Source organism: Barbus barbus (genome assembly GCF_936440315.1).
Source record: "Barbus barbus genome assembly, chromosome: 20".
In the NCBI taxonomy this organism is placed as follows: Eukaryota; Metazoa; Chordata; class Actinopteri; order Cypriniformes; family Cyprinidae; genus Barbus; species Barbus barbus.
Genome location: NC_136748.1, coordinates 20798869 through 20870585, shown reverse-complemented (window position 1 = coordinate 20870585; position 71717 = coordinate 20798869). Strand labels below are relative to the sequence as shown.

Genomic DNA, 71717 nt, shown 5'->3' with positions numbered 1-71717 from the left:
TATTTATATATATTTTTTATTTAGATTTAGAAAAAGAGCATTCTTGTGGAGTTGAATGATTTTTCTTTTCTTTTCTCGAAATCCAAAGATTTTTCCCTGCAAAATACCTATCAGATCTGGATTTGATGTGAATGCAGACATGCTGATTTCATAAGCAGTTCATTAGATTATCATTCTCTCTCCTAGAAAATATTAATTTATTACTTTTTTCCCAGGATTGTATGGGAGCATTTCATACACTGTACATAATCTTCATATGCATAAGCTTTACAAGGAAACAATGCAACATTAATGTTTATAATAGCTCAATTTTCTCCGATTAGACCTTGAATCAGAAGGAGCGTGATGATTACAGTGCAATTGAAGGCTAGGCTGGTATTCATGGGCATGGGAGGGTTTTCATAAACACACAACATCCTTATAACTGAAATCTATAAAAGTATTATAAGGCTCCAGGATGTGTCACCTTCATTTTTATATTAACGACAGTTCCAAGCATAATGTTGTATGTAATGTTGTCATATAGCCACTGGTAACTTATTTTTATTTTTTATTTTGGGAAGTTGTGCTTATCTCATTTCAACATATTAACAATATAGAAATAGAGGTTGATTGCAAACAGAGGGAGGAGATTTTTTGATTCCACCCTCAACACTGTAAACACAAAACACTATCAAATATTTTATCAGGGTGAGAAGGGCTGGAGATAAACAAGTCTCTCAGGTTTTCTATATTATATTGCACCTTGACTAGTGAGATCTTCATTTCATCTTTTGGTTTTGAGACTTCACTGTAGGCCTGCTGAGGAGAAAACAACAATGCTGAAGGTACCTTAACTCACAGATATTTGACTCTGATGAATTAACCTACTTGTTTTGTAGCATTGCTATTTTAACTTAAAACCACAAATAGCAGCTTTGTGAACAAGCCTAAGGAGCTTGATCAAGGATCCGTTATGACAGGGATTCCCAATCAGGAGAGCAAGTTCTATACTTGGAAAGATTTAGTTTTTTGTTTGTTACAGAAATACTAAATCTCTCTCTTTGTTGTACTTAATGTGTTAAGCTATTCAGTAGTATAATGTGACTTGAAATTGCTTATTACTGCATTCATAGTGCAGTAATTAGCTGATTGTTAACAGTTTAACAGAAGTTATGCACATAATTCATGCAAAGTGCCATAGGGCATAGGAAAAAGGTGGAGAAGGTCAAAATTCTGTTTAGAAAACCAAAAAAAGAAAGAGCTTTTGAGGTAAAATAAACTCACCACTTTGTTCTCGTCTCCTCAGAACATTCTGGAATTCCACATATTTGATGCTGACAAGTTAACGAAAGATGACTACTTCTCCACCATCCTATTCGACATCAATAACCTCACACCTGGACAAAAGCAAACAAAATGCTTCATTACAGGTGATAAGGTAGAAGGTTAAGCATTACAAATGTTGACTGATATGGTCCTATCCAGCAGTCTGATTATGATGCACTTATTTTCCAGAAAAAGAGTGAGCTGTGGGTGGAGTTTGAAATGACCGTGAGGTGAGTGAAAATATTATCAACTGAAAACAATAAAGTTGTTATTAACCATGTAGTGCACATTAATAATTGTCCTCTTCCTCCTTATATGAAAAAATCATCACCAACATCAGTCTAAACCAATCTGTCCATTCCTTTTCTTTTTCAAGCTCTGAGAAGCCTGAATCGTACTTCTCTAATGGAGTGCTGATGGTAAGAGTTTTGATACATTAAAAAGAACAGGTTACAAACGATTGTGGTATTTTATTGATATTCACCTAACATTAGGCCTATATTTCAGTATAAGCTCAGATGCAGCTAAACCTACTCACATATTAAAATAATTAATAGATGTACATATTTTCTTAATAACTTGCTTCTTCAAAAAAATCTCACAACATTTTTATAGCCTACTGTATATTTTACACATACAGTGTGTTACAATCTTTACCAGTATCATAAAGGGCAAGTTCAGGTTTCCATAAAACAAAACTGACTTGGAAATATTTGTTAAACAAACACAAAAAACACTAAATTTTCCCCTCATTTTTCCCTCACAAACCTCAATGAGGTATTTAAATACACATGGCTTTATAATATCATTGAAAGCATGAGAAATTGTAATGTGATATTTCCGTTCTATGTATAATTAATGCTAGTTATAGGCAGTTTCTGCGCTTCTAGTGTCATCTAACGAAACCAACGTACAAATATAAAGCATGTTTTCAAACAATCTTTGCAAACGGGTATTTTGCGCGTCGGGCTTTCCCCAACTCAAACATCACAAAACAGCTCTTTAGGGGTCTATAAATGTGAAGGCATGTCTCAACAAGTAAAAGCAGACTAATTTCAATAAAGATCCATAACGTTACTTTTTATTTGAAGTTTAGCTTACCTGTCGAGAAGAATCTCTACAAGTTTGTCGTAGGCTATTAAAACCCAAACATCCCACCAAATTCCTCAAACTTGTAAAACACTGTGTTTTGTTTACCCTTGTTTTATCCAGTTCTCTATTTTGTGTCTTGTCAAGTCTTCGAATGTTGGCTTAAACTTCTGTAGGCTAATCTTAATTTCTTTAAACATCCTATTGCTCAGCCTGTTACAGTTGGCAGTAGCCACACCCCAAACTCTCACTATTGGCTGAGAGGAGGCATGCAAATACATAGGTTAACAGGCAGGTGGGACATCCTATCATTGCATTCGGTCCGAATGCAATGATTGGATGAACATTTTATGGTCCTGAGCCTCCCACAGAAGATTGCTATAAGGATGTGAAGAGACTTGTAATGTTTCTGGAACAAACTGCCAACTCTAGCTTTATACTCTACAATAAAATAAATACAATAAAAATAAATTAAAATAAGTTTTACTTTTTGTATAAAAAGGGCTTTATCCATTTTTAAAGGTGCTGCATTAAGAACAGTGGGAAAAAATTATGTGACATTTTCTTCTTTGCTTACCCCAGCAGAGAAGGACAAGATGTTAAAACTGCGAGGCGCTTATATAATTAACAGTAAATATTCTAAAATAAAACTAAATATGACCTTGTGCATTTTTAAGGTGTTGCATTAAGAACAGTATATCACTAACTGCTGAGAGTGTATAATGCCTCTTTTTGTGTTTGCATGTTTGGTGTTTGTTCAGGCAGGGGAAGAAGTGGACGGGATAAATCCAAAGATTGCAGACATTCTGTCATCAGTTCCTATTAAACCATTACCATCCAAACAGCAGATTAAACTCTCCATGCCTATTGGACAGGTGGGTACTGGCAAAATCAATTAGAAGACATGTATTTTTCAATATATAAAGAAAAGCTACTGTAACTAACTGCAGTAATACACTCTTTTAGGATGAAGTGGATCTGAAAGTAAGCACAGAGGGCTGGTAAATAATTTGAATAGCTTATCTCTGATTAGTTCAGGCACAATTTAAAGAAACTACTATGGCGTGTAATCCATCAATTAAACCTAAATGATTTTAATTGTTCATTTGATCGTAGTTAAATGAGACAAAGCACTGTAAACCACCAACATTTCCTCAACTGGTTTCAATCTGATTCCCCTCATCTCTCAGAATAATTGTGTGTGTGTGTTTGTTTGTGTGTGTTCTGAAGCTCGGATGAAAAGTTGGACGTGCGTCTGGATTTTGATATTCCGATGGAAGAAAATAATTTTCTGTTGAAGAGACGAAAAGTTGTGTCACAAGCTCTTCAGAAAGCTTTGAATCTCAGCTCTGCACCTGAACCCAGCGAGGCAAGAAAACAAACACAAACCTGAGTAAAACACATTCAACAGACACACTTCCTGGCAGAGTCGCTTGCAGTTTTACTATTGTTCCCATCAATTTTTATTTAATTTATATTCTATTCTTTAATTTTTATTTGAATTAATACATGTAATAATTTATTAATTTATGAAAAATAAACATATTTATAAGATTGATATGACTCAGGTCCCATTGGTGGCTGTTGTGTGTTCTGGGGGCGGGGCCAGAGCGATGACTAAGAGCTCTGCAAAAACTCCAGCTTCTTGATAAAATCAGCTACATCACAGGGGTTTCTAGCTCCACCTGGTGAGTATAAGGAGCACTACATGCCTGTCTATTTCTAGTGAAGTGAAGTGAAGTGAAGTGACATACTGCCAAGTATAGTGACCCATACTTGGAATTCGTGCTCTGTATTTAACCCATCCAACGTGCACACACACAGCAGTGAACACACACACACACCGTGAACACACACCCGGAGCAGTGGGCAGCCATTTATGTTGTGGCGCCCGGGGAGCAGAGGGGGTTCGGTGCCTTGCTCAAGGGCACCTCAAGTCGTGGTATTTAGGGTGGAGAGCGCTGGACATTCACTCCCCCCACCTACAATCCCTGCCGGCCCGAGACTCGAACCCGCAACCTTTGGATTACGAGTCCGACTCTCTAACCATTAGGCCACGACTTCCCCTAAATCCTCAACTTCAACGAATCTCCTACAAAAATAAGTTAAGAGAAATAAAAAATCTGCTGAAGCTGGTTGCCTTCATTTTAAGTTGGCTCAACTTTTTTTGTTTTTTTTTTACAGTGTGGTCAAACAATGACCTAAATGGAGTTATGGAGTCTGTAAAGGAGGAGATCTCTAAAAGTGTGTTCAGTATATTTTCCCCCGAGCAGCTACAGCACTACAAAGAGAAGATGGAAGAGATAGAGAAAGAAGGACTCGTATCTCTCGACATGTGGGGTCTGGCTATAGAATACCTCATTCAAGGAAAGGTACCTGAATACCACTGATTTCACAGAAACAAAATACATTTTTTAGCATAAAAATGTAATTAAATGGCTGCCATTAAAAGTTTAGAAAAAATGCATAAATTCTTTTCTTACTCAGAAAGCAATGGGTACACTATCTGACCAGCAGATGGCATTATCAAAGGGCCAGAAACCTCTTCCCATCTACACAGCTCTTAACATGAAAAATAGTAAGACAGGATGTACCACAGAGACTGGTAAGAATGGATTTTAATCCACTTTGGCTGGTTTAATTTGCTTGATGCTTCCTATCAAGTTAATTATGTTTGTTCCTCACCAGATCAATTCTATGTATTGAGAGCAACAAATAGTGCCTATGTATATGTTTCTCTTTGTTCTTTTCTTATTCAGAATGGTTCACCCCATATGAGGTTGATTTACTAAATATGGTGCCTTCATACCTGCACAGAATTTTGGGAGCGAATATTACCTCGGCCACATGATCAAGAAACTCCCTGAATCTGGAATATACTCACTATTGGGTAAATACACGTTCTGTAAATACTCCAAAGGTTAATTGATGGTAAACAATTCAAAGTTAGAGATAGTGATTGGTGGTATTCAAAATGTTAGTCAAAATGTGTTGTGTTTGTAGGAATATGGAGCAGTGTTTTTTCTCTGAGCCTGACTCAGCTTTGGAGTCACATCACAGGAGTGATCCCATCTTGGGCTAGCAAAACTGGGGAAGAAGTGAACCACACAGTTAAGAGGAAAGCAATAACGGTGAGTAAAAGTCCCTGTGTAGCTTCTTAAAAAGTTTGTTTGCCTTTCAGCTTTATTAATGAGCAAAAAGAAACTAGTTCCTTATTCAGACTCGCACTCCAAGAAAAAAATTACCTTTTAGGGGTACAATGGCTTGTCACTGGGTCAGTATATCATTCGTCCTTATCTGTAGACACAGATGACAAACCATCAACGTCGGACCCACTTGGGGACAGCCTGAAGACTGACTTGGCAAAAAAGCTAAGTGTCTTTCTGACCAGCTGCCCCATTATCAGCCAAGTGTTCAACTTCCTTAGAGGCTTCCACCTGCACAGGAACTACAGTGAGAACTGTGACTTCACTACATGCAAAGGTCAGAACATAATTTATGCTGTCGAGTACAACCTAATTAGTGCCTATTCCCCTTTTGATTCAGTTTAATCAAACTTGGAAATGATCAATTATAAAGTGGACTTTCTGCAGACACACATCCAGACGCCTTCCCAAATTCCCTGACACCAGCAGACGCCACACTTGGCCTAGTGGACACCGCTTTTGTCATCAAATCAGCGCTCTAACAGACGTGCAGACGTCATTCTGTCTCTGAACTATGCTTGGGACCCAGACCACTTCAAGGTGAGGGAGACCACAAAGATTTGGCAGATTACAAGGAGAAAGATCTTGAAGAAAATAAGATTCTGTTGTTTCCATGTGTGTCTATAGGTCATAAAGCAAGCTCAGGAGTATTGTGCTGATCACAAGATTTCATTTCCAAAGATTGATTACAAAAAAGTTGGAGTCTGAGCCGGTTAGGGAAATTTATGTGTTTGAAGATAAAGAGAATCCAGATGTTCTCATAGTGCTTCACTTTCCCTTGGTCAGTGTTTCATTTAGGCAGTTCGAGTCTCCTGATGAGTACCGCCAACTGTAACCTTTACTATTACCATCATTTTTTGTATTAGTTCACGCAAAAATGGAAAATCTTCCATCATTTAGATAATTTGAAGAATGGTTCAGCTGTTTTTGTCCATGCAATGATTGTCAGTGGATACCAAACATAACTGGACCGCACTGATTTTCATTATATGAATAAAAAGGCATTCCGTTCATTTATAATTGCTCTTGATTCTGGTATAGAATACCACAACTCTATGAATTAAATTTTGTATATCAACTTAAAAGCGATTGTGTTTGTGTGGCAGGAGTGAAGAGAGAGGGTAAGGCAGAGATAAAGGAAGGAGATTTTGATGTTGACTTCACCAGTTTGTCAAGTCCATTCTCCACTCTCAACCTTACATACAAACCTGAGGATTTCCAGAAGAGCAACCTCACCACCTACAACATTCTGAACAACAAAGACATCATTTTAAACACGCTGAACAAAGCGCTGAAGAAAAGCATGGAGAGAATTCCTGCTACAAAGGCGTCAAAATTCTGATTTGATGTTGACATCTGAAGTTAAGGCTGACAGCAGGAGCGACTGGAGAGTGATTTAAAGGGATAAAGGGATAGTTCACCCAAAAATGTCATCATTCATCACCCTTATATTGTTCCAAAACTATGTGATTTTCCTTGTTTTTGTAGATCAGAGGGCGTTATAATAATCTATTTTTAACAATGAAAGCATCATAAAAAGTCCATTACAGTAGTCCAAATAATGCCACAAATGCCATTTTCCAAGTGTTCTGAAGTCATATGATAGCTTTGTTTAAAGGACAGCCCAAAATTTAAATTCACAAAAGTATTCACTAACATCCTTCTCCCTTTGGTAATCTTGATATTTGAATAAACACAAAGGTAAATAATATTTGAGAGCTGTGGCAGGTTTTTTTTTTAAAATAAATAAATACTGGCACATCTTGTTCTTTTCTCACATATATATAGCAACTTTTTTTAATGTTTTTTCCCATCAATTTTGGAGCTTGAAACTCATCGGTCACCTAGTTACCGACATTGTATGGTAATGAACATTTTCCATAAAGAAAATAAGGTTTGCAAAAACATTAAAGTTAGTGAGTGATGCTTTTGTTGGTGATTTATTATTATATACATTTCATAACATTTTTGTGTAGGTATTATTCAACTCAAGAGTTTATATTTTGAAGTTAAACATGTTACACTTGTATACACTTAAAAAAATGGTACTATATAGCACTAAAAGTGGTTCTTGGCTCGTAATCATAGGGGAACCACTTTTGGTGCTATATAGCATCATATCTTTATAGGTGCTATACAGCACCTTTGTCAAATGGTGCTATGTAGAACCATAAGAGGTGCCATATTGCATTGTATTTTTTCAACATAAATGATGCTAAACAGCACCAACAGTGGTTCTTTGGCTCGTAAAGAACCTTTAAAGGGGTTTAACAGGTTCTTTGTATGGCAGTGGTGCTATATAGCACCTTAATCACCCCAAAGAACCACTGAAGAACCATACAGGAGATTAACAGGTTCTGTATATGCTAGCGGTGCAATATAGCACCTCAGTCATGCCAAAGAACGGCTGAAGAACCACTGAAATACCAAGATTTGGTGCTATACAGCACCAAAAGTGGTTCCCCTATGATTACGAGCCAAATAACCACTTTTAGTGCTATATAGCACAATTTTTGGGGTTGGTAAGATTATAAAAAAATTCAAATATATTTCAGTAGAGCCTTCAGTGTCACATGATCCTTCAGAAATCACTCTAATAATCTATGGGAAAAAATTCTTACTGTCCCCAAACTTTTAAACAGAAGTGTAATCTGTTAACTGAACACAGAACAGCAGAACATTGGTCTAAGGTTCATTCTATGCTGGTTTACTATATGGACCTACTAATTTATGTCTCAGGCCTGGCTGTCACCATCGGTTCACTTCAGATCAGCACCCCCCCAATGGTATGACATTCTCATTCCTCTGCTTTGTTTCTGACTGGAATTATAGGTCTCTCAGGACACTGCTGTTATCTGTCAGGAGTTGCTCAACAGGAGTGACATTGATTCACAATACCTCGGGGCTAGTATGTGTTTAAGTGTGACTGTGTTACCAGATATAACTAAAAAAAGACATGTTTTATTAATCACCATGGGGAAAAGCAGGTGTAAAGCAGCACCTGTCTGTGCAGTTTTGATTGATTTGCCCTGGGTGACAAGTTTTTGAAATTCCATAAACACAGACGTGAGAATGTTTTTTTGTTTCCAAATATTAGTGAATTCTTGAACTGCCATTTTATAAAGTGTTTTTCCTCAGTTTGAACCATAGACATTATATTGACCTGTATTTAGATTGATGTATTTAATATTAAAGTCAATTTCTAAGATTTTATTATTTGTAAAAAATGTTTAGGCTTAATTTTACTCTTTGGATTTGAAAGATGAGACCAAACTGAAATTGTGCTCACAACATGCAATGCACTTTCTCACACACAAGCAGTATAACTTAATTTTTCACATTGCCAAATGAAATATGGACACTGGCTAAAAGCTGTTGAGCCATTTGGTTTCCATTACACATATTCTGACTTATGCTGAAAGATTCATTCTCTGACTCTGAGCATGGCCGTTGCAGCAATGCTTTTTGGGAAAAGAGGTCAAAGAGAAAATTATTTTGACATTGTGTAAAGTCAGACTGACAATGCAGGGTGCAAATATGACTTTTCATCATGGTCATGATATAACTCTCATGATTCCACAACTAGAGCTGAGCTATTTTTTAGATGAGAGAGTTTTTTTTTTTAGCAACAAGACTTTCATATAAAAATCCACCACAGATGTCTGGGAAATATTGCAACACATATTACAGGAGTGCTGTGATGTGTTTAATATTACGTTTTCTAAATAAACATTAAAGCTGTAATCTAAATGAGCTATGAGACTGTAAGGTTAGTAAAATGTATTTTTAATGCTAAAAATATTAAATTAAAGAAAACAATACGGAAGACAAAGTGTGTTTCAACAAACAGCAGAGGACAAAAAAAAAAAAAAAAGTTCTAAACAGAAGCCATGAGATTTTTTTTTTCCTGTGGGAAAACTATGATCAAAGAAGCTTTGATTGAACAGATCTTGAATATCTCACACAGTACATATCCAAGTTTGTTTCATGTTTAGATTAAAAGGAAATAGCAAACTATTTTCCCAACAGCAATTTGTGATGATAGAAAAACAAACAACTCTTCACTAGTTGATTGAAATATGCATTTATCCAAATCAGAACCATGTGAGCACTGAATGGGTTTGAATTTGAGTAGGAGCATCATTGAGCAGGAGTTGTTGTGTTTGAACAAGCAGTGGTGTAATCCAGTTGTAATCCAGCTTCACTACAAAAAAATATTTACTTATTATTTTTGCCTTGCTTTTGAATAATATTCTCCCATTTTTTTAAATTGCAATTAAACAGTTTTTCTTACACCACAAGCGAAACGTTTTTGTTTTTTCCCCTTGTTTTAAACATAAATCTATTGAAATGTAGAGAGGGTAAGGGTTAGGATTAGAGTCGGTTAGATTTATTTCTTTTTTTGAAGAAAAAATAAATACTTTTATTCAGTAAGGATGCATCACATTAATCAAAACATCAACATTGCCACAAATGATTTCTATTGCAAATAAATGCTGTTCTTTTGAAGTTTTGATTCAACGAGGAGCCTGAAAAGAAAAAGGCTTCTGTTTCCACAAACAATTTAAGTAAACATTCATCATGGGAATAAATAAAACATTAAAATATTTTAAAATAGCTATTTTAATTTGTAATAATATTTCACAATATTACCGTTTTTACGGTATCTTTAATCAAATAAAGGCAGTTTTGGTAAGTATAAAAGTAAAAATTTCAATTAAGTTCACATTCAGTTCAATTTCAATTTGTGTTCTCTGAACATATTTTTATTAAAATATATCTGTATAATACTGTATAAAATGTTACTGAAAGTAAATTAAATTACTGGAAATTAATCTACTGGAAAACAAGGTGAACATACTGATTAAGATAATGACTTTGTTCATTGCTGTTGGCATGCATGACAATAATGAACATCCGCTCATGACTTCATTCAGGTTGCTGCATCTTTTATGGAAATGCATGCATGCATAATATTATAAACAGCAGGGTTACTGTGCTAATAGAGATAATCATGCATTTAATGTAATTATTAACCAAGACCCAGTTTTGTGGTTCCTTCTCAAGACAGAATTACACTGAGGTCAATAGAGCTGATCTGAACACAAAAGATGACACAAAGAGAGAGTCTGAACAGAGGAAAGCGCTGTGAAGTAATGAAGTGCTACGTGGATTTCTGACCCATGAACAGGAGGGCCATTTTCTGTTCCACAACCCATCTCTCTTCCACAGCGGTGGTGTTTTGTGTGGACAGGAAAACGTGATTTTGGTTTGAGATGAGCATTTGGCCTCCTGGCCTTCTGGTTTGATGGAAAACTGCAGCCGAGGGGAAACAGTCATGATGACTGGATTCTGTGGGCAAACGAACGCGACGTATCATCTAAGGATGGAACCACAAGAATGAAGAGAGAATGGAAACAAAGACAAGACTAATGAGGTGGTGGATGTGGGGTTGGGTGAAAGAAATGAGGGTAGTGGGATGGTAAACAAGTGTTTTTAAAAAGGAATATGGGGAAGGGAATGGAGATCTCAAGAGAGGGAGGGTCAAAAGAGTATGTGTAGTGTCCTTATTCTCAACTTGGACCTCAGCATGAATTGACAGTTAAAGTCAGTGGGGTTATTGTTCTCTAGAACACAGACATTTCAGTGATCTTTCAACTTCTCGGGCGCTCAATGCATCTGCAACTGTTCTTTTATATATTCCCCAAATATGGACATTTCATGCTTGTGGGATCTGACATCTCACAGATGGGATGTATCCTGGAATAGAGTGTGTGGAACAAAATGTGAAACTATAAATCCATAAACAGCAGCAATGTGTGTTAAAGATGACAGATTGTTTTATGTTTCTACTAACTGATAATTTTATGTCCCCTCTTTGCTTTCTGAAAAAAAGAGATTTGTGTTTCCCATGATCTCTGAAGCAAATTTTGTTTGTGTCAGCTCTTTGCTCTTCTCATACACACATGCAATAGGCTGATATGCACATATATTAGGCCTACATTTCTATGTATAAAACATATTGACATGAAGTAAAAAAAAAAAAAAAAAAAGAATAATTATGCACATTTTTGGACATATATGTCATGTACATGTATTTGCATCCTAAAAATCAAAAACATGTTGACAAAATATATAAGTAAATTCTTTTTTTCCCCTTTCTAAATATAAAACATAGGCATGTTTTTAATAACGTATTACAAAAAGCTATATAAACATACAGATTTTTTTGTATATACTGTATAGCGTTACTTACATCTTACAACTTCTATGTTTATACATCACTTTATAGTATATTGCAATATCTTGGTATGTCATTTATCACATTTCCATATAACTTTTTCCACTGCTAACAAACATAAACATTTCTCCGAATGTTATAACTGAATGTGGAATGTGCAAATGTTTGACATTATCTTAATTTTAGCAGACATTATATTATTATATATATTATTAACCTCCAATATTTCTTTTACACAGCAAAGTTTCTATTCTTGCTATTGCTGAGTGCTTCTATTTTAGAAATCTTATTACGCTCATCCTTCATCCACTGCATACTTAAGATCTCCTTATAGATTCGCAATAATAAGGCCACTGTTACAATCTTTCATTATGTGTAGTACTTCATGGAGGCATGTTTTGGATTTTTGTCTTGTTATTTCTTGCTTATCAGTACTTCCTGAATATGTTGAAGGAGAATCCATTCATTCTTTCCTCCTCTCATATCTACAGGCTACCGTACGACTCCAAAGCATAACCAACCTTCCCCCATTCCTAGTTAGTGGCTAGTTTTCTTCACATTCTTTTCTTTTTCATAAACCCCTAAATCTTCCTGCATGTCCTTTGTATTGATGTGAGGATTATTCATTACTGTTTTTGATGTAAGTGTACAAGAAGTTCTATTTCTTCTGCCATATTTTATATGACAAAATTCCCTTTTAAAGTCCATTACTTTAATTACATTACAAACCATGAAAACTGCAGGCAGGAAGCATATAGATGGGCTTCCTCTGCTTTTTACGAGTCTGTTTTTCTCATCCTCTGCCAGGCCCTTAGAGGAACCCACAGTTGTTGAGCGTATCCAAAACATCCAGAGGGACTCAGAATTACAGTATTCATTAAGCTCTGGAATTGTCATCACCTGACTTAGATTAAGGCCTACCATGTCAATTAAGTTCTGAGACCTTTCAAAAAAGCTCAAGTGGATCAAGAACGGCCAACTTTCCACAAAATGTAATATTTATAAAATAATATGAAATGTCCAAAGTTTGCATTTTATGTTTGTCATTTGCAGAAGTTAACCATTTCACCTAAAAACACGAACATAAAATATAAAAAAATATAAATCAAAAGAAACTAAATCCCTGCAGTTTCTAGTTCTGGCATGAATAAACTGAATATATGCATTTTTGATTATTTGTTATAAAATGACACTTCATTGATCTCACAAAGGAATATTTTATATGACAAGTTTTCAGTAGACTCATTAACCACGATTGTCAAGTCATATTATTGCTTTATTTAGTGCTTAAATAGTGTGTTTGCCTGTATATTGTCTTTGAAACATGTATAATCCTTACCTTTTTTTACTTTTTCATAGTGACAGCACACAGGAATGTTTTCTGGAATATCGATGAACTGTTCCATTCCAGTGCATACATTCTCAGCCCATTGGCTTCACTATGCCCTGAATATAAAGAGAGGATGGCACAGGGTTATCTTTATGACCACATTATTGTTCATTTTCTTCTATATTTGTCAATGCTCTGTCCAAAACTCTTTTTCAAAAGGAAAGAGAGTATAATTATTGCAAGTAAGAAAGTATAATTTTTGCTTTTTATTATATGTCTCTCTAAAATAGTTGACTCTGATTGGTCAGATGTGGCATTCAGTGGTTAAATATTTCCTAATCTTGACCGTCATCCAAAGCTAAGTATACATACAATCAGTTACCAGAGAGAAATGAAACTGTATTTTCAACACTAGACTGAGATGTCTATTTTGCACTATTACGAGGTGCAACAAACAAAGTAAATTTAGCTTGGATTCAAGAAGAGCTTTCTGCCTTTTCAGCCCCCAGACAAATCTCCCAGCTGAGATCTGTAACAGCTTGACAAGAGACTCACCAGAAACAATGGATGAAGGATAAATAAAACATTTTCTATTGAAATCAACCTCTTTTCTCTAAACAGATGTTGAGTAAGGAAATGGCACTGTATGACTAACTCACCTGAATTTATATGTTGCAGGCTTTGAATGATGCATGAAACATGCAGAATGCTAAAAAAAATTATTATGGTCATACATTTGCAGGGGTAAGAATATAGGGTGGTGTAATGAGATTTATGCAATCACATCTGCTGGTGTCTTGTTTTGACATTTCATCAAGCGCCCAGGTAACATTTGCGACGAGTGGGCTGCCTGCCTGATGACAAATTAGAGAGAAGTCCTGAATGAAATATCAAAAAGTAATTTGATATTCCTCATCGACTTGATTAACATCACCAGCTTCATCAAGACATGCAGGATTTCTCAGAGTAGAGTGGCGAGTTGATCAGCATTCAGATGAGATGTTTATAAAACACAATTCACCCATCCATGAAATTACACATGCCTCTGTCATGAATATGGATGAAGAGCATTTGGCTTATTCAAGGAACATTTTCAATCAAAAAAAAAGAAGAATTTGTTTTATTTTTTTCTTAGAGACAAGCACTTTGGGATTGATCCCATGCATTTCAGGCAAAAATGATTGCTTGCTTAGATTTGTCGTGCTGCACTCCCAATGGTAAATCTCTCCCAGTCCCTTTAGGGGTTTAAACATAGCACAAGTGATTTAGACTGAAAATGGAAAGAATTTCATAGATATTAAGCCTTGGACAACAGCCCTCTTTTATCTTATCACACAACATTTAAAAGCTGTTAAAAACATCTTAATTTAACCGGTATCGTAATTTTGCTACGCTCCTGTGTAGTTGACACAATCTTGTCAAACTGGTAGAATAATCCAGCTGGTTTTGGATGGTTACAGTTATTTTAGGATTTTATTAACCATTTGAGGATGCTTGAATCTGTTATTTTGTTCTTTGCTGAAACCCCGCAGTTTGTTTCAATTTGTCTTAATTCTCAGGGATTTACTCAGCATGTTTTCAGAAGGAAGGGAGAGAAGGGGGGAATCCATGTGAAAACATCTCCACAGGCTCTCAAACAGATGTCCATCGAGTGCACACTACACACTCTTAAAAATAATGGTCCTTTATTGGCATCTATGCTTCTGTGAAGAACTTTTAGGATCCATGAAACTGTTCCACTGCACAAAAGGTTCTTTATAGAGGAAAAACGTTCTTTAGATTAATAAAATGCTCTATCTATCTATCTATCTATCTATCTATCTATCTATCTATCTATCTATCTATCTATATGGTGAATTATTTTACTTGCTCAGACCACCATTATCCAACACATAATCAATTTAATCTGTTTCTGCATCGAGACAAGACCCAGTTGTTCAATCTCTGATTCTGAGTTGAGAGCAGACCATTGAACAAACACGCGGATGTGACAGTGTTAGTCAAATCCCATTCGTTACGGCGAATTAAATTTTGATTTCCCAGAGGGCAGCTCTCTTTGAAGAGGTGGGCTGCTGGCACTGATGGTGACACAGAGAGATAGACATAGAGCGAGAGAGAGCGATTAGCTCTGAGACATGGCATCGGAATCTAGAGCATGCTGCTGTAACAAACACACCAAGTGTAGCAAGTTTCTGAAATATGAGAAAGTAAGCTAAGCCTATAGAGTAGCGTTTAAAATATATACAAATGAATTCTCTATATTTACACTTCTGAGGTTCACAAAAAGTAGAACTTTTACAGAAATTATAGATCGTTGTATCACAGGAAATGGTCTGGCTTAAGATTTAAGTTTGAACTCTGACTCATTTTCCAGTCTTTGTCACAGCAACAGATCGCTGTGCTATTGCTACCCATTTGCTCTATTGCAAAATATCAGGGATCTGGTATCCTGTCATCCTGTCAGTTTCTATGCACATATTTGAAAACGATTGTTTCATACATAATGTATCATGCTAAAAAAGTTCATGAAGTAATATAGAAACAAGCTAGTCACCGATGGGCTATCTTTAGACAGAAATGACTTCATTTCAATTCTGAATAATTTCTGGCACTAAGGAATATTACCAAATATGTGTTTTCCCACAGCATAGTGCCATTCCAGTGAAATAGAAATTTCCTGCAAGACAAGCAACGTGAGGCCTTACGTGTTAGTGAATTTGTCAGTGAGTCAATATAACTAATAATCTTGGTAGATTTCCCAATAATTCAAAGGTCCATCAATTCAAAAAACTCAATAGATTATTTAATGTACAATGAATTTTAATTAACCCTTTTATGAGTACTGTGAATTCGGACATACTTCTTTTGTCACATACTCTTTTTCATCTACTATAAAGTACAAAAAGTATTTGATTACAGATACTTATTATAATATTGCTGCAGTGCTTGTCTTTCTGCTACGGCAGTTATTTTATAAATTTAATACTGTATAGTCATTATCAAACATCTGGTCTTTATCTTGGTCATCTGAATATATAAGTAAATAAATAAGTAAATAAAACCTGATAAAATTGTAATTGCCTTACTGTGGTTTATTTTGTGAACTGAAACAGACTTAAATGGCAAAATGTTTTATAACAGCTTAAAAAAAACATTCATATAAATACCACTCAAACCATAAACCGTTTTATTATCCTTCAAATGCATCCAATTGTTAACCCCATATTTCGTTTGACAAATGAAGAGGACAAACCTCAATAACTTCTGGATATGATGAATACTTACAGTACAGCTAAATAGATTTTGGAGAGACTGACTCTTGGTTATTGTCTTACATTTGTGGCCTGAAAAACTGCCATGTCTGAATGCTAGAAAACAGATTAATCCATTTCAAACCAATCAATAACAATTATGTAATGACTTCTGTTCAAACTGCTCATGCTTCTTTTCACCACTGATTTATTCTGGCATCTCTATTGCAGGGAATTCATCTTGTATAATCATTCAGTTTTTTCTCCCATTGGAAAAAGTAAGTCTGCCAAAGGTTTTAAGTTTTTGGTTTTACCATGTGCACAACCACACACAACATCAATCACAAAGCTCACGGTCCTTTGTGAATCCATCAAAGGGAAGATGAGCAAGGCGGAGGATCTTTATTTTATGTGAAAGCTACACACCATCTTGTAGATATATAAAAATAACTAGTGCAGTGCAAAACTGGTTTCCTTTGCCAAAAATAGTTTTCTGAATAAACTATTACTAAACATGACAGTCAATTAGAACAAACATGGGGAGATTAAAAATGATGAAATGCCCACACTGCTGAAAGGGTTTGTGTTTCAACTATTTTCAATAAATTAAACAATTTAGAAATTTGCTTGTACTTCTGTCACACTTTTATATGAGGTAGCTTAGGCTACATTCTTATTTCTTACAGCATACTTATTGAAGCCTACATATTGTTTAGCGAAATTGTCCCAAAATTCACATTTCAACAGATTCAATGTTTCAAAAAACGTCGTAGCCCTATGACTTTTCACAGAGCAACAAGCCACCCCTTCATGTTTAGCCACCCCAACGTTTTGCTCATTCTATTCTGTTTTATTATTAATCTTTAGTGGATTGAGTTCATAAATAGCTGGGATCGGCGGGAGCACAGTACATCAGCAGCAGAATATCCCACCCCCTCCACCGACTGAACCCCTGAGAGAGAGAGAGCGAGAGAGAGAGGTTGAATACAGACAGAAAGGCTTTCATCAACTCAGTCGCTCAGAAAGTTCTCTGTATCGCGGTCCGCTTTATCGCCATCAAACGCAAACACACGCGTTCTCTGGAATATTAAAACTGGACAAGTTGTCAAGGTAAGTTTTCTACGCGAGTAATGTGACGGTATTTTTTGACAGGAATGTCCGAAGGTTTACGTGTTACACTGGATCAAGCTAATAGATTCACCCAGATATTAGATGACAGTGAGGGGTTTTTATATAGCGACGCTCCATCTGACACCGACTGGATGATAAAGCGTCAAGCAGATGATCTCTAAAACTAGTCCATTGAGAAACGCTTCATGAATAGCGGCTCTCATCAGGATTTTCACACGGACAGTGTTTCATTCAGATCGATGGGATGCTGCTGTGACGGGAAGATTCGCTGAGTGCGACCTCAGACAAGTTCAACTGCATTATTACCCTTACAAACATTAACATGGTAACCACAGTTTACGCCAAAATACCATAATTGCAGTTATTCTCACTTTATAGCTAAATCAGACGAGACCTGGGTCGGTTGGTACGATATCCACTCATTGTTGAATATCTCTTGTGAAACAAACATCACTTTAAGTCCTTGCAAACAACATAAATTCATGTCACAAAATTTTTAGACTTTTAATTATTGACGAAAATTATGTTGTGCATTTATACCAACCCATTTCAGATTGAGGGGCTGGTTGGTTCAGTGTTAAAATACCATAGTTTTGTGAACACATTTTCACAATATGATTATTTTGATTAAAAATCCTATGAAAATTCAAGAGATTTGATTAATCTTAACCATTTTCACAGTCTGTGGAGAAAAAAAAGGTTAATTATTAAAAAAAAAAAATATTTTTTTTTTTTTGGTGATGATGACTAACACTAAGTTAGCAGTTATTGTAGATACAAGTGTTTTGTGAATGCTAGGGTTACCATGGAAATTTTTTGGAAGTATTGACTATTGCTCTTGATCTATTTTTAGGCACCTACAGTACAGCACACTAAACACACTTGTGTTTCTATAATTAATCGCACATCATTTAATGTGATTTACCCATGCACTGCATAAAGAGAATATCTTATGGAATATAAAATGTTATTTTATTATGGAAACATTGCTTGTCCCAAGTAATTAAATATGTCATGACAAATTTCAAGCCATTTTCCAATTGATTGAGGCTTTGTCCAATTTCCAGAGCTTGCACCTAACTCAGACACTCCATTTACCACCATCCAGTGAGCTCCACCACAGACTATAATTTTAGGAATGGGTTTTAAGGTGAGGGAAAGGGACTGGTTGGAATGGTGTCCTATAGGAACAGCAGTGGATGTTGGTAGAAGAACATGTCTCACTTGGTTATCGTATTTGTGCGTATTTCCCCCATGGAATGACAGCTATCTAAGAGAAAATCCAGTCTTACATTATTCAGCGGCATCATTTTGCATATGAAATACATGTTGAAACCTGTTGAAACCCATGCTGTACCGCGAAGCACCTGTTTATCTTGGTTAATTATAACCAGCTATGAATTCAGAGCAATTTAAAGTGAAGGTTAGGATAATTTTGAGAATTCAATAGGCTGGATGGATTGTTTTTTAGTAGTAGATATGTTAGAAATGAACGTGTTGCTCTATTACCTCAGGAAATTGCCATGGAGTGCTTTCATGTTTGTCATGGCTACTGCACTCTGGAGTGTCTACAAGGCTGTGATGTATTAGTAATTGTTGGCACAAGGAGTGTGCATTGGATGGCTGGAGAGTCTCTTCCTTAGAAAGACATTCACCAGGCTCAGATCTTAACAGCTGCAGAATATATAACTCAGCACTGAGTCAACATGCTATCCATACCAACAACCAAACCCTTCATCGCTCTGACCCACTGTCTGCCTACTCTCTCTCTCTCACACACTCACACACACACACACACTCACACACACACACACACACACACACGCACACACACACACACACACACACACAGACAGTCTGACCCTATACTGCAAGCGCACTCATACACCCATTGACCCATAGTCAAACAAACACGCATATACACACACTTATACACACACAGACACATTTCTGTTTCACATGGCATAAAATATAGTATGAGGGGTCTGGTTTGTGTTTCTTATGAAATGAATCATATTTTACCACAAAATACAGCACTTACGCTAAGAAGTAAACATTTTAGCACTCACCTTTTCTTACCTTCAGACCTTCAGACTTCAGACCAATTCTGTTTATACCGTAAATCAAATAATGTTTCCTACTATGTGTATTGTATCTACTGTATATTGCATCCAGTCACTTTGCATTATTTTCTATTCATATCAAAAGACTCCCAATGTAATTTTCTTATTACATGTCAGATTTATGTCAGATTTTATGTCACGGTCATTGAACACAATTTTTTTTATGGTTCGCTTTGCCTATGGGAAGAAAAACAGAAGCATCATTTTCATCATCATAACTTTACATAAAAATATGCAATTTCTTCTGGAATGCCATAAGAGCACATTTTATATTATGGAGGCTTTTCATATAGTGTTCATGTTGCTTTAAGCAGTGAGATGAAACTCAGTAGTGGGAGTCAGCAGGGTCTCTCAGACCTCACACTATAGGGCTCAAGGCCTTTATTAACATTTCTCTTCCTTTTCCTTCTGAGAGTCGCAAAACTTGGCCTGACAGGTAGACAGAGGCCCTTTGGCTTCTGACATGGAGCTGTGTTTGTGCTTGTGTTTGTTTGTATTCATGCGAATGTCTCCTTCATCCTACCTGTGTGTGTTTGTGATTGTATGTGACCAGCCCCTGGCAAAACCCCTCTTTTTTTTTTAGAAAATTAAAGCTGCCTCCCATAACCTTTGAGGAAAATAAAAAGGGATGAAAGTAGGAAAAAAGCAAATGAGAAATAATTCAGTTATTTATGGCTCATGTCATCTGTTCGCTGGCACGATTTATGCTCTATAAAGGCTCTCCATTCTCTCTTTTTGCAATTTCATACCCCAGCAAATCAGATATTACACACCTTTGAATTTTTTATATTGTGTGGTCTGTGCAAGATAGAAAGAGAGATCTTTTAAAAACTTTGACAGCAGTTTAAATCAAGTAACCTTACTTTCAGTCTACAAGAGAGAGAACAGGGCTAGTAGTCACAAGGGCTGGAAATCACAGGAACTATAAAACTATCAAAAGTCCAAATGGTTGGTTCCAAACAGTTAAAAACCCTTGTAAATAGAATACATATATATATATATATATATATGTATTTTTATTCTCACACTACCATTCAAAAGTTTGGGGTCAGTAAGTTTTATTTATTTATTTTTTAGAGAAATTTAATAGTTTCATCAAAGGACATAAATTGATCGAAAGTGACAGTAAATTAATAATATTAAAAACAAAAAAACTACACCTGTTTTCAATGTTCATTGAGCACCAAATCAGTATATTAGAATGATTTCTGAAGACTGGAGTAACAGTTCCTGAAAATCCAACTTTGCCATCACAGGAATAAATTACATTTTTAAAATATATTCAAATAGAAAACAGTTATTTTAAATTGTAATAATATTTGACTGTTTTACTGTATTTTTGATCAAATAAATGAAGCCATGTTGAGCATAAGAGACAAAAACATTAAAAACATTAAAACATCCTACTGATTCCAAACTTTTTGAATGGTGGTGTATACAGTATATGAAAGTATATACATTTAAAAAAACAAAACATTTATATATAAATGTATATAAATATATAAAACATAAAGAGTATATAAAAAATACAATTATAAAATTATATAAATTTTAAAATGATGGAAATCTCCAGCCTGTGGAGTTCATGCATGCCACATCCATACTTCATCTATATGACCAATTGTGACCTTAAACTCTCAAACTCGAATCAATCATTGTTGTGCAGGCCTTCTTTGCCTTGCAGAACTCACAGCCACTGCAGAGTTAAGCGAACTCTATAGCAACGACGAAGATGCTTCCCTAAAATATTTCACTCCACATTTCACTAATTGTTAACATCAGCCAAGTCAGCGGTTTATTTGGCCATCCGTGGGAATATAAACCGACATTGCCTCCAGCCATGTTGTGTATTTCAGACATGCTAACAGCATGTCCTACAAGTACAGAAGACCATGAGTGCCGTTGTAGAGTCATTTGTATGCAGCATTAACTTGCATGAGTGCTTTTTGCTAGTCTTAATGGTGTCGGTCTGAGTGGTATTAATCTCTTGTGTTGTGTTAGCCAGTCTTAATGGTGTGAGCCTGTCTGTGAGAGGAAAAGAAACCGAGTACGAGGGGGAGACAGAGTGAATTTCAGGATGATGTCCCATTCCATCAAGATGATTCATCATGCAGGGCGCCTCTAGGTTTACGTTGCTTTACTTTTTGAAAATACAAACACACATTTACTCTTACGCTCAGTCTGTTCCTGAAATAATGTTTTTATGTTATAAGCTTACATAAGGCTAGCCTGATTTATGCTTATTTATGTAAAAAAAATGAGCGTACTGACTGTAAAAAATGAACTTTAGCGAGCTGCTGTAATGTACTTCCTGGCTGCATCACTCTATAGCTACTGTATAAGATTAAATCTGAGGGAAGTATATAATTTATGCATATTCCTGCCCAGTGTCTTGGCTCAGTATTTTAAACGCCAATCTTCATTTCATTCCAAGCAAAGAGAGAGCTCGATTTTGCAGTTTGTCTCTGCATTTCTATGATCTTCTCATCCTAAACATAGTCTCAGCCACAGACGGCACACCCACGGACCGCCCACAGTCCACTCACTGACCATCTGATGCATATTGGACACAAAACTGGAATTTACTTTCACAATCTGGCAAGCTGCTATCTGATTGGCTGGCTTTGTGCAGCTCAGGGCACACGGTTTTTTTACACAGTCCACCTGCAAGCTTACAATGTTTTCCAATTCAGCAAACGTTTTATACAGTGCAGATTGTGTCAAAGCAGCTTCATAGTAATAAACAGGAAAATAACAATCTGTATGTTGCAAAATTCATCAAACAACTTCAAGTTCAGCTGTAAAACAGCTCTACAGAATACCAGGCTCATTTTAGTAGCACTGAAATACTATTGTAGTTTTATTAATATTTTGAATTAGTTTTAATTTTTTTAATATATTTTTTGTTTTCACTTTAATTTTAAAGTATTAGTATTTTTGTTGTTGTTGTTGTTTTCATTAATTTTTATTTCAGTTTTAGTCATTTTGGTACATGAAGATAAACAAAATATTTATTTCAAATATTATTTCAGTTAAAGTTTATTTTATTTTAAGTAACACAATTGTTTTATGGTTTTTCAGTTCAATAACAGTGTCAGTGTTGGAAAATTAATCAATTACGCTATAAGCATATTCAATTCAGCTATAACAAGCTCTGTAGAAGACAATAGTGTCATTAATCAGCTCAGTTCAGTTCAGTGTTGCTTTAGTTCACTCACTGGATTTGCCAAAGTTTGACAGGTTATCAAATCTTCAGTATTATATTATTTTTTAATATTAATAAAATTTAAATATTTAATACAATTTAAACAGTTAATTAAATAGTTATTAAATATTTATTTCTAATAATAATTGTATGAATAAAATTCCATTTTAGTCCTATTTTAATATTCAAAATACAAATGAAACACTAAAAACTCAAATTAATTTTAAATTCTACAAGTTAATGCATGTGCATTTTTAAATATAGTATGTTTATATATTATATATTATTTTTTTATAACTTTATAATGTACAGCATGAAACACTGATATTCATTTTGAGATTTGCTACATTTGTGTTATTTAATTATTAGTGTTATTAAAGATTAACTGTAAGTGAGCATTAGATGATGGCAATGTTAAATTAAATGTAAAAATAGAGAAAATTATCATGAATTTACACATATTTACACACACACACACACACACACACACACACACACACACATATTTATATACATTTGCTTTCAATGTTTATTTTTTTTATGTTACGGTAAAGCAAGCAAGTCGGTCAGACAGTCTCTTCCTGTCTTAGTAGACTGTTTTTCGCTAGAATAGGCTGCAATGAGGACCAGACCTCTTTTTAATCAGAGATTTGGCTACGCAAGACTGCAAACCACAAACAGGGAGTCATTGGCCTTCCCAATGCCCCCTTCCCCCAATAAAGGGTATTTATAGCACCTGCTCTGTTATCAACAGGCACCGAATTAGATCAGATTAAATTCTAATATGATTTTACTTGAGGCGTCAGGCCCCCTGAGGCTCAGTTCTGCACTCAGTCTTTCATGTCTATTTGGAGCAGAAACATAAATATTGTTCAGCAGTATCAGTGGAGGGAGAGAGTTCACTTCTCCCCCTCTCTCTTCTGGTCATCTGTGCCAGGAGCTTTGGTCTGCTGCCCTCTTTAATGATGCATGGAACATTAGCCAGCCACTATCCCAAGATAGGACGAGGCCGATGGCATTCTTTGGTCAAAGAGGCTGCATTGTTTGGGTTCAGAATAGCATGGTCTACTGAGAAAGGGGAGAACAAAGTGTGCTGTCTGTCGAGTTTGTTTTCTAAAATTGTTACAACAATCCTAATTTGTGATTGCTGCAAATTATATTTTAATGTCTTTCATATTCAAGCACATTTCTGGCATGCACGAAGCTATCGGTTGGCAGATGATGTTCGAAGTAATTTACATACAGGTTTATCTAACTTATTTTGACATTTTAATTAGGTTACACTTCACTGTGAAAGATCTGATTTACTATTGTGTTCATTTAATGCAAGGATTTTCCAGCTGGGGTCAAACTTTTTAATTGTGGAAGCTTGTTAGAATTGCAAGATAAAAACTTATGAGATGTTTATAAGTCACATTTCTGAAAAGAAAAGCCAGAATTGTGAGATATAAACATGCAATTACCTTTTTTAGCATTTTAGTCTGTGGCAGAATCCTAAGAAATGGAAATGTGACATGTACACTCAGAATTCAGAGAAAAAAGTCAGAATTGTGAGAAAAAGAGTTTATAGAGTTATAGAGTTTATATCTTAGAATTGTGAGAAAAAATTCTGAATTATATACAATTGCAATGACATTTTTTTTGTTTTCTTTTCATGTGGCAGAAATGGGCTTCCATGAATAGATAGATAGATAGATAGATAGATAGATAGATAGATAGATAGATAGATAGATAGATAGATAGATAGATAGATAGATAGATAGATAGATAGATAGATAGATAGATAGATAGAGATCATCAGGATAAATCAGCATTAGTTATGATTATTCCATTGACAGCCCTGATTAGAAATACACATAAAAACAACAATAATAAAACAAAATAAAAACAAAATTGCCTATAGTTTTGTGAAAAAAAATCCGATAATATATATATATATATATATTATCCATTATTGGAATTTATCCATTATTGGAATTTTTTTTTTCCACCTACATATTTTAGTAAAGAAATCGCTTGCAAGGAAAACATTATATTTAGAGTTCTTTGGCAAAAAAACATAAACAAAAGGTTTGAAAAATCCTGGTTTAAAGAGTGAAGTTCTGACTAAACATATATATATATATATATATATATATATATATACATATATGGTTAGAGAGTCGGACTCGTAATCCAAAGGTTGCGGGCCGGCAGGGATTGTAGGTGGGGGGAGTGAATGTCCAGCGCTCTCTCCACCCTCAATACCACGACTGAGGTGCCCTTGAGCAAGGCACCGAACCCCCAACTGCTCCCCGGGCGCTGCAGCATAAATGGCTGCCCACTGCTCCGGGTGTGTGTTCACGGTGTGTGTGTGTTCACTGCTGTGTGTGTGCACGTTGGATGGGTTAAATGCAGAGCATGAATTCTGAGTATGGGTCACCATACTTGGCTGAATGTCACTTCACACATATATATATATATAAAAGATCAATAAAAACATAACAAAGAGAAGGAAAAAAACAAGGATATATTGTGATAGGTAAAACCTTGTTTTTAAGGAAAATGAAAGCTGCTTTCCATAACCTGCATTCGGGGGTGGAGAAACATAAAAAAAGAGGATGAGAGGGAGAAAAAATAAAGCATATAAGAGAGGATTCTCAGATTTATTTGTAGCTCACGTCTGTTCATTCGCACAACGGATGCTTTATAACGAATCTCCCCTCCCTCTGTTTTCAATTTGTATCTCAACTCTTTATATCGTAAGTCCCAGGCAGCAGATTTAATTAAGAATCCAGTCCGACACATAGTTTATTTATGAGATAAATTCAAGTGCTGTTATCTGACGGTATAGAATCGGCGCGACTTCGCATTTTTATGCACAACTGCACTGTTGACATTTGCTACATATTATCCTTGTGAATTGTGCATTGGGATGGTAACAAAGAACAGGCTATTGATTAACTGGCAAGAGGAACATGGATCTATTGTTGTACTGTGTGCGTATCTGGGACATAAAGGGTATAGGAAGAAGTGTCCTGACTTTCCCATCAAGCACACAATGGTGTTTCAACAGTATATTGTCAGGAAACAGAACACATGGGCAGAGAGCTGTTAATTATGTAAAAAAATTGTAAAAATAAATAAAATAAAAAAAATTTAATTAAATGAAATAATTTAAAATATATTATTTTATTATTTAATAAAAATAAATTTAATAATTATATTTAAATAAGAGTGTGAAAGAATCCGTTGTAATCATCTTAATAAAGATTCAATTGATCTTTCTTCCCTCATAACTGAGAAGTGTTTATTCACACAGCTGCCGAATGAAGCACCTGAGGGAACTTCTCTTCTCTCATCTCTGTTGTTTAATTACACTTCTTGTCTTTTGCGCTACTGCTCTTTTCAGCGAGGATTACATAAGCATCTTTCCCCAGCCTCCTTTCTCTTGTGCTACACACGCTGCACAGCATCACACAATAAAGCCTTCCGTCAACAGTCTGAATCAACAGCAAACCACATGCCTCATGTTTCAAGAGCTGAGACACAAACATCTTCTTCAAGCTGCAAAACAAATCTGCCAAACCGAACGTGAGCCTGTCATCATATATAGATGCTGGAGTATCAGAGGGAGGAATAAAGGAGCATTGAGAAAGGCCTACTTCAGTTGAGTTCACATAACATCACCCATAAGCGCATCTGTCTGCCAGATGGGTGCCAAATTACACAAGATGTCACTAACAATAACTGCTCTGTTATTTATGCACATGTATTTATCAGCTTAGAAAACACAAGTAGCATTTTATTGAGAAAAGTTCAGGCTTTACTCACCTGCTGCAATAAGAAATAGCAAGTGCACAGTGTTGTAATTTAGTGTCATGTGGCTTTTTAGTGAATTTAGCCATTGATTTAGTAAAGTTTTGCATGCAAAATAGGATCTTGTCAGTTATTGTGGACTTTCCTTGATTGAAGATGTAATTTGGGTGTGTCTCCATAAAAGTGCACAATCAAGGGGAGTGTCAATGCAAATAGATTACATTGTACCCACAAAGTGATCTCTCAAGCCTGAAAGTAAATTCGCAAACTGAGTGTGATAATTAATACGACTGAACGGCAGGTATTAATCTGATTTGGGTCTGCTGTCACAAAGATAAAAGGGAGATGTTGAGAACAGAGAACACATAGATGTGTATTGCTTTAATGCAAAAATTAATTTCTTGTGAGATTCTGATATGCAATTGTGTTATTAATAATTACATTCAGCACAAAAAATCATTGCTGAATGCATTATATTCAGCACACTATAACTGTAAGAAAAAAGATACTACAACTACAATATATGTCCTAATTTGTCTTTCCAGATTTATTGAGCCTTGTTTAATCAAACCTATCAAAGTGTTTTCTAGCTCTACAGTGATAGATGATGTGGTGCGCACAGAATCAGTTTTTGATATTAAAGGGATAGTTCACCCAAAAACAAAATACACATTAGGATATTTTGAACAATGTTTCAACTCTTTATGCCCATACAGTGGCTTTCACTAGGCAAACAAATGAGGCTCAGTTCTTTTGTGTTATGTTTGGAACAATATCACTTTAGGATACACTGTCTCTGTCATTAAGGGTGAATTTAATTTATATATCTTTGTCTATTTTACCATTCTCTTCAGGGAGAGACATTTTCATATGCTGTCTAGTGTTGAGGAGGAAACTAGAGCATCTGAGGTTTTTCACAGTGACTGTATTAATTGAACTGTCACTCCCAAGGCTTTTTCTGGATTGTGTTTGTCAGATGTCACGTCACATCCTTGTACCCAGAGCCTTCAATCATCTTCAAGTCTTTTGATATTCACCAAGTTTTTGTTTTCTTTTCCATTTCATTTGGAGGACATTTAATCAGCACAATCAGGAAACAAGAAAACAGAAAAAAATAAATAAACAAATCATGCAGTAATATTGAAGACATGCAACATATGTTACATGTCCCAGACTTTCAGTTATTATTTAGAAGTTTTTGCTGTTCTATAATTACTTTTAAACAGATAATGCTAGATAATATAGTGGGGTTAAAGGAATAGTTCATCCAAAAATGAACATTTCGTCATTATTTACTCTTCTTCGTCTACTTCATTTTGTTCCAAATTTATATGAAATTTTGTGAATATTTTGAAGAATGTTGGTAGACCAATTGAGTTCCACAGTACGGGGGAGAAAAAAAAAACTATAGCTAGTCAATGACTGCAGCAACTGTTCTGACAAAATATTTCTTCAAGCAAAATAAATTAATTAATTAAAATAGGCAAACCAAATATTAAGACGTTCAAGCTGATTTTTCCCCAAAAATTTATCAGATGGTTACGTTAATTAATTTAAAAAAGCAAAATAAAAGCAATTTGATCTCTTAAAGTTGCTATGTATTGTTTCAAATGTTTTGTTGAGTATTTTTGGATCAACATTGGTATTTCAGCACAGCTTTAACGCATTAATAATCATTGCGTATTAACACATACAGCTAACCAAACAGCCAACTAAGCCTGTTTTTCCTTTCATAATGAAAGTTTAGCAAAAAAAAAAAAAACGATTAGGGAAAAGATTAAAAGGAAATGAGTGATAGTAAAACAGAGATGTGACACGGCCACAAAGCTTTGAATAGGTGACTTCAATGAACATATAACCAAGTGCATTTAGCACAGATGATTCAGTTTGATGTAATAAGTATATACTAATATACTGATTCCATTTCAGACTCGGCTCCAATGAGCTTCATTATTCATCTCTGTTGGCTGCCGCTAGGGGTGTGCGATATATATCGTCTGCGATAATATCGTAATTGTTGTTTTAACGATGTGCAATTTGACAATATGGAGTATTTTGCAAAAACCAAACAAAACACCTACGGAGTGCAGGCATACATTAGCCTGCCCTGGTGATGAAGCGGGTTAAACAGTGCGCGTGCGCATTTAGAGTGTGTTCTTTCACTGCATGATTCAGTCTATTAAAATGCATTAAGAATGATCGCAAAATTCAAGATATGGGGGCAGAAAATGTATATATTTAAGTTTAATACAGTTAAAATCACACGAAGAGGTGCCGTTAGTCATGGCACTGGCTGGCACAGACAGAGCAGGCACTGTGCCCGGAGTGACTTGTAGTTTAAACTCTAAACTACAAGTCATTATTTTCAAAATCATGTTTGGTGACACTAATTGCACAGAAATGACACACATTGATTAGTGTGTAAATGATGACTAAACTGTCATTTTAGGGTAAACTATTCCCATCAGTAGGCATGCACATTGTAGAGCTCCTCACTTGTGGTTTTGATTGACAGATATAATGATGGAGCTTCTCAGTAATGAATCATTGAGCTGTGGACTGCTGTGGTGTTCCCGCAGTGAGTGCTCTTTTCAACACTAACGGATCCTATCGCTGTCCCGGACTCCTCCTCTACTTCAGTCAGATCTGTAATGAAAACACGCTCACAGATTCCTCACCTCCCCACACTTAGAGCTGGGTTTGTTATTCCGAAATATATTTAAAGTGACAGCATACATCAGCCCAGCTCCATGCTAAAGTCATCAGAAATTTAACGCTCGTTCTTAAAATAGACACCCATGCTGACAGCGATGCTACGGTTTACCTCAAACTCTTATTTTCGACACAGATAGCGAGACCTCACTTATTGCCAATCAACATGTTTTAGATGTCACTGGAATGTCATTTGAGGTCATCGTACAAATACAAACACTCCCAAGGTCTATTTTCCATAGCAACACGGATCAATGACACCTGCCTTCATCTCCATGGGAACGCACATGTCCTTCTTTGACTACCTTCCCTCTCTTTTCTTTCATTAATCTCTCCCCATTTCTCTGTCGCTCTCTCTGAGCATTATACAAACCATTTATTTCCCTGCACAAATAGGAAATTATCTATAATTTATGAGCCCCACATCTATTTATTAGTTCAGCATGGATTACTGTGGTCTGTGTGGGCTTCGGGAGAGTCACATTTCTGTTAATGATCTCCCCAAGGTAAATTTAACCACAATTAGGCGGTAAATAACAGCCCTGAACTGTCTGATGAAATGATGAAGGCAAACCCTCCACCAGAGGATCCTAGTAAAGGCCCTTTAATTTGCCCAAATAAAAGGAAGAAAGCAAAACAAAACAAACAAATTGATTTTTTTAGGTTTTCAAAAGCCCTGCTCTAGAATTTCCAACCCTGCACATTCAGCAATAACAAGTCGTTAGGTCTACAACATGGAGGAGAAATGCTTTGTTGTTCATTTTTGTCTTTCGTTTCCCAGCCTGACTCATGACATTCTTAGGAAGAGATGGGTAGGAAGCGTCCTTGAGTTTAATATAAACATGTAATTAAAAGGATGTTAAATAATTAGAACTTGCAGGCGCTAAACATTCACTTTCAGATATTTATCAGGAATAAAGCCATTAGTTTTACCAAACACAGAATACAGAAAACTATTATGATAATAATAAGATGAATTAACGTTATTATGGCATGATATAGATTTTTACTTGTATTTTTTTATTATTTTTAGACCAATTCATGAGATACTTTTGTGACATGAAAACCTATAATGAAATGATAAATATGACTATATATAATGAAATTATTTCCAATAATTAGAGTAAGGTCGTAATCGCAGTAAGATGTTTACATGACACAAGAAAACCTATTTACTCCAATTTTACATGACATTTTTATTATTCTGATTATTTACAAAAATATTTGTTATATTTTGTCAATACTGAATATATGAATTAAGTGGCTTGCTGTTACTATATTTGCTTCCTCAGATAAATGCAATTTCTGTCTACCACAACTTTTATAACACTTTTGTGACACTTTTCATTAAACCTAGACACATACTACCGTTTAAAAGTTTGGGGTGAGAAAGATTTTTTTTTTCAAAGAATGAATGTAGTACTTTATTCAGCAAGGCTGCATTAAATTCACAACAACAAATTATTTTCAAATGAATCCTGTTCTTTTGAAAAGTATCACTGTATCCACAAAAATCAGTTTTTTTTTAGCATAAAACATTTTTAAAATAAATGTCACTTGAGTATTACTGCTTTGCCGTCACAGGAATAAATCACATTTTAAATTAGAGTAAAATAGAAAAGTAATTTTAAATTGTAATAATATTTTGCAATACTACAGTTTTTAATAAATGCAGCTCTAGTCAGCAGAAGAGATATCTTTCAAAAACATAAAAAAAATCTTACCGACCCCAAAATTTAGAATGGTGTAAATAGTGTATACTTGTATGGCTAATAAAAAAAGATACTAAGACACCCATCCTTTTGTTTTTGTTGTTCAGGCCTTAATTAGGGTCCCCCTCAAACCTGCGCACACTTCCATCTCCACGTCAGTTGTTTATAGCACTGATCTTTGCTCTGATTTCTGCTTTCTTGAATCATTTATAGAATTTCCAAGAACGATAAAAAACAGTAATGAAGACCAGGAAAGAATAGGACAGAGAGAGAGAAAGAAGGAGTGGAGGTTGTCAAATAAAATATGTATCTGTTAGCTTGCAGCTGGTCTCCTGTGTTTCTAATTAGGCATGTCCTGAAGCTATCATGTCTGAATGGATTATGCCCTAAATTCTCCAAAACACACACAACACATACATATCCACATACACCATATGCCACACAGTCTGTGGCCTGTGTGATCTTCCTGCCATCCTCTCTCTGATGCTTATCCAAACCCCATCACAGAGTTATTGGCATGTGTGAGAGACAGAAACAGAGTATTACCACCATCCACTTCCTCCTAGACTCAAATCAATGAACTGTCTTTGCGTATTCACAATTTATTGCTTTTTTTTTGTCTTGCAGGAACAGACCTTTCTGTTATCTGAGCTGCTGTTGGGGCGCTTGTGACCTTGACAACCATATCTGCCGTGTTTGTGCTGGTGCGCTGTCAAGCCCGCTGCCGCGGTGTCATTTGTGGCAGCTAAATTGAAGGAGTGCTCTAATCGTCTCCCACACGTCTTGCCCCTCGCCACGCGTGCGGGAAGCTGTCTGTCTTCCTGCCCACAAACATCCCATCATCAACAATGACCTGAAGCCACACGGCATCTGCTGCATGAAAGATGTTGATTTTATTGGCAAAACACAGCTCCTTTGGGTTATGGTCCACTTTGTGTGAGCATTATGATGAAGACCACGAACTATAACTCACATCGATGGGATTCACTTCATATGTGAAGAAAGCACAGCTAACATAACACACAAAAATGGACCACAGGCATGGGTTTCTCAATGGCCTCGATGAAAAAAAGCCTGCGTTTTTGCACCGCAGTGACAGGTGGATGGGTATATTGACTGTCATAGAGAACAACAGAGCACAACATCAAGCATGGGGCCCATGGACAATCGGGTCTGTACGGAAAATCAAAATCTTAAGCTTCCTTTTCGGACTTATGGTCACCGTTCTCATCATGGCGTCCTACATCTTGACGAGGGACCAGAAAGGGCTCTTTTTAACACCATCACCGTATCACCTTACTGTGGAGTCTCATCCGGCTCAGTTGCCCCTTAATCTGTCCTTCGCTACAGACTACACAGTTGTGAGAGAGGTGGTGAGGAGCATTGTGGCCAAAGTGGATTTCAGTCAGAGAAGAGTGCCTGACCTGAGACAAGTGAGAGAGAAAGAGCCAAACGTATGTGCATTTGAATTAAATTGCTAAACATGCTAAATATCTTGATTTTCTTTACAAATTTAAAAAATTATATATTTGATTGTTTCTATGAATTTTAAGATTAACATCATTATCTAGAAATCGTATTTTAGAGAACTGTTTTCTATTTTAATACAGTTTAAAAAATATTTTATTCCTGCAATGGCAAAGCTGTTTTTTTTAGCAGCCATTACTTTAGACTTCAGTGTCAATGATCCATCAGAAATCATTCTAATCTGCTATTTTATTATTACCAATATTGAAAACAACTGTGCTACTTAATATTTTGTGGAAACCAGGATACATTTTTTTCAGGATTCTTTAATGAATAGAAAGTTCAGCATTTCTTTAAAATGTATATATTTTGTAATATTATACATCTTTGTCATTTTTATGCAACCTTGCTAAAAACATATACATTTCTAATTAATAAAATCTTACTGACCAAAAACTTTATACATAAATTAAGCTCATTCTATAAGCTACGCTCTGTCAAGTCTTAGTTTGCTAGTATAAGCCTTCTGGTCTTTCTCGTCCACAGTTATTCTCCACAATTCCTCGCAAATTTCTTCCCCATCTCAAGAACCCCTGTTGGTATGAAGAATTCTTTGGAAATGTCACAGCTGATCCTTATGGGAAAAACCTGTATGCTCTTTATTCAAAGCGCTTCCAAGCAATATACGACCACCTGCGCAGAGCATTTTCGGCTCACCTGCATCCGCACGCAGGTAGACAGTATCGCCTGCGCTGCCTGCCCTTCTTTTACATCATCGGCCAGCCCAAGTGTGGCACCACGGATCTCTACGACCGGTTACGGCTACATCCAGAGGTCCATTTCACCACTATGAAGGAGCCACACTGGTGGACACGAAAGAGATTTGGTGAGTTTCACGTAAGAGATAAATGACAGGGTTTAAAATTTGAATTCATGATGCTAGATGGTCTTCTTTTAAAACTCCGCAAAATGTTCACCACCCTCATTTTCTTGCAATGCAGAGCATCTGCTTAATGTTTATCACATTCAGTTTATTACACAAATTTCACAGCTACAGAACAGCTGTCATGCAATTCTGGTTGAAAGCTATTTTACAACTGAAATAATTGTACTTTGTATTCCCCTGGTTTAAGGTATCATCAGGTTGAGTAATGGTTTTCATAACCCCTATCCACTGAATGACTACCTGGATCTTTTTGACCAAGCAGCCAATCAGATTCAAGATCACTTGACAAGCAACTCCTCCAAAACCCACAAAAAAGTTGACATCATAATTGGTAATTTTTTTTCAATCATGTTTTAGGTTTAGTTACTCAATTGTAGACCCTTTGTTTTGTTAGCCACACCTCTTTTACCTAAAATATTTATTTGAAGTACCCTGTAAGATTTTATATATTCATGTTAAGTTAACATTTCAATAATTTTCTCATGTTCATGGTTCTCCGACATCAGTTTACAGTCAGGTAAACAAAACAAAACTAAAAATAACCTAAATTAATGTTGTATTTTGATATGTTTTTATTTTAAAATTATTTTTACATTTATTTTATTTTTACATTTTTATTATATAATTCTTTGTTAGCTTTTTATACACTCAAACCCCCCCCCCCCCCCCCCCCCCCCCCCTGCAGTTCCCTCTCGAACCTCAGTTTGGGAAGGTATTGTGTTTTTTTTCTATAATGATGATGATGAAGTGATCAAATTAAATACACATCATCTAGACTTTCTAATTAGAGGTGCCAGATGCTATGGTCAAGGTCTATCCTCTTGTTATGACTCATAACAATAAATAATATTAGAAATGTCAGTCTTTGTCTACTGAGGCCTGAGAAATTAAATCAACTAAATCAAAAACAAAACAACCCAGTCATAAATAATCACTAATAACATTCATCAAATTAAGCCAGTCTTCAAATGAAATATCAAGTTGGTTAGGATAAAGCAATTAACACATTTTATGATTGACAGGTGAGGCGAGTGCATCCACAATGTGGGACAATAACGCTTGGGTTTATTTCTACGACAACGGAACAGAAGTGGAGCCTCCTTTTCTGGTGCAAGACTTCGTTCATGCTGTCCAACCAGATGCCAGATTCATTGTGATGCTCAGAGATCCAGTAGAAAGGTACTACTCCACTGTTTAAATAAGATATAATAATGATTTATGGTTTGGATATCATAACCAGTATAATATTACTATGTGAGAGATGCTTTTTAGATCGTCATCTTACCTCTTATCGTGTTTGTGCACTGTGTGTGTGTGTGTGTGTATTTGTGTGTGAGAGAGCAGGCTTTACTCAGACTATCTGTACTTTGGCATGGCTAATAAATCTGTGGAGGATTTTCATGAACGAGTATCAGAGTCGTTGCACCTGTTTGAGGGCTGCTTGGCTGAGAGGTCCATCCGTTCCTGCATTTACAATACCACTCTCAACAACCTGATGCCTGTGGGTGCAGTATGAATCATGATCATATCAAATGTGAATATTTAATTTGCTATTGCTCTCTTAAAGAGAAAGTACACCCCAAAAAAGAAAATTCTGTTTACTCAACCTCATGTTGTCTGAACCTGTGTGATTTAAAAAAGATGTTATGTGTAATGATGCATAGAAAGTGATTGGGGACCAAGGGTTGTCAAGTTGCAAAAAACGATTCCTACAATTCATAAAAATATTATCAGATCTTCTGAACGATAGATGGATATGTCTCACCAAAGCATTTCAGTTGGTAATTCTCATTAGGGAAGGGCACCAAAGACGGCTGGTATGAGTCAGAGTCAGATTTTGCTCAGTCTGATATGATGTAATTGGTTCAGCCACCAGGTGCAGCCACATAGATAAGATATACCCACCAGGGTATGAGCTGTTCTGGCTGTTCCCCAAAGCTGTGCAGCCAGTAGATGATCTTCACCTCTGGAGAAAGCTGTTTGAAGCTGAAATGAAAGCAATTTTAGTGAAATCGAAATGTGTTGTGAAGTATACATTGCTTTGTTGCACTGATCTGGGGATTAAAGTCATGAATGTTTGATTTATGGCTTTGAAGCTGTTTAAACTGGTTGATGAACCAGCAAAAGTCTGGATTGCTGAATCATTGCAGTTTAGTCTGGTAAATTGGATGTAATATAATGGAAATAGAAGCTTGTGCACCATCCAGAATTTAACTGAGGTTATGAACTGAGGAATTTAATTGATTTAATGAACTGAATTTGAACTGAGGTAACAAACAGAATGCAGAATTATTATTTTAATATAAATAAACCAAATGTCAGTTTGTTTGACACTAGTAAACTATTTAACATACCGTAATTCTCTGATTTTATCTATATTAAAAATTGAGCCAAACATCAATACTCATAATAAATGTACATAATTATTGACTTCCGGGGCGAACGCTGGCGCTGTTAGCAGCCGCTGCTCTGAGGAAGATTTTCTGCGGTTTCATTTAACTGCTTGGACTATTTTATAAACTTTGTATGTTTGGACGAGATTTTTGTCTACCGCTACTTGCTATTTGGAGATTATTTCCGGCATTGTTGGACTACTGCCCATCTGGAAATCTGTTTCGTTGTCGGACTTCTTCTTCTCTAACTAACTTACCTTTATGGCTTGCAGTTGTGTGGATTATTCTCTGCTCAGTTTTTCATCCTGTATTTTCCCTCTACCAATACTTGGCAGTGGAATTGTTGCAGCTATGCGTTCATCACGGCTAGCCTCCACCTGCTTTATACTTGCATCAGGATATTGCTTTTATACCGCGTCGTAAATATGTCCACCGTGGATCTCGCCGGAGTTTTAAAACTGTCTCTGCGAGTGCAATTCCATCCTTTTGGTCTTCGAACCCTCATTCTCTATGGGGGAAGTCCTGGCCTAATGGTTAGAGAGTCGGACTCGTAACCCAAAGGTCGCGGCAGGGATTGTAGGTGGGGGGAGTGTATGTACAGCGCGCTCTCCACCCTCAATACCACGACTGAGGTGCCCTTGAGCAAGGCACTGAACCCCCAACTGCTCCCCGGGCGCCGCAGCATAAATGGCTGCCCACTGCTCCGGGTGTGTGTTCACGGTGTGTGTGTTCACTGCTGTTTATGTGCACTTTGGATGGGTTAAATGCAGAGCACGAATTCTGAGTATGGGTTACCATACTTGGCCGTATGTCACGTCACTTTCACGTTCACTTTCTCCAAGGAAACATACTCGGAATTTGAATCAATCTATTACTCCTGGATATGTTTTTTACCAGCATACCACGTACTGTTGGCCAGAGTGGGGGCCTTCAATATTGCATAAGGAGAAATAGAAAGTTACAACTGTTCCTGTAACAGAATGTACATCATTTGAATCTGTTGCTTTGCAAATCAAAGGATCTGTTCCAACCATTCTTGCTGTGGTGTACAGGCCCCCAAAGGCCAATCCTGTATTCTTACTGGAATTTTATGCATTTTTAACTTCTCTCTGTTCCTTGTCCCCCAATGTGGTTTTTGTTGGTGATTTTAATATCCACGTGGACAACGTGGAAAATTCATGTTCAAAGGAGTTTTTATCATGTTTGGATAGTTTTGGGTTACAGCAAAGGTGCCAACCCATTCAAAAGGTCATACTCTGGATTTGGTCTGCTGTTCAGTTGTGATTCCAGATAATTGCACTACCTCTGATTTATCACTGTCTGATCACTTGTTGGTGTCTTTTAATGCCACCTTATCTGTATTTAAGCCTAATCTGAGTCGTATTATTACTTTTCGTAATATTAAGAATGATGCCATGTTTTTCCACACTTCCCTGTAAAGACTATCCATGGACTCTAGATGATTTAGTCCAGCACTACAATGATAATCTCCAAATGATCCTTGATGCTTGTGCTCCATTGAAATTTTTTTTAAAGCCACCTGATTTTTCAAACTCTCAAATATATTCTACTGAGCTGTGTGAAGCATTCATGCACTTTTTTTATTAACAAAATGGAAATCATTTATCAGCAATTGGTTCTACCAAACCCTGACTGTGACATAATATTTTTGTCCAGTGCTATATTCTGTTTCTATTTTTTCTACTTTTAAACTTCCAACAGTCGAGGAAATATGTTCCATTGTACAAAAATCTAAATCTGCCACGTGTCAACTGGATCCATTACCGACTCGCTTGGTTAAAACTGGGTTACCTTTTCTTTCTTCTTTAATCACAGATATCATGCATGCCTCACTTTTTTTCTGGCACTGTCCCTACTGCTTTTAAAACTGCAGTGATTACACCTACTCTCAAGAAACTGGGGACTGACTCAAAGAATTTTGATAATTATCGTCCTATTTCAAATCTGCCGTTTTTGTCAAAAAGTCTTGAAAAGATTGTTGCTCCCCAGCTCCATGATCATCTTTCTAGTGATAGTTTATATGAGCGGTTCCAATCAGGGTTTCGTTCTTATCACAGTGTCGAGACTGCACTTGTAAAGATATCCAATGATTTATTACTAGCTGCTGATTCTGGATTTTTATCAATCCTTATACTTCTCGATCTTAGTGCAGCATTTGATACTGTTTCACACTCCATATTCATAAGCAGATTGGAATCTATTGGAATTACTGGTACAGCTTTATGTTGGTTTCATTCCTATCTTACAGACCGCATGCAATTTGTACAGCTCAAACAGTTTAAATCAAAATCTACTTATGTTGTCACCGGTGTTCCACAGGGCTCTCTCTTGGGACCTCTTTTGTTTCTTTATCTACCTTTTACCAATTGGCACCATTTTTAGGAAGTATGGTACTCAGTTCCATTGTTATGCTGATGACACCCAACTTTATCTGTCTTCTAAACCTTCTTCAAAGTTTACACCTTCTGCTCTTGTTGAGTGCCTTGATGAATTAAAAATCTGGTTTTCAAGTAATTTTCTCAAATTAAATAATAGTAAACAATTCTTCTCATTGGTACAAAAACTACAATAGATAAGTCAAACATTTCCTCTGTTAGTTCAAGTTCAAGTTGAGCTTTATTGTCAATCCGCTACATGTGGGGACATACAGTGGAATGAAATGTCGTGCCTCGCAGGACCACGGTGCTACATAAATACAGACATATAACAATGAAGTAAAAAGTGAAGTGAAGTGACATTCAGCCAAGTATGGTGACCCATACTCGGAATTCGTGCTCTGCATTTAACCCATCCAACGTGCACACACACAGCAGTGAACACACACACACCGTGAACATACACCCGGAGCAGTGGGCAGCCATTTTATGCTGCAGCGCCCGGGGAGCAGTTGGGGGTTCGGTGCCTTGCTCAAGGGCACCTCAGTCGTGGTATTGAGGGTGGAGAGAGCGCTGGACATTCACTCCCCCCACCTACAATTCCTGCCGGCCGGAGACTCGAACCCACAACCTTCGGATTACAAGTCCGACTCGCTAACCATTAGGCCACGACTTCCCCTAAAAAAACACTATAAACCTATACACAACTAACCTACTGACAGATTTTAACTATAAGTATACTATATATAAATATTTACCCTATACAAACTAAAAAAATAAAAGATAAAAAATACAAACTATACGAATGCTTCACATAAATACTGCATATGTGCAAAGAGAAACATTTTGAGTCAAGCAGCTGGTTGGGGAACAGTGGAGGATGATTTGTAGTGCATGAGCATGTAAACATACATATATTGCTGAGTCTTTGTGGGATTGTGTACACGCAGCAGTGTGTGTAAAGTGTCTAGTGCACATAGAGGAGAGTGTGTTACTACAGGTGGTTTGTACAGGCCCACTCACCTGTGTGTAGCACACTTCGAATTGCACAAAAAAAGTTCCATAAAGTTTTTTTCTTTGGGGTGGGGGGTGGTCCATGTTTCAGCAGGTAGGGGTTTGCATGGGGTTTCAGAGGGGGGCGAGCGGGCTCTGATGCTCCGGTACCGTCTTCCTGATGGTAGGAGCTGGAAGAGACTGTGGGAGGGATGGGTGGAGTCCTTCACAATGTTTTGCTGGAGCATCGTGTAAGGAAAATGTCCAGGATGGAAGGATTATAATTGACAATCGCCCTGTTCCTCTGGCTAATCAGATTGCAAGTCTGGGTGTCATCCTTGATAAAACCTTGTCGTTTGAAGCTCATATTAACAATGTTACCCGTTCTGCATTTTTTCATATTAGGAATATCAATCGTCTGCATCCTGTCCTTTCATTGAAGAGTACTGCTACTCTTGTGCATGCTCTTGTAACATCACAAATTGACTATTGCAATGCTTTGTTTTATGGACTTCCTTCCAAATCACTTCACAAACTACAGTTGGTACAAAATGCAGCTGCTCGAGTTATTACCAAAACTTCCATCTCTGAACATATCTCTCCTGTTTTACAAAATTTGCACTGGCTCCCAGTTAAATTTCGTGTAAATTTTTTCATTATTTTTTTTAACCTATAAAGCACTCAACAACTTGGCTCCTTCATATCTTTTGGATCTTCTTCATATACACACTCCTTCTCGCAACTTCTGTACTTACTCTTGATCTCCCACGCACTCGGACAACTTCCATGGGATAACGAGCTTTTGGTTATGCGGCTCTCTTTTTATGGAACTCACTTCCTGCAGAAGTTTGCAATAGTTCAAGTCTTCCGGTCTATAAATCTCATCTTAAAACTTATTTGTTTAGGCAGGCTTTTATGTGAGTTTATGTCTGTTTGTTGTATTGGCTTTTATTGTTCAATGTTATTGTTTTATCCTGTTTATGGACTTTGTAAGGTGTCCTTGAGTGCCATGAAAGGCGCCTATAAATAAAATGTATAATAATAATAAAAAAAAATAATAATAAAGGTATCTGAGAACAATGTGGTGGACATTTGAACATTTTTGATGGTTGTAAAAATGTTATCTACATATCAAGAAATAAATAATAAAATGTCAAAATTAATTATGTAATTAATTATAATTTGTACTAAACTTCTGCTCATCATTTGGAGATATTTTTTATTGGTATTATAATACAGCATGTTAAATACATACTACACAAGATGTTTACATCAGAAGCTGATGTAACGATATAGTACACCATATAGTAAGTATAATCGCCATATGATACAGCAGTGCATAAAATACTGATACAACTGAAAAAAATCAGGGATTGTTACACTGCTGAATGTTATACTAAGCCTTTGGGTCCCTCTGTTGGTGAACACATGAAATTAATGCATTCACTTTAAAGATATTGCAGACTTCTTAACTTCTTAAAAGATGATTTTCAAATAATTTATTTCTATAAAATACAACTTAAAATGATAAAATCACAAAAATTCAAGATGAAGATATAAAATCATTTTCTTAATTTTTCTCTTTTCTTTTTTCCCTTCAATAACTATTGTTTTTATACTAGGTGAGGCTTCAGGTGGGACTATATGTCATATACCTGCTGGACTGGCTAAGTGTTTTCAGTAGAGAGCAGATACTCATCCTACGACTTGAGGATCATGCTGCCAACCGAAAAATCACTATGCGGAGAGTCTTTGAATTTCTACAGTTGGGTGAGTTAATTTTCAAGCTTCCACATACTTGTTACAGTAATGTGTGTCTGTTTGTTTAACCTCTGAAGTCTTCAGAAATTTGTCATTATGTGCAAATAAGTGCAAGAATCTGTTATATCACTGACCGGGTTTCATTAACTCTACAGGACCTCTTACCCTGCAGAAGGAAGCAGACATCACAAAGAGCCCCGCCTCCAACACCAGACGACCAGCCAATCGAAATCTTGGCCCAATGCTGCCCATAACCAAGGAGATCCTGCAGAGCTTCTATGAGCCTTTTAACCAGCACCTGGCCCAAGTGCTAAGGGATCCTGCCTTTTTGTGGATGTAGCCCTGAAGGAGAGGGGATGCACAGACATGTATTATTGTAATAGAAAAAAGTGCCACAGAACTCAAATTTAAAAATGATTAGATTTGTTAGGCCAATGCTGGGTGGCTGGTATCACCTTTGGCCAGAATTCAAATTTAAGAAAATATTTTCAATTCTAGTCAATTATATAGTGATATCACTTACTCTATTTTTTATTATTTTTTCCTTGGTTATTTGGTGCTGGACACGTTCATTATTGCACTTTGATACTGTGAGAGTAATTGGTCAGGATGACCACTGAGAAATTAATAGACAATTTATTTAATGTATTTGTTATAAGGCCTTGGAAGCCAAGGTGTTTCTACAAAATGAAAGGATACGGAAAGAGAAAAGATAGGGGTCAAAAATTAATACACACTCAACAAACAACAATTAATAAAAAAGTGTCAGTGTTTTAGCTCTGAGGAGAAAGAGAGAGGGCCTAGTGTTGCTGGAAGATATGGACCTGTAATATAAAGGACAACATAAAGGGTTGTGGAAACTGAGCACAAAAGCCATCCTGGACATTGAACTGGGTGAATGAAACCTGATGTCAATGTAATGTAATTTTAATGTTTTAATCTGTTATTGTGACTGTACAGAGATAAGGGCAATAATAGATTCATTACAACTTAATTCCACTTTGATATCATCTGAATTGCAATAAATATTGCTTTTTTATATTTGCTTCTCTAAAACCCAATAATTTGTCTGGAGAACTGGTGATGGTAAATAAATAAAGTTAGATAAAAATACATAAAAATATTTTTATGTAACAAGCTAAATCAATGACATGGATATTAATAATAATAATAATATAATATTAATAAAATATTTTTTTCTAAGACTAAGTCAATAGCTTATCATATTTTATCACTCATATGTTACATTTTAGAAATGTTCTTGTAAAAATATTTAATTACCCTAACAAAGACTGAATGTTCAGAGTGTTTAAAAATATGAAAGTCTTCAGTATAATGAAATATTGGTGTTGCTCGAATGCCAACCAATAGTTTCTCACCTCCTCACAGTGCACTTAAAGATATCCTTCATTACCTTGGAGCGAGGGAATATCGAAACATCAGTAAGGCAATGTCCCAAATGGCCAAATTTGCGCTCCTTCTCCAAATGAAGAGTTAATTTGCAAAAACCGTTTTAAACTTTTATTTAACTTTTTCAGAAATAACTTTTTTTTATTGCGCATTCCAAGTAATATTAATCAAACTACAGTTGGGTTGTTTTGATTAAGTAATAATAACTTAAACAAATACAGGTAATTTACAGAATTAAAGTTGAAAACATTGAAAGTATGTTTTTTGTTTTTTTACATGTTCAAAGTTTGTTTTATAGCAAAAGCAGATAACTCCCAACAATCTTTTTTTGGGGGGCAAAAGCAAACAAGTCCACATTTCATGTTTTAGAGTTAAAAAACCCCCAAAACACTCGGTTAATCTTTGTAATCTCCTCAGATGACAATGTAGGTGCCTGACAAACGTAGTTGTTGTTGTGATCATAGACTGTATGGATGTGAATACACGGAGCTTTTCCCTCACTATTGTAACGCGCTGCTTTTGCAAGGTTCCGTGAAAACGTTTCAGCTTTTATTTTCCTTTGTCGCCCTGAAGAAGATATCACAGGTTCATCAAGTTCGTCGAAATTATCCATCCTCAATCACTTTTAGTCAGCTTTGACGAATCCTCTCAGCTAGCACTGTCTGGAAACGACCCAGAGACCAACCTGATCTCACAGAATTCCGTGTAATGTCCACGGACCCTTAACGCCAAATCCGTGGTGGCATCACGGAATCGCCGAATATTCCGTGATGGGCTCACGGAACTGATATCAATGTAAGTCAGTGACAGGCATCATCCGTTGTCCACGCACGGATAAGCGGATTCAAATATAACTGCATCGGAGTCACTCTTTTTACGTGGTCCACACACGGATCCGCTGATTCAGTTATTTGGAAACGTAAGCCTATATCAGTTTAAATATTGGGGGCACTTTAAGACCTATTTCAAATATACTTCACGTGAAATATTTTTCACCATGCCTGAAGCATTCCTTTGTAGTCGTTTGAGTGCTATAGCTTCCTCTTATCGGCTCACGTTCCGTGACGGTATCACGGAATCTTCCGTGGTCACCTCAGTTTCATCCTCACTGAACGTTATTTAGGCCAAAGAAGTCTTCAAGACGTCGTCTGCGATGGCAGTTAATCTGTCAATCTCTCATCTACCCCTGTTTTCGCTGTTTTCATATAATTCAGTCTGATCAGTTTGTAGCCTTTTGCTTATTGTGAATTTCTGTGGCGGCACCACGGAATCTTCCGTGATAGACTCACGGACAACCTCGGGTCTCACGCAGTTTACCCTAATGTTGTTTCATTTAAAATAATTTGGCCTAAACTTCATCTGTCATTCATCAACCGAAATTGATGGGCCTACAAGACCGAAAGTTCGATGAGTGCTGTAGGCTTTAATGCAAACGTGAGTAGCCTATAATGTTGAGTCTATAACTGAAATCCGTGGCGCCGCCACAGAAATTCACAATAATTATTATTGTGAATTTCCAACCCAGTCTCATGGCAGTTCGTGATATAGTCACGTAATTTAATCTATTTATTCGTGGCAGGGGCACGTTTATTTCGTTATTTTCGTGCGAAAAATAACGAATGCAATCAACCTGTTTATTTATCTAACGTTATTTATGTATTTGTTTATTTATTTATTCATCGATCGATTGATTGTTTATGTCTTTATTATTTTTATTTATTAATAACGCCATCAATCGGTGGTGCTGACGTCATTGTAAGGCGCGATCCCAGGGTGCACTGCGGTTTCCGCTCGGTAAGTAGAACAGTTAATTAATACAGAACAATCCTTACATTTACGGAACAAAAACTGTTTAATCAGGTCAAGAAGTTGTTGAGAACCTTTAGAATCGCAAGGTAGCAGTTTCGTGATGCAATAAATGACAGCAGATATTATAAAAATATAACATGCTGCACCAAATGTGTAGTAGGCTAGCTAAGACATGTTAGCTAATTAAATTCAAGCTTGTTTATTTTTTCATATATAATTATGCAGGATGATATCATCGGAGATTGTGTGATGTGTGTTCAGTTACCCATATTACAGTACGTTAGCTCAATCACAATACTTTATCCATTTATAAATGCTCAGATGAAGAACAGTGTTGCCAGATTGGTGTGTTTTCCAGTAATTGATCAAAATCCACACACAATTATATAGTAAACACACAAATCTTACCAATAATAAATTATACAAATTAACTCATAACTACAACAATATTGTGGCTCATCATATGGCATAATAAAGCAAATTAAGTGTTCTCTGAAGAAGACTACGTTGTAAACTGTTTTCCATGTCTGTCATTTGCCTTAATAGGGTACAACAGAAATATCAAAATGCCACCTGTCCAAGCCCTTTTTATTCCACGTATGACAACTCAAAACTGCACAATCTGCCAACACTGATGAAGAAAATACTGGTCAAAATGTAAGGAGTTCAATATTTTTTTTTTTCTCTCTCTCTCTCTCTCTCTCTCTCTCTCTCTCTCTCTCTCTCTCTCTCTCTCTCTTATCAGGTCTTTTAAATTTGCCAGCTTCCAACATTCTCCTTTATTTTAACCTCCCTCCACACACACACACACACACACACACACCAAAGGCACTTTTAAGAGCCACGTCCGTCTTGTTAACCTGTACTTGTCTCTCTGTAGCTCACTCTCTCTCTCTCTATTTACATTGTTGTATCTGTCCATCTTTCTGTTTATCTCAATAGGTCTTACAAAAACTATTTTAACACCTTGTCTGTCTGTTTTTTTTTTGTTTTGTTTTTTTGTGTATATTTCTACTTTATATTTCTTGTCAAGTTATGACGAGGCCTAAATTCCGGCCCTGCCCATCTTGCCAGACTCCCGATCAGGCAAGCAGGAAAAATTATGTCTGCTTTGGAAGTCTGTCCACTAAACAAAAAATAAATGACAAAGTGGTGTCACTGGATAGCCAGTGGGGTGATAAATGATAAATGACAAAGTGGTGTCAAGAAAAGCAGAAATGTTCGGCGCATAATTGATTCTGCCCGTATTGCAGTAAGTAAAATGCAATTTTTGATAAGTGTTATTTGAAGTGTAACTGAAAGCCCATGTTTGTCACATAGTGAATATCATAGACTGTTAGCAGTATGATGTGGCCTTAATAAAAAAGGAAGACTCTTTGTCTTTAAATTTTCCTAAAGAGAATCAATAAGTTGTGTTCTCTGTCAAATAATGAGTCAGGCATGTTGGCAATGATAGAAAATAAGAGTACTGTCCTTATCTGAAATTGAACTTTGATCGTATAAAAAAACAGATTAAATTCAAACTCCATTAAATGACCTTAAAATAAAATTGCTTTACACAGTGCTAATGTATCTAATAATTCAGTGGGTTTAACTAATGTGTAGTAACTGCTTTTCTTCATTTCAGGTGCGGAAACTTGAGGCAGTGGGTTGCAAGCCCATTTTATTTATTGGAAAACAAAATAAAAAGGCTTCAAATAAGTGGGTTGCAGACATAATTACCCATCTGCACCCCACTCCTGTCAATAGAAACTTTTTGGAGAAGAGGAGAAGGGCTTATGAATTTATCTTGACTAAGGGTATGAGCAATATTTGTGTTCAGAAATAATTATTATTTAAAATACGTGTATTTTTATTTGTTAATACAATACAGATTTGAAATTAATGTAAACTTGTATTAAAGCAACCTCCACAGCACAGCAGCTGGACGGTGACATCCCCATAGCAGAGCAGCACAACAGCCCCAGTCAGGAGCAGTGCAGTGGTTCCATTTTGGAGCCAGAGAGCCTCAACGAGGACCTGCCAGAGAGCCTCACCATGAAACAGGAGAGCCTCACTGAGGAGCAGCCGAAGAATCTCACAAAGGAGTCAGAGACTGTATTTATACTCAACCCTGTTTCTCTGTTTAAACCACGCTCTCCAACTTCTCTCTCTCCTCCATATTCTACTACTTTTACAGCTGTTCTTCCTCCACAGTCTTCTCCTCCTCCACCTCCACTGCCATGCTCTAAGTCTTTGCGACAAAGGAAGAAAAGGACAACAACCTCAATCTGTTCACCAGCACCTTCTGCCACCTCGGTCTCTCCTCCATCTCTTATGTCCACAGATCTCTCCCTTCCACAGTCTTGTCCTCCACCTGCTGCCTCTTCCATCTCCCAGTCCTTGAGTCAAGAGGGGCCAAATGTGAAGAAGGAAAGAAAGGGTAAGTTTTGTTTGCCGTGGTATACCTTAATACGCAATATTAATAAATTTGCTCTCAGACAAAGTTGACTTTAGGCAAATTAAATTTATTCGCGTCATCAGGTCATTGGTAGCCATAGCCAATTCACTGTATTATTTTCTTTAGTTATTTAGCTGTGTTTAAGTGGACAGTGTCCAAGGGCTGTGGTTAATGTCGATCACTGACTCAAAGGTGCAGTAGGAGATCTTGGAAAATGCTAACTTTAGCCTGATATCACTGAAAGCGAATGTACCACCCTCCCTGCAAATCGCCGTCCAAAGCCACTCCCCCCCGAACACATGAACACACACAGATCAGACAATCAGAGACAACATAACTACAAAACATCACATGTCATTTACCGGTGAGAAAACTTCATAGTACAATCAGTAAAAGTACTACAATACCAGGAAGGAAGGTCAGGTTGTTTGCTTGCCATTCTCGCTCTGTCTGCGTAGTGTATGTGAACGCGCTGATGAAGTATCAATGTCTGCGCAAACAGGGTGCGCAGAGGTATGCAAATGCATGTTGACAGGCAGGGAGGAAAGCCAATAGAAACACTTGGAACGAGCATTTTGATTGGATGTACATTTCTTGGGCCTACGCCTTCCACAGAATATATAAATACATATTAAATACATTTAGACCACTTAACTTAATGACATCTTCAGGATGTGAAGAGACTTTCAACCAGCATAACAAAAAACATTTCTGAAGACAATCACCTATTGCACCTTTAAGCTAGGAGGGCTTTTGGAAACCCAGCCCAGGACATTTTGCTTGATCCACAAAAAGCAGGGACAAAGTCACTTGGACACAAGTGGACAGGACCACAGATCACCTCACAAGTGAAATTACAACTATTAACTTGAGATTCAACTACAAAGCATGACACTCATTGCTTAATAAACTTTCCTTGTTTTTTGATCATTAAGGTTGCCTAAAATTTAGTTGGCAGAAGATCTTCCTATTTGATAAAATAACTGGGGAAAGAATAAATGAGGTAAAATGTCTTTTATTAGGCTACTTGCTTGTTTTGGTGACTGATTCTGGCCTTTAAAGATAATAAACCAATATGTTATGCCCTATCCAGTAATTGCTTAAACAGCTCAAATAATAATTATTGTGTGTGTGTGTGTGTGTGTGTGTGTAGGGCAAAGCAGAATTGAAAGTCTACTGGTTGCCTTGCACTGTGTGGTAAGTCGTGTTTTATTAACTCTTTCATTCCATTATATTGCTAAGTAGTCTATTCCATGACCATTATTATGTAGGCAAAGTTAAAATGGTGTCTTGCAAGCAGCACAGAAGTTTCTGTTATTGATGTCTGTGGCAAGAGAAAGGCTGATGGTCCGTAGTCTGGACTGAAACTCAGAGAGTGTGACTGAATTTCAAATTCTTGAAAGAATATACCATTATTTTTGATAGAAAAAGGAGAATGATCTACCTCCTTGTGTGGATTTAGATATCTAGTTATTAGTTAGAGCCCAAAATTTTGTGATTGAAGTGGACACAATGGATTGTGGGAGCTGGACAATTCAGTGCTTTCAAAGTAATTATACAATTTTAAAAATAGTTGACAGGCAGCCAGTGTATTGTCAATAAAATGGGGCTGATGTGACCATATTTTTATTCAAGTACTACATACACAACTAGCTGAAGCTTATTTATTGAGCAGGACATTTACCCAGTAATGCATTAGTAGTGAATCATGAACGCATAAAATAATTTTTCAGCATCTGAAACATTAAACTTGTCATAATTTAGCAATATTTCTAAGATGGAAAATGCTGTTCTACATGTGATTTTCAATGGATCGATTGCAGTCAAACGAGATCTGTGGTCTCAGTTGTACTAGATGATGTAACAATATATCCATCAAGACACAAATTAATAAACTTGCATCTTATTTTTTGAGGTTTTGGACCAATAATTGTTTCCAGTAGTGTCTTGCAATGAAGACTAGAACAGTGACGGTAGTGGTGATAAAATGCATGAGGAAGATTAGGGCAATGAGAAAGAGAAGAGCAGTATTAAATATGAAGAAGGGGAGAACAATGATGTATGGCAGAGCGAGCAAGATCCTTATCCCTGAGTCTGTAGAACTGGCAGATCTGCTTGGACTGCAACATGAAAACATGCCGAAATGTAAAAACTTATTATATTCTGCAACTTATTCTGCAAGTCATAGCCCTTTTCCAGCTAATCCAAGAATGTTTTTTTAATAAATGACACATTTATTGAGAAATATCAATAAATATCAGTGAAATAATTAAATTAAACCCAACAATGATCTTTATTTTTGTTCTGTATTCTAATGATATGTTTCACTTATGATACTTACAGTGGCAAAACTTGGGATGACACATGGGAGCCTGCCAGCGAGTTCCAGCATTTTTTCCCAGTGTCTCCAAATCCCCACCAGCTTTCACCATGACAGTATACTCACCATGAACACCTGGACTCGTCAAACACACTTCAATTCTGAGTGTGTTGTTGTTATTGTTTTGCTTGCTGTTCTTCATTAAAGTTTTTGCACAGTGCATACACTCTTTTAGTATTTTTTTTTTTTTAAAGTTGTCATTTTAAAGACCTTTTACATTTGTCATGAACTGCGTAACAGCCAGGTAGTGTAGCATGGAGAGGACATGCTACAAACATGCTGTTTGTTATAATGGCATGCCCAAAGATATTATTTTTAAAGATTTAGGTGACAATTCATTTTTTGAGAGCAAAATAGATGACCCATGAGATTTTCTTAGATCCAATGAGACTGCTCATAACTATTTATATTCAGTTATGAAAAGCTAGACTGGTTTTATTTGTATTGGAATAGTAAGGCTGATTACAAAACTTGCTAGCAGTTGCCAAGTGGTTTAGTATTTTCTTTACTCTTTACTAAACTGTCTAAAAAAAGGTTAATATCTTATGTAATTGAGGTCTGAGATGTGGGAACAGTGAAGAGAGAGAGGGCAAACATTTAGCATTTTAGGTCTAATCATCCAATATTGTCTTAAATAACCTGTATAGCACTTAATCTTTTATAACATTTTGGCCAAATATATTCAATCTTGATTTTTGTAAAATGTTGCAAAAATATGTTTGTTTTTTTTGGTGTAAAATTACGGTTTGGACATATAAGGTAATACAAATATTTCTAAAAATACCTGGAAGTATCTACACATGAGCATGTAAAACAAATTTCTTTAAAAAAAAAAAAAAAAAACCTTGTGGAGCATGTCCCCAGTTCTCACCTTTTTACCCCGTTACCTGTTTGCATTTCTGTATATAAGTTTACATGAACTGTCTGTCTGTCGTGCCAAACATGAATAAATACCATAAAATAAATATAATAACAATATATTTGTTGTTACATATTTCTCAGTTACATACATGTTTCCATTTTGTCTGAAATATAATACATTTATTAATAAGAATGATTATTTAAATTTTTATATTTCACCAAAACTGATTGCTTTTATTTGTACAATTTTATAATGAACTGCTATTTTTATGTCTTTAATATCAAGTATCTAGGTGAGAGAGGATACTGTACTACACCTGTCTACATTTGTCTTTAAGGTTTGACTTACTGATACATTTTGGGAAAGGATTATATATTCGTATGTGTGTGTGTGTGTGTATATATATATATATATATACAAATTAAACATTTATACAATACATATATATACAAATTAAACATTTATACAATACATATATATACAAATTAAACATTTTGAAATAGTTTATTATATTTATTTCTTATCCAGTACACAGCTGTCACAGTTAGTTACCCTCCGGTTCAACCATACCATGGTAATCAATAGGCCCTTGCTTTGTATATATTTAATATATTTTTATTTTAGTGAGAAGAAACCAATATTTAACTAACCTTCTGGTATAACCCACCTTCAGCTGGAAGATCCCGTAATGACCATATTTGGACAAGTGTGACGTGATTTTGACATGGTGTGCCTGGACTAACTTTTAGGCAAAAATAAGGTGCTTCATGTTGCAAACTATGTTTTACTGACATTATAACTTCAGTAATACTGTCATTGAACAATTACAGATTGCTATGTTGCAAGAAATTACCCATTTACCGAAATCCTAACCCTAAACCTACAGCGTAAATAGGGAACTACAACTTACAGTGCCATGTCCCATCAATAGCGTGACAAAGGCTTATGGGTAATGTAGTTTAAAAACCTTTTAGTAATTAAATAAAGCAAATGCTATATTTAATGAACAAAGGGATATCTAAATATGTTCATTGTGCAAATCTTTACGATATATTTGAGAGCCAGGTCGAAATTTGGTATTTTACTAAGAACACTTTTTAAAACACTTTTTTACAAACTTTCTATAAATGTGAGAAAACTGTGTCCAACATTATTTATTAAACATAGGATAAGTAGTTGTCCTGCTGTTTTTCCCTTTGATATGCTCATTGGACTTTGAGTTACAGCCATTTGAAATGTGCCGTTTTTTTCCTCTTCCAGGGGGCACTTCTGGTCCCCTGGGGGTGGAAGGGCAATAAAACCTATACAGATGTACTATCTTTGTCATGGACAACAAACTGTCGTCACATTTATGCCTGAACATTTTTATTTCTGCCCCTTTCTGTATTTACAACATGCTTATGTTAGGTTTTGATGGTGCTGTGAGACTCTGAAAACATAATACAGTAATACATTAAAATTTACACAAAAAAAATGTCTAGGCAACATATTATTGCTTTATATATCATTCCTTTTCCTTGAGCACAATGGCAATGGGTGAACGTGCATTTAGTGTTGGGAAATAATGATTCTTCATCATGTTTTTTTTTTTTGTTTTTGTCATGCTTGTCTATGTCCCTATTATAATCTGCTTATTCCAGGTTTCAGTTGTTATACAGCATCCTAAACTAGGACACAGGCATGTGGCCACAGTTTTTTTTCCTCAGCCCAGGGCTGAAGACCTAAAATTCCCTTTTCCCCTGTGTATCATATTTCATTTGATTATTATTAATCATGATTATTTAGTCTTGTAGTTGGTTGAGCTCAACTATTTTATAGACAACTGTATCTAATGATCATTGTCAATATGAGTTAATCTAATTATTTTCTCGATCACTCAACCGATTGTTTGGTTTGTAAAAATTATGAAAATAGTGAGAAATTTCACATTACCCAAAAAGATATCACAAATACTGTGAGCAGTTGAAACCTCAAAATTATATATATATATAAAAAAACATAATTAAGCAACTAAAAAAATGCAAATCTTACAATTTTCTAAGCTGGAACCATGAATTTCTTTTTGCTTTAATCAACTTATGATCAACAAACTGACTAATTATTTTGGCTGTACTTATACTGCAAGTATAAACTACTGAGTAGTTTTATTTATACCAAAATGTCATATGATCATCAATGTCAAAATGAGCTGCAAGATCAGTAAAAAAAAATTCTTGTTTGAACTGTAGCCTAGCACAACTACACAGAGGCATGAGAGGAAACAAGTAATCTAGAGGACATGTACCTCAAATCTGTACTTTAATACAGTACTTAGCCTTACAATAATGCACTGCATGACCACCGCTGACTGGTTGTAGAGGCATGCAGGCATTCATTTTTATGTATGTAAGTGAAAAGACAGACACTACACTTTGGTTATATTTATAAGGTGATCAACAGCAGATTTTATTACATGCTTTAGATTCAGGGTTAAGGTCAAGGTCACTGTCAAGAAGAAAAAGGTGTCACTGTCTCTTGGATTACAGTTCGTCATCAGAAATGTCGGAGTCACTTTCATAGTCATCAGCTGACAGTTTGTTTAAGAAGTTGATGTTCTCTGCTCCAGACAAAACTTGCTGGTACTTTACAGTCTCTTGCTCGCACCCTCATTTCTCTGGCTTTACGTTGCTTTCTGTGGATGATGCTCTGCAGACCTTTCAAACTCTCTTCACTTAGGCCACATTGCGAATCTTAAAAGAATGAAATAACAAAATAACATTAAGCCTCCCTTAGAAACTTTATAAACAGTCATCATTGTGTATGTTTAATAGAGCTGCCCCCTAATACTAACGCAAAGATGTTAGTCTTTCAGAAAAGTCATAGTTGGATTAATTTGTATTTAATATGTCCCTGTAATTACATATGTGGGGCAGGACATTCAAAATTTGAAAATTGAAAGAGTTTCAAGGACAACTCCAAGCAAGATTCCCAACTTTCAGCTACCAATTGCTCTGTATAAAAAAATACAATAAAAAAAAAAAAATTTAAAAAAAAGTTGAGCCAACTTAAAATTAAGGCAACCAGCTTTTTGCAGATTTTTGAGTTCTCTCAAGTTATTTTTGTAGGAGATTCTCAACTTTTTGTTGTATAAACTTAAAACAACAAGTTGAGAAAACTCAAAAATCTGCTGAAGCTGGTTGCCTTAAAAATTTAAATTGGCTCAACTTTTTTGTATTACAGTGTGGATAGAGATTTGGGCAAAGTGTAATGATGGCTCATATAGCTACATATGATGATACAATGAAATATGTTTTCATTAATAGTCTACTTTTTACTTTAATGATTAGACAGGACACGTCCTCTATGTAATTACAGAAATATGGCATTTAGTAAAATGTAATTACAGGAATATGGCATTTAGTAAAAATCAGACTCTTACTAACAGTTAAATCAAAATAGTCTAACAGTTATGATGGCTTAAAGAACTTATAACATTCTTTCTCAGCCCTGGACCTGGAACTGAGTATTTTGTGAGTCCATTTTCCAGCAAAATCTTTGGTCAGGGGCAACCCTATGCTTAAGTTTGTGCCATATATTACAAATATGTACTTTTCAGTGTCTCACTGGCAAACAAGCAGGACAGTTCTCTGAGGGTATCAGCACGAGTTGAAAGATATTTCCAGTGGTTGTCCATCTCTGCAACAAGAATCTTCTGCTCCTCCTGAAGTCTCAATGACATGATGATGTCGAATGCCTTTCTCTTTGTCCTGAGATCGACAGAGTCTGGAACGCATGAGAAAAACTTATGTTATACATCAACCTTCAAAGAATCTTTAAAATCATATGGGGTTGAAGACTGACATTTGAAGCATTGTGGGTAATGTGTCAGTATGTATAAGAACTGTCAGAAGACTAGTGTACATACCACTGTGTGGTATCTGCCATGGCCAAGCTGTCTCACCAGACAAAATGGTTTCTAAGCACAGAGTTTCAGTGTGTGGGAAAAATTACAACAGTAACATATATATATATAAACACATACACACACACACACACACACACACACACACATAATTTCCTCACCGTCTGGCCACTCCTTTACATCATTGAGCCAGTCTTCCAATTGGCTCTCTGTCACTGCCAGTTCGACTTTCATAGACTCTAGGTTTTGCAGAGCTTTTGTGGTCTGCAATGACAAGCAATCACAGATAGTACAAAAACAAGAACCAAATGTTCAATGCACAGCTTCAAACACTAATAACATACATTACTGAACATCTAAAACAAATTCTACTGATGTTATTACCTTCTGATAACGGTGGGTCAGTGTGGTGCCCAAATTGTTGAACTTTTGCTGATTCCAGCACATGGCCATGAGAGTCAGCATGTCTGTGCGTCCTTCAAACAGAGAATATCATGTTACCATATTCCTCCTACTTATTATTTAATAGTGTAACTAGTGCAGTATGTGGTCATTTTACCTGCTTTGGACATGTGTTTTGTGGTCACTGCAATCCTAGACAGGAAAGCATTGCACTGTTCCACCTCCTCCCCTAGTGTTAAACCAGCCCCATCCTGATATGCCCCACTCCATTTCACCTGGTTAGGAATAAAAAAAATCATAATGCTGAGAAAGTTTTGACATTCATTTGCAGATGTTCAGTTTTGATAATCACATAGCAAAGTTCACCTACCTCGCATTTAAAATCATGGGCTTTGGCATGGAATACTGAAAGGAAGGGCTTCATGTTAAGAAGGTGCTGGAGCTCTGGGCAGCTTTTTGCAACTCTTTGGAGGTAGGCCCAATATTTTCAGGTAACATCCATACAGAAAAAAGTTATTTGCCTACTGGCCAGCTTTTCTTGCAGGTACAGGGGATAGACAAAAATTTCACCCCTGTACATATTTAAAGCAAAGAGCAGCACTCCGCGTCGACACACCGCAAGCTCCAATCCCTCCTCGTCTACCTTGCTTGCAGATCTTTGGGAGGTCTCTCTAGCTGCTGACCACTCCCCTCCACAAACACCTCTTCCACTGACCTATAATATGGAAAATGGTTGATGAAAATAAGACTCTCCTAAACAAACTCTTCAGTAAGAGGTAAGTGTAGTCCTGTATATAGTCTAATCGTCTGCGATTTTACATGTTTGGATGTCTTGTGAATGTAGTCCACAAATCTGGTCACATCTTCATCCTTAGCTATGAATACATCTTCAAAGATGGCCTGCTCTTCAGATCTAAAAAAAATTATAATAATAATAATAATAAAAAATACAGAACAGGTACACAAAAGTTTATGATACTTTGTAATCAAATTGTACTTGGTGCACATTAAAGAGATATTTATTCTTATAAATATTGTTTCAACAGTGTGATATTATACACAATTTGAAATACCTAGCTGCCAGCATATCTGGGGTGCACGCAGGACAGATGAAGGGCTCTTCCTTGCAGATTGTGTCCACCTCATATCGCACAGCCTCCCACTCAAAAAAACTTTTCAGAAAACTGTCAGTGGAGATCTTGCCAGTCTATTAAAATTAAGGAAACCAACAGCTAATAATGTTCAACAAATATATTAGCATCAAACAGTGTTTCATCCCACAATACAAAGAGATTAACAATACTGTAGGATAAATAAATTCAAAACTCACACGACCAAAGCGGACAGTTCGCTGATCCAGCATTCTTACAAATGCTTGGTAGGACAGTCCTGGTGCTGCCATCTTCATTTCTTCAAATGAGAAAAAGACATCTGTGGCATAAATTGTGGCAAAGTGAAGGGTCGCAGGCCAGTAGGCACTTCGATTTAGGTCGACCACTCCAGCAGCCCAAGTGGCTTGGCATGCCTCACAACTCAACTCAGGCATGCTTAGATCATATTGTCCTGGAAAAATAAAAAAAACATCCACTTTAACGTAAACCTTATGATTAATGAGGGTTTGGATTCTTTAAACAATTTTTACATTACTTTGTATACTTTTTAAACATTACTCAGAAGTCATATGTAGATTTTACATACAGGCCTGTGCCAAACTTGGGTGTAGAGCATGTATAGATTTTTATCTTCACACCCTTACCATTCATTGTGATCACAGCAACAGTTTTCCCTGCTGACCCTCAATAACTCTGATGAACAACCACAAATTTTGTCAGGAATCTCCACAGGTACAAGCCGTACTGAAAAAGATCAAACATGTGAATTAAGATCATTTGTATTGACTGAGAAATATAACAGTGCAATGGTTCAAAGATAATGAAGTACATTGCTGAAAAAATATAGAAGAGATGCTCAAAAAGCTTCAATTCAATATCAAACAATAAGAGACAAAAAGGCATTATTTAAATAGTAAAGCTTATGAGGCCTAATGATTCTGAGAATGATATGTATGTTGTACACTCACAAACCAGAACTTACCACAATGGGAAAGAGCCTTATCTACAACACGAGCTGTTGGAGGCAGTGGCTGGTAGTGTCCAGGAGTCATGGCATCTCGGTTATGGAGAACATGTCTGGTGTGCATGCTGACATCACATTCAGCACAGAAGAAGGGGCGTAGTCGACAGTCACCACACCGGACCACAGCTGGACTGCTCCCACACTGTTGGCAGATGTGTGTTGCCACATTTTCTTGTGCCGCAGCGGTGTTCACCAGACAGGGTCTCTCTGTCCTCCACCTCTCTGAAAAGAGACTTTGTCGTGTGCTCCAGTTCGAGGAAGCTAGGAGAGGATCTCTTGAGTTTCCAAGAGGTGATGCCTCATCATCTGAGGTATTGCTCAGTGAGTGCTGGATATCTTGCAGAAACCACTGTTAAAATAGTATGGAATAATTAAAAACAACACTTTAATATATACATTAAAGTGTACTGCATGGAGTGCCTTTGACTGTGAAAAGGCCAGTATTCTGCCAAATTTAAAAAAATGTAAATTTACACAATGAAGTACACACCAACAGTCTCTGGAGCAAAGGTCACCTCACAGTTAGTGTCAAGAGCGTTGATGGGAAGATCAGTTTTCCGAATGTGATCAGCTGCACCAGATTAAAACAAAAAACAAAAAAAAATTTACAACATTTTCAACTTCTCCCAAGGCTTGTTGCACAATTTTACCTCCCTTATAACCAGCCTGAAATGGCCAAAGCTCACTGTTTAATGTTTAGTTGGAGAGAAGGACTAGCAGACTTTTTATTTCCCAAACCTAAATGTGGACAGTACAGTTATCTATAAGGTGTCATATAGATGATGAAAGCAAATAAGACAGCTTGCTGTAGAAGCAGATCATTTAAAAAAGAAACAAGCTGGTTGGCTTCTGACAACACACTCAGAACAAACATAGCCTTACCAAGACCAATATTTTAGTGTAGTTTATACTGCTTTACACAAATACTGTATGTAATCAATTTATTTTCATGTCAAAAATCAAATGAGTGGTTCTGGTTTGATAGTTTCCCTGACATATTACTTGTTTGATACATTCATAAGTGCCTAATCAATGTAGATATTCAATAGATAATGAATGAAAAACTATACTGACCCTTATTTGACTGATTCCTGCTTGATCTTGGCCTTGCATAGACAATGTTTCCATCAATGTCTCTCTTTCTCCAATGCACCCTTGGTTCAGGTGTCTTTACTGGAGCTGCTTCCTCCTCTTCCTGCAGCTCACCAAGCAAGTCATCAAGACTGTGGAGTTCATCATTGAGTTCTTGATGATCAACCAGGTTATCCAGCTTCATAAATTGTTCTTGGAGTTCTGAACTACTCGTGGTGATGGGCAGAAACACAAACAGACAGAAAGACTCACAACAAAGATGAACAGATACGACAACTAGAGATGAGAACAGAGAGAGAGAGAGAGAGAGAGAGAGAGAGAGAGTGAGCTACAGAGAGACAAGTACAGGTTAACAAGACGGACGTGGCTCTTAAAAGTGCCTTTGGTGTGTGTGTGTGTGTGTGTGTGTGTGGAGGGAGGTTAAAATAAAGGAGAATGTTGGAAGCTGGCTAATTTAAAAGACCTGATAAGAGAGAGAGAGAGAGAGAGAGAGAGAGAAAAAAAATATTGAACTCCTTACATTTTGACCAGTATTTTCTTCATCAGTGTTGGCAGATTGTGCAGTTTTGAGTTGTCATACGTGGAATAAAAAGGGCTTGGACAGGTGGCATTTTGATATTTCTGTTGTACCCTATTAAGGCAAATGACAGACATGGAAAACAGTTTACAACGTAGTCTTCTTCAGAGAACACTTAATTTGCTTTATTATGCCATATGATGAGCCACAATATTGTTGTAGTTATGAGTTAATTTGTATAATTTATTATTGGTAAGATTTGTGTGTTTACTATATAATTGTGTGTGGATTTTGATCAATTACTGGAAAACACACCAATCTGGCAACACTGTTCTTCATCTGAGCATTTATAAATGGATAAAGTATTGTGATTGAGCTAACGTACTGTAATATGGGTAACTGAACACACATCACACAATCTCCTATGATATCATCCTGCATAATTATATATGAAAAAATAAACAAGCTTGAATTTAATTAGCTAACATGTCTTAGCTAGCCTACTACACATTTGGTGCAGCATGTTATATTTTTATAATATCTGCTGTCATTTATTGCATCACGAAACTGCTACCTTGCGATTCTAAAGGTTCTCAACACAACTTCTTGACCTGATTAAACAGTTTTTGTTCCGTAAATGTAAGGATTGTTCTGTATTAATTAACTGTTCTACTTACCGAGCGGAAACCGCAGTGCACCCTGGGATCGCGCCTTACAATGACGTCAGCACCACCGATTGATGGCGTTATTAATAAATAAAAATAATAAAGACATAAACAATCAATCGATCGATGAATAAATAAATAAACAAATACATAAATAACGTTAGATAAATAAACAGGTTGATTGCATTCGTTATTTTTCGCACGAAAATAACGAAATAAACGTGCCCCTGCCACGAATAAATAGATTAAATTACGTGACTATATCACGAACTGCCATGAGACTGGGTTGGAAATTCACAATAATAATTATTGTGAATTTCTGTGGCGGCGCCACGGATTTCAGTTATAGACTCAACATTATAGGCTACTCACGTTTGCATTAAAGCCTACAGCACTCATCGAACTTTCGGTCTTGTAGGCCCATCAATTTCGGTTGATGAATGACAGATGAAGTTTAGGCCAAATTATTTTAAATGAAACAACATTAGGGTAAACTGCGTGAGACCCGAGGTTGTCCGTGAGTCTATCACGGAAGATTCCGTGGTGCCGCCACAGAAATTCACAATAAGCAAAAGGCTACAAACTGATCAGACTGAATTATATGAAAACAGCGAAAACAGGGGTAGATGAGAGATTGACAGATTAACTGCCATCGCAGACGACGTCTTGAAGACTTCTTTGGCCTAAATAACGTTCAGTGAGGATGAAACTGAGGTGACCACGGAAGATTCCGTGATACCGTCACGGAACGTGAGCCGATAAGAGGAAGCTATAGCACTCAAACGACTACAAAGGAATGCTTCAGGCATGGTGAAAAATATTTCACGTGAAGTATATTTGAAATAGGTCTTAAAGTGCCCCCAATATTTAAACTGATATAGGCTTACGTTTCCAAATAACTGAATCAGCGGATCCGTGTGTGGACCACGTAAAAAGAGTGACTCCGATGCAGTTATATTTGAATCCGCTTATCCGTGCGTGGACAACGGATGATGCCTGTCACTGACTTACATTGATATCAGTTCCGTGAGCCCATCACGGAATATTCGGCGATTCCGTGATGCCACCACGGATTTGGCGTTAAGGGTCCGTGGACATTACACGGAATTCTGTGAGATCAGGTTGCAGAGACCGTGCTGATTGCTGTGGCGGGTTTCCCGATAATATTTGACGTGTCCCTGTTTGTGTACAGGGAGATAAATAAATAAAAGTTATAGGGTACATTTTCCCGCTACAACGTTTGTTTTTCAGCGGGAATGCAATTTATTTGCTCAAAACAACACCGATTTGACCAATTACATTAAGGCTACACTTCAATCTGGACGGTTATTCGACGTCATGGCTGCCTCACTACAGACGTTGTCGACGGAGGATCTTCTTGAAAAATTGAAAGAAGCTGGAATACATGTCACTGAAGACGAAGCACAGAAATTCAGAGGTAAGTTTAGTTTTAAGTAACGTTACTGTGAAAATCCGTTGGTTCCCTTTCGATTCCTTGACATTGCGTCTGTAGCAAGGCCTGAGGTAAACCTTTCTTCGAAAACACTGACCTGACAAAACCAACCCATTATTATTACATTAAGGCCCGGTTTCATAGACAGGGTTTAGCCTAAATCAGGATTAGGCCATAGTTCAATTAGGACATTTAAGTCATTTTTATAAACATGCCTTAGATAAAAGCATTACTGGTGTGCATCTTAAGACAAAACAAAGGCACTAACATGTTTTAGATCAGTTAGTGCAAATTTCTTTCAGTTGAAACAGCTCAGATTTACATTTTAGTCTAGGACTAGGCTTAAGCCTTGTCTGTGAAACCGGGGGCATGCATATTATCATTGCAGTTATTTTTTTATTCATATTTAGGCAGAAATTAAGATACAACTTTTCGCATAATTTATATTCTACCGCGAGACAGTGCTCGAGACGCTGATAAAACAGCGGTGAAACGGCCATAGAAACACTTCAAACCCATCGCGTTTTGTGTCAGCTTTTACCACAGATTTATTAACTCAGTTTTCCAGAAGTTTCTTATTACGCTAACGTTAAGTTAACGTTAAGTTACCCGCGTTCACTTGGGACGCGAGCGAACGCCTGTCTTGTTTTATTTTAACGCCTCTCATAGTCAGTCTGAAATGATATAATTTACGAATATCATCCGTGTTGATTTATATCAGTTTTATTTGGTACATAGTTAAATAACATTCTAAACGTAAGTCCAAGAGAGTCCTAATCATTTGTCCTGCAGATCGAGGCGTAACGTTACGTCGGCATCGAGTCCTTCCAAAGACAGCAAGTGAAATTTGTTCACCATTAAGTTAATTATCAAAACCGGTAAACTCGTGAAAGAAGTTTCTAATCTATTGTCATGTGCATCTCGTCAGTAAAGCCGGTTTGATTAGCGTTAAATCTCCATCACCTGCTTTCAGATGGAGCTGCATTTAAATGCACGGAGCCGTAGTTCGCAACAAAGAATATTAGAATATTTATTTTTATTTTTTAGTGGAAGTGAATGATTAACTTTGTCTTTTTTTTGGTCAATTTTCAGTTGTGTGATGAAGTTGACCGAATGCATTCATCAACTGTCAGTTTAAGTCAGCGCTTCAAGGACGGCTTTACCAGTGTTGTGGCAAAGGTGCTTGAGCTTGTTCAAAGAAATGCTCCATTGGCCAAAGTCTACAAAGAAGCAAGAGAAGAGATGCTTGCAGAAGATCTACCAGGTATTGACCTAAAATGTAGTGGTTTTGTGATCATCCATTTCTGAGCTTTTTTAAAGACTGATAGTCTTGTTAATTAAAAGTATAGGTGCTCAACAAATACATTTGTTGACAATTTGTGCTTGGTCCATACGATATCTTCATGAGAAACTGATCTTGCAGTGGGCGATGTGACCAATATCTTATAACATGATTATGAGTAATTTTATTTCACGATAATCACAATATAGTTATTCTTGCTTGAAATAAGTTTAACTAAAAGAGAAGTTCACTTCCAGAACAAAATTTACAGTTAATGTACTTATCCCCTTGTCATCCAAGATGTTCATGTCGTAAAGAAATTATGCTTTTTGATTATAAACATTTCAGAATTTTTCTCCATAGTGGACTTCTATGGTGCCCATGAGTTTTAACTTCCAAAATGCAGTTTAAATGCAGCTTCAAAAGGCTCAAAACCATCCCAGCTGAGGAAGAGGGTCTTATCTAGCAAAATGATCAGTTATTTATTTTTATTTGTTTAAATGACAATTTATATAATTAGCTATATCCCCAGCTATATCATAACTAGTTATATACTTTTTAACCTGAAACACTCGTCTTGTCTAGCTCTGTGACGTGTATACGTAGTCTGTGCACCTCTGGTTCAAGACAGTTAGGGTAGTATGAAAAACTCCTACCCTAAAAAAAAATCTAATTTTCTCCCTCAACTTCAAAATCATCCTGCATCGCTGCAGAAGTACTGACCCAGTGTTTACAAAGTGTAAATGCAAAGATCAAAAAAAAAAAAAAAAGGTAAAACAGTAATGTAGCATAATTTTTGAAGTTGGAGGAGAAAATGAGATGGGAGTTTTTCAACATATCCTAACTGTCTTGAACTGGAGTGCACAGAGTATGCATGCACAAAACAAGCATTTGAGGTTAAAAAGTATATTAGATTAGATTAGATTCAACTTTATTGTCATTGCACATGTAAGGTACAAGGCAACGAAATGCAGTTAGCATCTAACCAGAAGTGCAATAAGCAGAGGTACAGGATATACAGTGCCTACAATATGTTACATATGTACAGAAATATACAGATAAGGCAGTAGTACTATGGACATAATTTACAAGTTTTTAAATACTATCAGTATGATATACAGATGGGTGATATGAACATACTATACAGATGGGTTGTGCATTAAATGGATGTACACTATGAGCAAAAACTATGAAAATAATTACAAATGGATATGAATAAGCTATAAATTAAGATATATAAACACTAGTGCAATGAACATTGAAAGTGCATAGAAATAAAAATTTACAGTACATAGTACTCAGTGTAGATTGGTTGTTTTTTGTTTTTTTAATCGATTAATGATGGGGATTAATGATTTTTTTGACTGAAATATGACTAACAATGAGTAAAGGAAACCACTTATGGGGGGTATAAATGAATATGAAAACAGGCAATTTCTAATATTAAATTATTGAAGTTAGTTGTTTGAGTTAATTTATTTTATTTTACAATAGATTCTGACTTCCATGCAGCACTGATTCTGCTGCCCCAGATCTTTAAAGAGAAGGTTGAGAGCTTAATCACACTAGGAGAGGTATGGAACTATTTGTTTAACTATCACTTTGTAATACTCTGATACATGACCAGTTATGTAGTTCTGACAGATGTAGTATTGTTTTACTGATAGAATTTTTCTTGTTTTTTTTTTTTTTGCTTTTTACAGTGTGATGCTGATACTCCATACCCAAACATACAGTTGGTAGAAACTGACTGGAAAATGGCTTTCTCCAAGAGGGTTCAAGTCCTTGTTAAAGTGGATGGTGTGGAGGTGTGCAGGGGACTAGGAGTTGAATAAGGGATAATTGAGCTACAGCCTAGGACAGATGAAATGCCTCCACCTAGTAGGAACGAGCTTTTGACAAACTTCAAAGAAAATCTCTTCAGTTTCATTCTTAAATGTAGAGAAAAAAAATCACATTCCACAGACCGTCCGGCAGGAAATAGTGAATGACATAAATTTTTTATTTTGTTATTTTAAAGAGAATTGCGACTCTTTTATTACTTGCCATCTTCAAAAAAAATGGGTTCAACATGTTATAATGTCCTGAAATAAGAAAAATGGTACAGTCAAGGGATTTTTTTTTTTGAAGAAGCTTCCAAAATTGTTAGCTCTCCACACATTAAAAGAACATTGTAAATCTAAGCTTAGGCTGGTTGAACCGGTACATCATATTTTAAAGTTACACTTAATGAAATTAGTACTGTTGGAAAATGATTGCTTTGAAATTCTTGATGTTCAAAACTGGTTTTAGAAAATGTAGAATGCAGTAGAAAAATGTACTTAATGTGATTTTTGTACTGATTTTGAAAAAAAAAGTTTAATATTAAGCTTAATGTTCTTGCTGTTTACAGTTTTATGAAATGTTTTAAAAAGTTAGCCTAAGCAACTTTTTTTTCAAAAAGGTGTTCAATGTATGCATCCTGTTATGACGCATTGTGATGGAGCTTAAAGCATTCCTCCTGTGAAAAATGTGAGAATGTAATAGTTTTTAATCTTTAATAAATGTGTGTTTATGATCAAATGTTTAGGGTATAAAGTTACAATTAATGCAATATGTACTGTTGGAAAAAGATTGCTTTTTCATTGTAAAATTGTGCAATGTATCCTGTTGTGGCATTGTCATAAAGCTAAAAACATTCATCCTGTGAAAAATGTCAATTTAATAGTTTTGAATGTTTAATAAATGTGATAAACAGCATTCTGGACTTTTTAATATGCTGGATGAAGTACAAATTTGCCATCAAATGGTACAAAAGGGTTGTCACTGGGGCAGTACCCTTAAAAGGACACATTTGCACCTTTTTTAAAGGTACATGATGGTACCATAGCACTGTAAGGTACAATTTAGTAAGCAGAGGTACATATTTGCCTTTGACAGGTACATACTGCAAGGGTACAGATACGTACCCATGTGAAAGGGTACAACGGGTGTACCCTTGAGGGTACTGCCCCAGTGACAAGCCATTGGACCCCTGAAGGTACAAATTTTGCACATATTTTCTGACAGTGTACGGATACAACAACAAAGAAAATATTACATTATTACCAGTATTAGTATTATAACAACAGTTTTATTAAAACTACCCAAAATTGCCGTAAATTGTTTCGTCATACTACAGACAGTAAGTAGGCGCATTTCCGCGCATGCGCAGTACAAATCGTGTTTTTCAAAGTGAAAGCAGCCTTGTCACCTGACCTGAATACAGCGCGGTGATTGGCTAAAGTGGACTTGTCGGCTTTTGTTCAAAAACAACAAGGGCGCGTGTCGGCTTCTGCAGTAAAATGTGAACTCGCGATGCCTTGAAAGTGGACACTAGCGTTTTTTTTGACAAAACATGTTTAGGGTTCAGATCGCGCTATATGTGGTGAATAATGCAGGCAATCAGCTCTTTTTAGTTTTTTTTTTTTAAACTGGCGTTTATCGGTTTTTGCAAATGAACTCTTCAAATATAGCCTACTAGTAATTCCGCAGGTATCACTGCGTAAGTGATGTGTCGTGGCCGCACTACTCCACGGCCTTGTGGACTTCTACCAGAAGTGTATTCGCGAGTACCTTCGGACTTTATACTTATTTGGCGAATTGTTTTAAGCATACCTTACAGTAGGCCTAGTAAACATACTCTGATGCCACATTTAAATATGCGACAGTGAGTAAAGCCGGGCTCACACTGTGCGATTTTTAATAGTCTTTTGCGATTGCTGCTTGTCACACTGTACGAACGTGATCCCCATGTCAGACTGTAGGATCTCAGTTGTCTTAATGTCAGACTGTACAACAGTCAAGACGCGATAAAAACGGACGTACTCAAGAAGACTTGTCCGGAGTTTTACGTCATCAACACGTGACCCGCGTTCTCTCGCTATAATGGTAGCTAGCAAACAACAGCAACGTGTAGCGTTAGTTTTATTAATTACATGCCTTCATGCCTTGATGTTAAAAAAAACAAACAAACGAAAAAGACGACGTGTGTGGAGCAAGTCATGGCTGGGCAAAAGAGGACTTTATGGACTTCCAGTTCTACAGAGCGAACTTGAGGTAATTTTGTTATTCGAGTTTAAACATCCTGCCCCTTAATAAATACACTTTAAGTAAACTTTACTTTGTACATATATTGTTTTTACAAATAACGAAGTTGAAGTTTGAAGTTGTTGCGCTAATTGCATCATCAAGTTCAGTGCTACTATTGGTTCTTGGTTTGACGGTCGTCGTAGGAGATGTCACACTGCAGGAAAGTGTCTGAAATCTTCTGACACTGCCAGAATTTAATCGGAGGAAAAAATTGATCGCAACGGCCATTAATCGGCTGTCGGTGAACATGTCAAACCAGCGATCTAGACAACCGATTTTAGCCTAGGATTATAGGAATCTTTTAGGATTTTAGGATTTTCTAAATTTGTCTCAGACGACCAAATCGTGGCCAAAATCGCACAGTGTGAGCCGGGCTTAATAAGACAGATTTCGAAAGATTTTAAGTTAACCAACTGGATTTACAGGTGAGTAAATGATGGCAGTTTTTTTATTATTATATTAATTGGTTTGACTGAGAATGCGACATACAGCACAGCATATAATTGTTTTTGTTTTAAGAACGTTTTAATCTGTTATGGCTAGTTTACTGTAAGTTAGGCCTATTCTAGATTGTAACGTTATATCAGTAGGCGGTGGCATTCTCAGATATGAGCTTTTAGTTGTTTATTATATTTTAAATTTTCTTGCTTTTTATTTTAATAAATTTTTTTTTTCATTTTGTTCTCAGTATTTTTGGTCAGAGACTGGTCTGTATTATAGGATTTTACTATTTAAAACGTAGTTGCGCAATATCCTCACTAGAGGGCAGAAAAGGCTGATTTAAAATTGTGGAGTCTCGGCAGCAGAACCTGAAAACAAACCAGTTAATAACTCCGAGAAACATATGGAAGATATTCACTATTAAACGGGCACAGATAAGACGTGTATGTGTCAGGGTTTGTGCTGAAGGGACCAAGTGTCATCACAAGGGTCGTAAAATATCATATTAGCTCAGTATAAAAATAATAAAAATCACTGGAAAGTCCCCACATAACAAAAATTCACCTGTATGTGAATAACAGATTATTAACAGAAGTTAATTAACGAAGGAGCTAACATAAATCCACCTTTTATGTAATAAACTAATATATTTGACAGTAATTATAGGAAGGCTCTTAGAAGGCTGAATTGTTTTTGGAAATAAGATTTTCTTTTTTACTGTGTAGGCTGAAGATTATTCGTATGTTTGTGTGTGTGGCAAAAAGCAGAAAAACTAATTATTTGATCAAAAAAGTCTTTGATCACTGTAATAAGTTTAAATAAGTGTTCACTGTATGTCTGTATCAAGAAGAGATGTGGAGGAAGTCAGGGCACTCAGGGTCATGCTTTAAAGCATCTGTGTCCTTTTGTGACCCTTGCACCAGGTCAGATTGTCCACTTCAATTGGTGATGATATTTTTGATGCATTTTTGTCTGCAGTCTGACCATTATTGATAACATTTATCATTGTAACCAACAAATTTGCACGAAACTGGCTCAATTTGATTGATATACAGCTTTCGACAAAACTAAATATGGTCTATAATAAAAACATTTGGACAAGCAACTTTAATCAGCCATTGCAATGTCCTTTTAATATCTGTAAAAGGTTGAGCTATATAAATCTGGAAAGCTTTACAATACAATTCCTTGTGTTAGCCTCCAATAGAATTATATCATGGGGGCAAATACTTTTTCACAGATCTGTGGACATGTGAACAAGCAAAAAAAGAAAATTTACTCTGAAATGTCACTGCGACATACAGGAACTGCGTTACAAATGGTTACAGATGGAATTACTGAGATGGAGAAGCAAATGTCAATTTTAATATTTGAGAGCAGTAAGGTGTTTTCTGCTGAAGCGTGCAATAAAGCAAATATTTACATATCACAGAAATATCTGAGGTTCAGATAAGGCTGTTTATTAATTATTTTGTTGAGTAGTATATTAAGCTATTCAACTTACACAGATACTGTGCCTTCAGTATGCTTGAATATGCCATATAGACATAGAATAAAATAAATCTTTACATCTTTACAGGGTCAAAAACATTGTAAGCTTACACATTCTTCTGCAATAATGCAACCCTGTACCTTGTAAATTCACCATTGCTATGCAGAGGCTTTTAATGTTCAGTCAGTTGACCTAAAAATGTCAGGCAATTCTTACATGGAGCTCTTTCTCTTTTCGGTTTTTGTATGCCGAGGAAATTAGGACTCCTGAAGATACACATCAGCTGTGTTCACACCTCACCAAGATGTTTTTGACAGCCTGTGGTATCGTAGGAGAGATTTTCTAATCAAAATATCTCAAAACCTTCCCAGTATGTTGCTGAGAGATGATCAGATCTCTAAATGCACTTCTGGACAAGAACACAAGGCTGTTTTGGTGAAGCATAGTCTTAAACCTTTTTTTATATGGCATATCATCAATATACCTCACACCTCTACTCTGAGATTTGACTCACGATGAGCGGGCCACACTCTGATGGAGTATGACATTGCAGACACACACCCCTCCACGCACATTATTCATGGCTCTCTGCTCCATTTCCTCAAACACATTTCTCACTGTGTCTGCCTCCATTTCACCTGCTCTTCGTAGAATCCTCTGAGAAATACAGTGGTGCCGTATTTCTGTGGGTGGATGGAGCGATATGTGTGCGCATGACTCATCTGTTGTTTGTCTTTAGCTGGAATCTCTCTTGAGGGAAAAACATATTGTTTCAGGGAGGTGGATTTCAGGTCTGGGCTCATATCTGGTTGACCAAAGGAATGTAGATAAAAGTGATGTTTTGATTGGCTGCCTGGTGCTGTTATGGGGTGCTGTGTTGCAGATAAGAACATATTCTCTCTGTATTCAGCTTTTGGTGGTAAAAGAGGCATTTTGGGGATTTTGACATCTAGCGGTGCCTGTTTGTGGCATTCAGCTTTGGAGAAGACTGTGGCAATACATTCTCAGAAAAAAGGTACACAACTGTCACTGGGGTGGTACACTTGAAAAAAAAAAAAATACTACTCTTAGGTACTAATATGTACCATTTAGGTGTAAATAAAGTACAAAGATGTACCTGCCCCCAGTGACAGCTTTGTACCTTTTTTTCTGAGCACGTGGGTATGTACAATTTTAAATTAATAATTTAGCTGTATTGCTTGATATTGTATGTATGTATGTGTGTATATATATATATATATATATATATATATATATATATATATATATATATATATATATATATATATATATATATATATATATATATATATATATAGGGTAAACGTACATATTAAGCTCAAGTACCCATTAAGCAAACTTCCATATTTTGAGCTCAGATTATAAAAAGAAAAAATAATGTATTATCATACTTGATGTCTTAACCAATTGATGTGTTTGTTACAACATACCTCCTGTAATTTCAAGTTAATCAGACCATTGCACACTGAGATATGGCTGTCCATGTGTTCACACTGTCTGGTGGCCATTTTGAAAGCTGTGTCTGAAAACTTTCACCAAAACAGGAGCCCTTTAAATGTGCATTTTTTAGATATTTAGGCCTTTATTTTGGGCAAGTTTCACTACTTACTGTAAAATTAAGAGAGTAATGTTTAGACGTTTGCATATTATAACCTGGAACTTGGAACTAATAATTAGAGTTAGAGCCAAAAGATTTTAAGTTTTAGCAACATAGTGCAGATGCTACAGAACATAGTAAGCTGACTAGCTGTATAAGATTGTGTGCTACGCTAATATATTACTTCACAGGCGCATTACTGTCTTGTACTTTTACATCCATAATATTATACATTGACAGTTTATTGCTGGTCTGTCGTTTTACAGTGCTGTTATTTTTAAAGATTTCATATTATTTTAAGGTGAGCTTAAAGGGTGCACTACTATGAAAATCACACAGCTTCAGTGTGACATCAATAAAAAAGTTTAATTTCATGGATATTGTTAATAATAGTTGTTCGTAATAAAATATGTATGAACTTAATACATGACATCAGCAAAATCTTGTCATTTTAATAAATATTACATGAAATTTATTAAAAAATGTTGCTGCTCCAATTAAGCTTACTGTGCTCTCTTTGAGCTCTTCTACATTGAATGTCTATATAAATACTTCATAAACAGACTTTACATATAAACTGATGGTTGTCACTTTAAGTTAAGTTAATCGATTTTCTATGGATTCTATCAACTCAAATCTACAGACTGGCTCTGATCTTTGGCAACTATAAAAATCTTGTAGTGTAAAAATCATAAAATCAGCATCAGTAAAAATCATGTAGTGTATTCCAGCCTTAAGAGACTATAGATAAGTTGACATCCATTTAATATGAGGCTTCATAATGAGGCTAGTTTCTATGTTCATCCCCATGAATGAAATGTTTTATTTGATTTTTGATTGTGTTACTTAGCTGAACGCAGACTACTATGTTGCATTGTGCTTAAATGACACTTCATTATGAATATATAAATGATTGACTTGAATGCCTTGATTTTAGTGTTCTGTTTTTTTTTTTTTTGTGATTGACTTTTTACCTTCAAAAAAATTTTTCCGCAACGGTCACGTCCAGTTTAGACACGGTGTAACATTGGTTTTGCTTTGTTTCTCAGAACTAATCATTGCCTGGGTTGCGTAGGTCATTGGTTCTCAACCACATTCCTGCAGGGGCCCCAACACTGCACATTTTGCATGTCTCCTTAATCAAACACACCTGATTCAGGTCACCTGCTCATTAGTAGAGACTCGCAGACTTGATATGGGTGTGTTAGACAAAGGAGACATGCAAAATGTGCAGTATGTGTGGGGCGGAGCTATCAAAATAGGGGTGAGACCCTTTTGGGGTAGGGGCGTGTTTGTTTTGATGATTTCAAATATCAGCATTGGCTTCCAGAAATCGCTTACCCCACCTTTAATAGGTACGTTTACCCTGTATATGTATATGTATGTACAGGTGCTGGTCATAAAATTAGAATATCATGAAAAAGTTGATTTATTTCAGCAATACCATTCAAAAAGTGAAACTTGTATATTAGATTCATTCATTACACACAGACTGATATATTTCAAATGTTTATTTCCTTTCATTTTGATGATTATAACTGACAACTAATGAAAGTCCCAAATTCAGTATCTCAGAAAATTAGAATATCAATTAAATGATTTTTAGAAATGTTGGCCAACTGAAAAGTATGAGCATGTACAGCACTCAATATTTAGTTGGGGCTCCTTTGGCCTGGATTACTGCAGCAATGCGGCGTGGCATGGAGTCGATCAGTCTGTGGCACTGCTCAGGTGTTATGAGAGCCCATGTTGCTCTGATAGTGGCCTTCAGCTCTTCTGAATTGTTGGGTCTGGCGTATTGCATCTTCCTCTTCACAATACCCAATAGGTTTTCTATGGGGTTAAGGTCAGGCGAGTTTGCTGGCCAATCAAGAACAGGGATACCATGGTCCTTAAACCAGGTACTGGTAGCTTTGGCAGTGTGTGCAGGTGCCAAGTCCTGTTGGAAAATTAAATCTGCATCTCCATAAAGTTGGTCAGCAGCAGGAAGCATGAAGTGCTCTGAAACTTCCTGGTAGACGGCTGCGTTGACCTTGGACCTCAGAAAACACAATGGACCAACACCAGCAGATGACATGGCACCCCAAACCATAAATGACTGTGGAAACTTTACACTGGACCTCAAGCAACGTGGATTATGTGCCTCTCCTCTCTTCCTCCAGACTCTGGGACCTTGATTTCAAAAGGAAATGCAAATTTTACTTTAATCAGAGAACATAACTTTGGACCACTCAGCAGCAGTCCAGGCAAGATGCTTCTGACGCTGTCTCTTGTTCAAGAGTGGCTTGACACAAGGAATGCGACAGCTGAAACCCATGTCTTGCATACGTCTGTGCGTGGTGGTTCTTGAAGCACTGACTCCAGCTGCAGTCCACTCTTTGTGAATCTCCCCCACATTTTTGAATGGGTTTTGTTTCACAATCCTCTCCAGGGTGCGGTTATCCCTATTGCTTATACTCTTTTTTTTCTACCACATCTTGTCCTTCCCTTCGCCTCTCTATTAATGTGCTTGGACACAGAGCTCTGTGAACAGCCAGCCTCTTTAGCAATGACCTTTTGTGTCTTGCCCTCCTTGTGCAAGGTGTCAATGGTCGTCTTTTGGACAACTGTCAAGTCAACAGTCTTCCCCATGATTGTGTAGTCTA

The 71717-nt window shown here is 36.4% G+C and overlaps 4 protein-coding genes and 1 pseudogene across 10 annotated transcripts; 4 read left to right on the top strand and 1 right to left on the bottom strand.

The window, feature by feature from the left end:
- The first annotated feature begins 1167 nt into the window (after positions 1-1167).
- On the top strand, positions 1168-6945 carry LOC306886745 (cytosolic phospholipase A2 delta-like; annotated as a pseudogene). Its single transcript has 16 exons — positions 1168-1206; positions 1289-1420; positions 1471-1538; positions 1685-1727; positions 3159-3272; positions 3364-3398; positions 3628-3766; positions 3966-4122; positions 4582-4769; positions 4885-5002; positions 5157-5287; positions 5401-5532; positions 5701-5880; positions 5991-6143; positions 6231-6388; positions 6710-6945. The product of its transcript is annotated as a cytosolic phospholipase A2 delta-like (transcript).
- A 10389-nt stretch (positions 6946-17334) lies between these two features.
- On the top strand, positions 17335-42114 carry LOC306886067 (carbohydrate sulfotransferase 15-like). 2 transcript variants are annotated; one of them, XM_079442933.1, is made up of 8 exons: positions 17335-17535; positions 31734-32560; positions 33120-33459; positions 33707-33850; positions 34542-34698; positions 34864-35020; positions 40924-41071; positions 41218-42114. In XM_079442933.1, the coding sequence occupies exons 2-8, from the start codon at positions 32135-32137 to the stop codon at positions 41400-41402; spliced, it is 1557 nt and encodes a 518-aa protein (XP_079299059.1). In that variant the 5' UTR covers positions 17335-17535; positions 31734-32134; the 3' UTR covers positions 41403-42114. The 2 variants fall into 2 exon arrangements, with proteins under 2 accessions (XP_079299059.1, XP_079299058.1); XM_079442932.1 differs by having other exon boundaries at positions 17400-17535; positions 33243-33459.
- A 2034-nt stretch (positions 42115-44148) lies between these two features.
- LOC306886068 (uncharacterized protein) lies at positions 44149-50058 on the top strand. 4 transcript variants are annotated; one of them, XM_079442937.1, is made up of 7 exons: positions 44149-44266; positions 44828-44938; positions 46230-46378; positions 46478-46703; positions 47657-47724; positions 47875-47918; positions 49065-50058. In XM_079442937.1, the coding sequence occupies exons 3-7, from the start codon at positions 46319-46321 to the stop codon at positions 49153-49155; spliced, it is 489 nt and encodes a 162-aa protein (XP_079299063.1). In that variant the 5' UTR covers positions 44149-44266; positions 44828-44938; positions 46230-46318; the 3' UTR covers positions 49156-50058. The 4 variants fall into 4 exon arrangements, with proteins under 4 accessions (XP_079299063.1, XP_079299062.1, XP_079299060.1 ...); XM_079442936.1 differs by lacking the exon at positions 44149-44266 and adding an exon at positions 45909-46080 and having other exon boundaries at positions 44804-44938; positions 46185-46378; XM_079442935.1 differs by lacking the exons at positions 44149-44266; positions 44828-44938 and adding an exon at positions 45470-46080 and having other exon boundaries at positions 46185-46378.
- A 2328-nt stretch (positions 50059-52386) lies between these two features.
- LOC306886579 (uncharacterized protein) lies at positions 52387-58806 on the bottom strand. 2 transcript variants are annotated; one of them, XM_079443789.1, is made up of 15 exons: positions 58689-58806; positions 57477-58125; positions 56893-56973; positions 56361-56751; positions 56023-56122; positions 55597-55829; positions 55340-55473; positions 55086-55179; positions 54637-54981; positions 54424-54541; positions 54249-54340; positions 54026-54128; positions 53868-53918; positions 53552-53725; positions 52387-52692 (listed from the first exon to the last, which is right to left on the bottom strand). In XM_079443789.1, the coding sequence occupies exons 9-15, from the start codon at positions 54688-54690 to the stop codon at positions 52526-52528; spliced, it is 759 nt and encodes a 252-aa protein (XP_079299915.1). In that variant the 5' UTR covers positions 54691-54981; positions 55086-55179; positions 55340-55473; positions 55597-55829; positions 56023-56122; positions 56361-56751; positions 56893-56973; positions 57477-58125; positions 58689-58806; the 3' UTR covers positions 52387-52525. The 2 variants fall into 2 exon arrangements, with proteins under 2 accessions (XP_079299915.1, XP_079299916.1); XM_079443790.1 differs by lacking the exon at positions 58689-58806 and having other exon boundaries at positions 55340-55829; positions 57477-57700.
- A 1158-nt stretch (positions 58807-59964) lies between these two features.
- LOC306886159 (uncharacterized protein) lies at positions 59965-64470 on the top strand. The gene is made up of 4 exons (XM_079443064.1): positions 59965-60114; positions 61222-61393; positions 62906-62985; positions 63115-64470. Exons 1-4 carry the CDS (start codon positions 60082-60084, stop codon positions 63244-63246), a joined length of 417 nt encoding a protein of 138 aa, XP_079299190.1. The 5' UTR covers positions 59965-60081; the 3' UTR covers positions 63247-64470.
- Positions 64471-71717: the final 7247 nt, after the last annotated feature.

What these genes read in the sequence shown, in the direction of transcription:
- LOC306886159 (XM_079443064.1), top strand. Translation starts at nt 60,082, where the DNA reads ATGTCACTGAAGACGAAGCACAGAAATTCAGAG. An exon ending in CGAAGCACAGAAATTCAGAG is followed by an intron (nt 60,115 to 61,221) that starts GTAAGTTTAGTT and finishes GTCAATTTTCAG; the next exon opens with TTGTGTGATGAAGTTGACCG. An exon ending in GCTTAATCACACTAGGAGAG is followed by an intron (nt 62,986 to 63,114) that starts GTATGGAACTAT and finishes TGCTTTTTACAG; the next exon opens with TGTGATGCTGATACTCCATA.
- LOC306886579 (XM_079443789.1), bottom strand. Translation starts at nt 54,690, where the DNA reads ATGAAGCCCTTCCTTTCAGTATTCCATGCCAAAGCCCATGATTTTAAA. An exon ending in CCCATGATTTTAAATGCGAG is followed by an intron (nt 54,542 to 54,636) that starts GTAGGTGAACTT and finishes ATTCCTAACCAG; the next exon opens with GTGAAATGGAGTGGGGCATA. An exon ending in AAAACACATGTCCAAAGCAG is followed by an intron (nt 54,341 to 54,423) that starts GTAAAATGACCA and finishes CTCTGTTTGAAG; the next exon opens with GACGCACAGACATGCTGACT.
- LOC306886067 (XM_079442933.1), top strand. Translation starts at nt 32,135, where the DNA reads ATGGACCACAGGCATGGGTTTCTCAATGGCCTCGATGAAAAAAAGCCT. An exon ending in CTCAGAGATCCAGTAGAAAG is followed by an intron (nt 34,699 to 34,863) that starts GTACTACTCCAC and finishes GTGAGAGAGCAG; the next exon opens with GCTTTACTCAGACTATCTGT. An exon ending in CTTTGAATTTCTACAGTTGG is followed by an intron (nt 41,072 to 41,217) that starts GTGAGTTAATTT and finishes TTAACTCTACAG; the next exon opens with GACCTCTTACCCTGCAGAAG.
- LOC306886068 (XM_079442934.1), top strand. Translation starts at nt 45,879, where the DNA reads ATGTGTAGTAACTGCTTTTCTTCATTTCAGGTGCGGAAACTTGAGGCA. An exon ending in TGAATTTATCTTGACTAAGG is followed by an intron (nt 46,081 to 46,184) that starts GTATGAGCAATA and finishes CTTGTATTAAAG; the next exon opens with CAACCTCCACAGCACAGCAG. An exon ending in TGTGAAGAAGGAAAGAAAGG is followed by an intron (nt 46,704 to 47,656) that starts GTAAGTTTTGTT and finishes TTGATCATTAAG; the next exon opens with GTTGCCTAAAATTTAGTTGG.